General features: G+C 46.3%; 1 protein-coding gene across 1 annotated transcript; it reads right to left on the bottom strand.

The window, feature by feature from the left end:
- Positions 1–21,197: 21,197 nt before the first annotated feature.
- Positions 21,198–49,228, bottom strand: syap1 (synapse associated protein 1). Its single transcript, XM_086006310.1, has 9 exons — positions 48,996–49,228; positions 43,751–43,869; positions 42,081–42,147; positions 40,883–40,956; positions 39,281–39,420; positions 32,500–32,648; positions 29,099–29,157; positions 28,794–28,935; positions 21,198–22,335 (listed from the first exon to the last, which is right to left on the bottom strand). The coding sequence occupies exons 1-9, from the start codon at positions 49,138–49,140 to the stop codon at positions 22,211–22,213; spliced, it is 1,020 nt and encodes a 339-aa protein (XP_085862436.1). The 5' UTR covers positions 49,141–49,228; the 3' UTR covers positions 21,198–22,210.
- Positions 49,229–69,124: the final 19,896 nt, after the last annotated feature.

Here is a 69,124-nt window from a genome sequence, read left to right as displayed (position 1 = left end):
CTCCTCCCACCCTACTTTATCTAACCCTATCACCATACCCTTCTATTCCATTCTCCCTCATGTACAATGGGAGGCTTTCAGAAGGGAGATTGAGATCATACAATGGCAACATGTTCCCGTAAAGGTCAAGGGTGGTTCCAAAAACCACAGGGAACCTTGGATGTCAGGGGATATACGAGAATGGATTAGGAAAAAAAGGAGGGCTTTTGGTAGATACAAAAGGCTAAAGACGGAGGAAGCCCTAGAGGAGTACAGAAAGTGCAGGGGGATACTTAAAAAAGAAATTAGGAGATCAAGGAGGGGCCATGAAATAACACTGGCGAGCAAAATAAAGGAAAATCCGAAGATGTTTTATAAGTATATTAAGGGTAAGAGGATAACTAGGGAAAAAATAGGGCCCATTAGGGACAAAAGTGGCAATCTGTGTGTGGAGCCGGAAGATGTAGGAGGGGTTCTAAATGAATTTTTTGCATCTGTTTTCACTATGGAGAAGGACGATGTAGACATAGAAATAGGGCGGGGGGACTGTGATATGCTCGAACATATTAACATCGAGAGGGAGGAGGTATTGGCGGTTTTAGCTGGCCTAAAAATGGATAAATCCCCAGGCCCGGATGAAATGTATCCCAGGCTGCTGTGTGAGGCAAAGGAGGAGATTGCGGGGGCTCTAACGCATATATTCAGGACCTCTCTGGCCACAGGGGATGTGCCAGAGGACTGGAGAACCGCTAATGTAGTACCATTATTCAAGAAGGGTAGTAGGGAAAAACCGGGGAACTACAGGCCAGTGAGTCTAACATCAGTGGTAGGAAAATTATTGGAAAAAATCCTGAGGGACAACATTTGTCTCCACTTGGAGAGGCAAGGATTAATCAGGGATAGTCAACATGGCTTTGTCAAGGGAAGATCATGTCTGACTAATTTGATTGAATTTTTTGAGGGGGTGACTAGGTGTGTGGATGAGGGTAACGCAGTGGATGTGGTATACATGGATTTCAGTAAGGCCTTCGATAAAGTCCCGCACAGGAGACTGGTCAAGAAGGTAAGAGCCCATGGAATCCAGGGTGCCTTGGCACATTGGATACAAAACTGGCTTAGTGGCAGAAGGCAGAGGGTGATGGTCGAAGGTTGTTTTTGTGACTGGAAGCCTGTGGCCAGTGGGGTACCACAGGGATCGGTGCTGGGTCCCTTGCTGTTTGTGGTCTACATTAATGACTTGGATATGAATGTAAAGGGTATGATCAGTAAGTTCGCGGATGATACAAAAATTGGTAGGGTGGTAAATAGCGAGGAGGGTAGCCTCAGTCTGCAGGACGATATAGATGGGTTGGTCAGATGGGCGGAACAGTGGCAAATGGAATTTAACCCGGAAAAGTGCGAGGTGATGCACTTTGGGGGGACTAACAAGGCAAAGGAATACACAATGAATGGAAAGACCCTAGGCAAGACGGAGGGTCAGAGGGATCTGGGTGTGCAAGTACACAGATCCCTGAAGGCGGCGGAACAGGTGGATAAGGTGGTAAAAAAGGCATATGGGATACTTGCCTTCATTAGCCGAGGCATTGAATATAAGAGCTAGGAGGTTATGATGGAGCTGTATAAAACACTGGTTAGGCCACAGCTGGAATACTGTGTGCAGTTCTGGTCGCCACACTACAGGAAGGATGTGATCGCGTTGGAGAGGGTGCAGAGGAGGTTCACCAGGATGTTACCAGGGCTGGAGCGCTTCAGCTATGAAGAGAGACTGGGCAGATTGGGTTTGTTTTCCTTGGAGCAGAGGAGGCTGAGGGGGGACATGATTGAGGTATACAAAATTATAAGGGGCATAGATAGGATGGATGCTGAGGAGCTTTTTCCCTTAGTAGAGGGGTCAATAACTAGGGGGCATAGATTCAAGGTAAAGGGCGGGAGGTTTAGAGGGGATTTGAGAAAGAACTTTTTCACCCAGAGGGTGGTTGGAGTCTGGAACTCACTGCCTGAAAGGGTTGTGGAGGCAGAAACCCTCACAGCATTTAAGAAGCATTTGGATGTGCACTTGAAATGCCATAGCATACAAGGCTACGGACCAAATGCTGGAATATGGGATTAGATTAGACAGGGCTTGATGGCCGGCGCGGACACGATGGGCCGAAGGGCCTCTATCCGTGCTGTATTACTCTATGACTCTATGACTTATCTAGCTTCCCCTTAAATGCATCTATGCCATTCGCCTCAACGACTCCTTGTGGTAGCGAGTTCCACATTCTAACCACTCTCTAAGTAAAGAAGTTTCTCCTGAATTCCTTATTGGATTTATTAGTGACTATCTTATATTTATGTCCCCTAGTTTTGGACTCCCCCGCAAATAAAACATCTTCTCCAAGTCTACCCTATTGAACCCCTTCATCATTTTGAAGACCTCTCGCCTCAGTCTTCTGTTTTCTAGAGAAAAAAGCCCCAGCCCGTTCAGTCTTTCAGTTCTTTAAAGAAGTTGCCAAAACAAAGATTGACTACTTCACATCGCTGGTTTGGTTAGTAAGTAATACTTATCCATAAAATGTTTTATGCCCCAGCCTGCGGCATCAGGCATACTTATATTTTTAATATTACCTTAATTTGCTTAACTGTGTTTGCTTTTTGCAGTAGGAGCCAAAGGAAATGAGTATATTGATTTCCTCCCTCTCCTGAAGCTGAGAAGGTGGTCCTCCTTGCTGGGGTATGGGTTTCATAAACACCCTGCAGTATCTCTCCCCAAGTGACTATTATCCATATGTGAGCTTTGCCAGTGAATCTCAGCAGCCAATTTGATCCAAAGAGCATCATATCTGAGCCCAATCCTGTGCTCACTTGGTGCCCACTTTCAGCAGGGGTTGCTGGATGTTAATCAGGAACAGGAACGCTGACTGATTTTCCCCATCGTAGCCCAGGGGCACTGGAGCCAATTACAGCATACATCCTGTTGTCCTAACTGAGATGAGCGAACTCAGCACAGACTGGGGACTCGACCTGGGACCATCTGCTCACTGAATAAACCTACTGAACCATTGGGGGACATTGGTATCTTAAAATCTTGTGTATCCGACTTTGTGCAGCTCATGCTGAATGCTTAGATATTGGAGACATCCTTCTCCAGCCTGCCAAAGTCTTTTTTCCTACAAGAACACAGTTTCACACAATTTATTTAGCGACAAAGCACTTTTACTTCAATGGTTTTTAACCCAATATTATTGAAGGTCTCTGTACCTTATTTTAGCAGATTGCTTTCCAGTTGCAAATTTCAGCTTCTGTCAGTTAATAGCAGTTGTGGGGACAAAAGGCCAATCTTTCTGTAGGAATCCTTAATGCAACGACGGCTGCCTTGTTTAGTCACAGTACCTCTGCAATTGAGGTGTGACCTGTCAGTAGATTTCAAAACTAAGCAATTTGATCAGTGTGGAGAATGCACTGACCCTCTCTGTCTGTATGGCTGTCACACAGTTTTCTCACTGTGGGGTCTGTTACACCCTGCCTGATAATTTGACTTACTGTTTCTGTGGTAAAATCCTGCATTCAAACTCGAGTGAAGCAGAGCCATAGGCAGGTTCTTAACAAGCTGCATTATGCCCATTGTCATAGGTCTGGAAACAGTCATAGAAACATAGAAGATAGGAGCAGGAGTAGGCCATTCGACCCCTCGAGCCTGCTCCGCCATTCAATGCGATCATGGCTGATCATCCAAATTCAGTACCCTGTCCCTGCCTTCTCCTCATATCCCTTGATCCCTTTAGCCTTAAGAAATATATCCAACTCCTTCTTGAATATATTTAATGAATTGGCCTCTACTGCCTTCTGTGGTAGAGAATTCCACAGGTTCACCACTCTCTGGGTGAAGAAATTCCTCCTCATTTCTGTCCTAAATGGCTTACCCCTTATCCTTAGACTGTGACCCCTGGTTCTGGACTCCCCGGCCATCGGGAACATCCTTCCTGCATCTAGTCTGTTTAGTCCTGTTAGAATTTTATAAGTTTCAATGAGATCCCCTCTCATTCTTCTAAACTCCAGTGAGTATAAGCCCAATCGACCCAATCTCTCCTCATACGTCATTCCTGCCATCCCAGGTATCAGTCTGGTGAATCTTCGCTGCACTCCCTCCATGGCAAGGACATCCTTCCTCAGATAAGGCAACCAAAACTGCACACAATACTCAAGATGTGGTCTCACCAAGGCCCTGTACAACTGCAGCAAGACATCCTTGTTCCTGTACTCGAACCCTCTCGCTACGAAGGCCAACATACCATTTGCCTTCTGAGCCGCCTGCTGCACCTGCATGCTTACCTTCAGCGACAGTCCTTTTTGGAACCAACTATTTTTACTTATTTTCTCCGTTTTCACTGAAATTTCTCCATGCCGCACACCCTCTTGGTCGAGAAGGTAGGCCGGAGTCCCGCTCTCAGGCCTCCATCAATGCTGCTCTATAACTGACCTACTTTCCTTCCCTCCCTGCAGGAGAATGCTTGGCCTCTCTCTGGCAGCAGTGACTCAGATCAGGAAGCCATTCTGTGCACCATTCTGACATAGCACATTGGAGCTCCAATGCAGTGCGCCACTAGTAGTTATTAATAGTTAGAGTGGTTTTAATCTGCTCTGTACTATCTGCTTTCCCATGACACTACTCATGGCGAGTTAGGGGTTACACTATTATATGGTGGCAGCAGTGTGATATCATGTACCACACAATGTATTATAAAACATTTCATCTCCCACCATATTGCTCACAAACAAAAAAAATGTATCTCCCTTCCCGCAACTATGTTTCTTTTCCACTTTAATTCCTTTTTTAACACTCTCTCTTTCTTCCACTTCTCTACGGCCGGAGTTTTCCGGGATGGTAGCGGGTGCGATCGGTGGTGGGTCAGGTGGGAAAGTTGTTATTTTTGACAACGGGTCTGGAACCCGCTGTCATTCTGCCCCCACGCACCTTTCCCCCAGGCGCGTCTGTCATTGCGGAGCCGACCCGACCGGCAGCAGGGCGACTTGATTGAAATCATCATCATCAGGTAGTTTACAGGCACTTGAGAGTCTTCTTCCCCCTACATTTTAAATTTCCACGGGATTCACGCAGCTCAGGAACTACATCTGTCAACCTGAGGCGGGAGTTCCATCGCCATTGCTCCAGCTGATACTTGACGGCATCAAATGTACAGTAAAAGCTCCCAACTGACAGATGATCACTTTCCCCAGGCAGAAGCTGTTGCTCAGTCCATTTCCAGCACAGATTCTGCAGGCTGCAAGTCTTTCCAGCAAAGTCTCCATCCAGTCTCACCTCATTGGAAAAACTCTCTCACCACTGACAGAATGCTCATGTCACCTGCCATCTATTCCATCAACATGGGTGCCGTTTATACTGTCTCGCCTTGATCCTCAGAATCGGACCACGATGAGCCCCAACACCAGCAGCACCAGGCACACCACCAACCATCTCCGCAATCACCTGATGCTGCACAGGACACAGGGCATCAGCACCCGGCCACATTGCTGCCTGGGAGGCTGGGGTGGCCTAATCATGGACAGATTTAGTTAATATGGCTGCCACATGATGCGCCAGGTTGGCACCACCCCACACCAACACCATAAAGCATCCCTACAATGCCCAAGCCATTTCTTTCACACTCATCACCATTGCGGGGGTACCATTATGTCTCATCATTCACTGCAACTCACTAAGCCACTTCCAAAGGTGCACACAGATCTGCCCAAAGTGTTGAAAATAAAGACACCACATTAACAGAAACTTTACATAAACATTGGATAAAACACCCAAGTGCCTACCCTTGTGTGTTGTTAGCTGGTATGATTGCACTAGGATGAGGGTGAGTGTGAGGGGTGGCTAGTGAGATGGGGAAGTGATAATGTAGATAGGTAGAGAGGGATGGGTGGAGGTGCAAGGTAAGTTGGTGTGAGTAAGGATGTGCAGGAGCAGGGTTGGGAAGGCAGAGTGATGGGGATGTGATAAGAGGCACAGCAGGATGAGGTTGAGTGTGGCTTTGTACTAACGTTTTGTGATCTAATGAGATCATTGAAACATTTGTGCCACTGCACCCAGGTCCTCCTGACCACATTCCTGTTTGTGACCTCCTCTGCAATCTGCAACCAGGCTGTTTTGGTCTCCTGGGGAGGTCTCTTCCACCCATCGGAAGGAAAGAGGACCTCCCTGCGTACTTGGACTCCCTCCATAAGCACGTGGAGTCATCGGAGAACCTGGGTGCAGCCCTCTGCTTCTGTGCAGCCATTGTCAGTGTTTGCAGCACTCCAATGCTGTAGAACACTGACAGCACTATGTTAGATTAAACATCAAATGTAATGTGGCCATGGTCCCTTTAAATATCCCGGCTGAAAGCGTGTCATGAATGTTGTCACCAGACCCGCTCCATTTAATTGGGTCGGGTAACACGCAGGGCCGGCTTAATAGGCCCTATTGAGGGAAAGTTTTTTCAGCAGCGAGATAGAGCCAGCAGCGGGGTCGCGACCCGCCACGCCGCCCGCCCGCCCGCACCGGACCCACCGAGGTTGGCAAAATCCCGGCGTATCTCTCTGTATGGCTGTCACACACATTTCTCACTGTAGGGTCTGTATCACGCTGCCTGTGATGAAATATTCCATTCATCACTCATCAGTATTTCTCTGCCTGTGACTGTGGTTGGGTTCAGTTTCATTTCCATTGTATTGTACTGTGTGTAGGGCTCCGCCCATACCTGGCTCCTATGTAAGCTGGCCCAGCCTGCAGCACATCCAGTACGGCAGACCTCTGGATGGAAGATACATTCTCCTCTGTGTGTTACCTTCTAAGTCAATAAAAGCCTTGTTTTGTTTCGCTAACATCGAGTCTCGGATTTATTGAGGCACATCACTGCCTGATAGTTTTTCTTACGGTTTCTGTCTACTCTTTGTGCAAGTTATTTCTGCTCCCTGTCTCCTTTCTCTGTTGTGTGTCTTCACTACTAGTATGTGGCACTCACACGTGTTCTTTCACTGATGCCAAGGGCAGGCCTGACGGGCCAGAAGCAGATTGGAGTTGGGCGCGATGCGGTGAAAATAGATCACCCGAATGTTGCCAGACTCAAGAACCCCTCCCTTCTGTCATGTTGTCACATCCCAGGGCCCCTCACAGTGCTGTCACACCCCAGGGCCCCTCACAGTGCTCACATCCCAGGGCCCCTCACAGTGCTGTCACCCCAGGGCCCCTCGCAGTGCTGTCACACCCCAGGGCCCCTCACAGTGCTGTCACACCCCAGGGCCCCTCACAGTGCTCACATCCCAGGGCCCCTCACAGTGCTGTCACACCCCAGGGCCCCTCACAGTGCTGTCACCCCAGGGCCCCTCACAGTGCTGTCACCCCAGGGCCCCTCACAGTGCTGTCACACCCCAGGGCCCCTCACAGTGCTGTCACCCCAGGGCCCCTCACAGTGCTGTCACACCCCAGGGCCCCTCGCAGTGCTGTCACACCCCAGGGTCCCTCACAGTGCTGTCACCCCCCAGGGCCCCTCACAGTGCTCACACCCCAGGGCCCCTCACAGTGCTCACACCCCAGGGCCCCTCACAGTGCTCACACCCCAGGGCCCCTCACAGTGCTGTCACCCCAGGGCCCCTCACAGTGCTGTCACCCCAGGGCCCCTCACAGTGTTGTCACACCCCAGGGCCCCTCACAGTGCTGTCACACCCCAGGGCCCCTCACAGTGCTGTCACCCCAGGGCCCCTCACAGTGCTGTCACACCCCAGGGCCCCTCGCAGTGCTGTCACACCCCAGGGTCCCTCACAGTGCTGTCACACCCCAGGGCCCCTCACAGTGCTGTCACCCCCCAGGGCCCCTCACAGTGCTCACACCCCAGGGCCCCTCACAGTGCTCACACCCCAGGGCCCCTCACAGTGCTGTCACCCCAGGGCCCCTCACAGTGCTGTCACCCCAGGGCCCCTCACAGTGTTGTCACACCCCAGGGCCCCTCACAGTGCTGTCACACCCCAGGGCCCCTCACAGTGCTGTCACACCCCAGGGCCCCTCACAGTGCTGTCACACCCCAGGGCCCCTCGCAGTGCTGTCACACCCCAGGGCCCCTCGCAGTGCTGTCACACCCCAGGGCCCCTCGCAGTGCTGTCACACCCCAGGGTCCCTCACAGTGCTGTCACACCCCAGGGCCCCTCACAGTGCTGTCACACCCCAGGGCCCCTCACAGTGCTGTCACCCCAGGGCCCCTCACAGTGCTGTCACACCCCAGGGCCCCTTGCAGTACTGTCACACCCCAGGGCCCCTCGCAGTGCTGTCACACCCCAGGGCCCCTCGCAGTGCTGTCACACCCCAGGGTCCCTCACAGTGCTGTCACACCCCAGGGTCCCTCACAGTGCTGTCACCCCAGGGCCCCTCGCAGTGCTGTCACCCCAGGGCCCCTCACAGTGCTGTCACACCCCAGGGCCCCTCACAGTGCTGTCACACCCCAGGGCCCCTCGCAGTACTGTCACACCCCAGGGCCCCTTGCAGTACTGTCACACCCCAGGGCCCCTCGCAGTGCTGTCACACCCCAGGGCCCCTCGCAGTGCTGTCACACCCCAGGGTCCCTCACAGTGCTGTCACACCCCAGGGCCCCTCGCAGTGCTCACACCCCAGGGCCCCTCACAGTGCTGCAAGCTTCAGGATCCCCCTAATTTATACCAAACTCCAGGGCCCCCTGCTGCAGAATTTTGCAGGACCTTAACCACAGTACTGCAAACCCCAGAACACCCACGAGTATTGGCAGATCCCCTGAATTCTACAGTGATCCAAGCCCCACATTCCACCTCTGGTTCTCCCAAATCCCATGTACCCACTCCAGGAATAACCCTGGGGCATTTCCCTCAGCCTGTAAAACATCAGGACCCCTTCCCCAAACTTGTCAAACTCCAGAACACCCCCAGTGCCTCCAGATACTGTACTAGGAACATGCTCACATTGTTCCCAAACCCCAGGACCGCCCTCCCCCCCCCCCCCCCCCACCTGCCGCTAAACCCCAGGACCATTCATTGTGTCTCCCTCATTGTTTGCCTCAATTAGTGTCAGCAGCTGAGTGCTTAGTGACCATGAACCCGAGCATAGCTGCACCGTAAGTAGAACTTCAAGCATTCGTCTTACTTTGCAACAGTTGTATCATCTCCTCTCCCCTGCAGCCTACCCCATTTTATTTACGCTTATTATAGCCTCATAAGAAATAACTTGAAACAAATTAAAAACCACACTGTAGCCCCATCCCAAACTGGCACAACAGCTGCTGAAAGCAATCAACAGCATGCCAGACGGTCCCAGTTTATCGCAGTGGCTGCAATCTCAGCCCGAATAACAAGCGGGAGATCGTTGGAAACATTTATTGTTACAAAAAGATTTGATTACCTACGTACATTTCAGGAGTTGAGTCAAGGCGTGGGAAACCGGTTCACTTCTTTCCCCATGTGCTATTTTTTTTTACCCCCCCAGCTATGTGCAACCCCATTTGTAGGGGGGTGGCGCATCGTGTGCGCCCAGTCAGTTATGCCCCTGACTGTTGGTGAGCGGTTCGAATCACTCCCACGCCCCTGGATTCTAGACACCGGACTTGGTGCAGGCGGCGATACAGAAGAAAATCGAGTAGACAAGTGGTTTGGATGTAAGAAAACCAAGATTTTATTAAAACAGAAAATGAAACACAATCTTATGAGAAATTCACTGATCAACAATTACAGGCGTAAACAAAATAACTATACTTATACAGGGAATGGGGAACACACGGCACATCGAGGGAAAAACCACTACTTTAACAATCCCCTTATCCTTATCCCACCCCTATACCTAACTAGATTAAGCTATGAGGGGCCAGGAATTCATGCTCACCAATCCAAAGCAAAGCCTGTTGTTTTAGCAATCGCGAGTTTTGAGGTCTGGTCTCCTGTCCTTTGGGGTGCTCCGTTGCCACATGGTCTCAGGGCGCGGTGCTGGAGCTGTTGCTGCGGCACACCTTTCTTCTCCTCAGCTACCGTCGTCGTCTCATCGCGATGGGTTCTCTTCTTCTTCTCCCTCGGGCGGTCGTCGGCGGTAGCGTCGCGTTGGCAGTTTTTACTGCTTAGATTTTTCTACCCATTCTCAGAACGCCATCATATTTATGATATGAATTTCTTCCCCAAGCACCAGCTTATAACTAGGCGCTCGGTCTTTATCAATGCGTCTTTGCTGCCCTTCTCTGCTCTTTGTCGGGTCTACCTTATTCTTCGTCTCGGTTCGTTTCGTCTCGTTTCGTTTCCTCTGCCCTCTTTCGTGGCCCGGGTGTCCTGGGTGACTTTGGACTCGGGTCTCGTTCCCCTTCCCCTGCGATTGGTATGGATGTCCTTGACTGCTGAAAACCCAATGCGGGGAGCGAGAAGAGAACCTGCCACGAGGCCAGGGCACAAGTATGAGCGGCGGCAGCCCAAGACCAGACAAGAGGTCAGAGTCGAGAGAGAGCGATTGGTACTGATGGGCCTACAATTATACTCCTTTGGCAGGCGCTAATCTGCGCGCCAAATCAGGTCAGTCCATTGTTTCACTTTTGGCGGGCTGTTTTAAATGATTACACCAATCTAAACTAATTAGTTTTAGATGGCCGTTTATCGCACCTGATGTCCGAGTTGTATTGTCATTAATGCACTTTAATTGGCCTGTGCAGCCTTGGTCGCTTCCCTAAGCTGTTTCCGATTATTTATGCGGACAAACTAATGGCCTTGCGCTTAGGCCTAACTGGGGTGATCTGTTCCAATCTGACAAAATGCATATTCAGTGTTTGCTTAACTGTCTAGGTTTTCAAAGACAAAAGTCCTTTTTCACAGAAATGCATTTTAAGTTTCGATTTCCCAAAGCAGCTTGTTCTGTGCTGCAGAGTCCAAGCTTTTAAAATCCTACAGGCTTCTGGTCACGAGGTGCGGACACTATCTTTTGGGTACCCTTTTTAAATTGCCCATAGGGTCCCCTTTATTAATAACCTTGGGGAAATGTGGGAATTTTGCAAATCCTACACATTTGAGAATGAAAACAAGTAGCAAGCAAGAAACAAAAACACTAACCACGAAGTTCATAAAAATCTATGAATCAAAAATAGACAGAAACAGCTACCAATAATTTAATTTTAATTCTTTCAGCCACCATCTTGGGTTCTTTACTAAGCTGGGCACTTAGAAACATAGAAGATAGGAGCAGGAGTAGGCCATTCGGCCCCTTGAGCCTGCTCTGCCATTCAATGCGATCATGGCTGATCATCCAAACTCAGTACCCTGTCCCTGCTTTCTCCCCATATCCCTTGATCCCCTTAGCCGTAAGAAATATATCTAACTCCTTCTTGAATATATTTAATGAATTGGCCTCAACTGTCTTCTGTGGTAGAGAATTCCACAGGTTCACCACTCTCTGGGTGAAGAAATTCCTCCTCATCTCAGTCCTAAATGGCTTACCCCTTATCTTTAGACTGTGACCCCTGGTTCTGGACTCCCCCACCATCAGGAACAGCCTTCCTGCATCTAGTCTTTTTTTTAATTCATTGATGGGATGTGGGCGTCGCTGGCTGGCTAGGCCTGCATTTAGTGCCCATCCCTAATTGCCCTTGAGAAGATGGTGGTGAGCCACCTTCTTGAACCGCTGCAGTCCATATGGTGAAGGTACACCCACAATGCTGTTAGGAAGGGAGTTCCAGGATTTTGGCCCAGCGACACTGAAGGAACGGCGATACAGGTCCAAGTCAGGATGGTGTGTGGCTTGGAGGGGAACTTGTAGGTGGTGATGTTCCCATGCATCTGCTGCCCTTGTCCTTCTAAGTGGTAGAGGTCACGGATTTGGAAGGTGCTGTTGAAGGAGCTTTGGCGAGTTGCTGCAGTGCATCTTGTAGATGGTACACACTGCAGCCACAGTGCGCCGGTGGTGGAGGGAGTGAATGTTGAAGGTGGATGGAGTGCCAATCAAGCGGGCTGCTTTATCCTGAATGGTGTCGAGCTTCTTGAGTGTTGTTGGAGCTGCACTCATCGAGGCAAGTGCAGAGTATTCCATCACACTCCTGACTTGTGCCTTGTAGATGGTGGAAAGGCTTTGGGGAGTCAGGAGGTGAGACACTCGCTGCAGAATTCCCAGCCTCTGGCCTGCTCTTGTAGCCACAGTATTTATATGGCTGGTCCAGTTCAGTTTCTGATCAATGGTAACCCCCAGGATGTTGATACAGGTAGACTATCCTTTATCTGCACTTCCAAAAACCAAAAACCTCTAAAAACCGAAAGTTTTTTCGTGGAGCGTAAGTCGTGCGCACGACATGACCCGACTGGCGCCAAACATGACAGGAGTGGTCCGGGAGCTCTGCCTTTCCCTGGTGAGCAGGGCAGAAGGTCACAGAGTTCCCTCCTGGGTAGGAGATTGCAGGCCAAGCCGGGCAGTGTGAAGGAGGTACCGGGAGAGTGAACCCAACAATACAGCGGCCCGTCCGATAGTCTTTTCTTCCCCCCCCCCCCGACCTGATTTGCGGGCCAGCTTAGTGTAGGAGTCAGCCGATATCCGGCTTTCCCACAACTGGCGGCGGCAGTCGAGCCCCAGACCCCCGCTAAGTCAAGGAATTCAGATACGGAGCAGGGGGAGCCGGAAACCTCGAGCTAACGGCAGAAATCAGCAGCCGTTTTGTTAGGTTTTTTTTCTTCCCCTAGGTTTTTTTTCTTCCCCTAGCATTTTTTTAAACAGTCAGGCTGTGGAAAGAGTCTCTGTAACTTAGCAACAGCTTCAGAGAGGCTTCCAAGGCAGGGCCCGAGTGTTTACAAGCTGTTGCTAAGCAACAGTGTTTGTTGTCAGATACGGAGATGAAAACCTTCTGAAATCCAAAAAATTCCGAAAACCGAAACACAGCTGGTCCCAAGGTTTTCGGATAAAGGATAGTCTACCTGTAGTGGGGGATTCAGCGATGGTAATGCCATTGAATGTCAAGGGGAGATGGTTAGAGTCTCGCTTGTTGGAGATGGTCATTGCCTGGCACTTGTGCGGTGCGAATGTTACTTGCCACTTGTCAGCCCAAGTCTGAATGTTGTCCAGGTCTTGCTGCATATGGACACGGACTGCGTCAGTATCTGACGAGTCTCGAATGGTGCTGAACAGTGTGCAATCATCAGCGAACATCCCCACTTCTGACCTTATGATGGAGGGAAGGTCATTGATGAAACAGCTGAAGATGGTTGGGCCTAGGACACTGCCCTGAGGAACTCCTGCAGTGATGTCATGTGATTGGGATGAATGACCTCCAACAACCAGAGCCAACTTCCTTTGTGCTAGGTATGATTCCAACCAATGGAGAGTTTTCCCCTTGATTCCCATTGACTTCAGTTTTGCTAGGGCTCCTTGATGCCACACTTGATCAAATGCTGCCTTGATGTCAAGGGCAGTCACTCTCACCTCACGAGTTCAGCTCTTTTGTCCATGTTTGGACCAAGGCTGTAATGAGGTCAGGAGCCGAGTGGCCCTGGCGGAACCCAAACTGGGCATCAATTAGCAGGTTATTGCTGAGTAAGTGCCGCTTGATAGCACTGTCGACGACACCTTCCATCACTTTGCTGATGATTGAGAGTAGACTGATGGGACGGTAATTGGCCGGGTCGGATTTGTCCTGCTTTTTATAGAGACACACTTGGGCAATTTTCCACATTGCCGGGTAGATGCCAGTGTTGTAGTTGTACTGGAACAGCTTGGCTAGGGGCGCAGCTAGTTCTGGAACACAAGTCTGTCTAGTCCTGTTAGAATTTTATAAGTTTCAATGAGATCCCCTCTTATTCTTCTAAACTCTAGCGAATATAAGCCTAATCGACCCAATCTCTCTATATACGTCATTCCTGCCATCCCAGGTATCAGTCTGGTGAATCTTCGCTGCACTCCCTCCATGACAAGAACATCCTTCCTCAGATAAGGTGACCAAAACTGCACACAATACTCAAGGTGTGGTCTCACCAAGGCCCTGTACAACTGCAGCAAGACATCCTTGCTCCTGTGCTCGAATCCTCTCGCTATGAAGGCCAGCATACCATTTGCCTTCTTAACCACCTGCTGCACCTGCATGCTTACCTTCAATGACTGGTGCACAAGAACACCCAGGTCTCGTTGCACTTCCCCTTTTCCCCAATCTATTGCTGTTCAGATAATAATCTGCCTTCCTGTTTTTGCCACCAAAGTGGATAACCTCGCATTTATCCACATTATACTGCATCTGCCCAATCGCCTAACCTGTCCAAATCGTACTGGAGTTTCTCTGCATCCTCCTCTGCACACACGCCCACCCAGCTTTGTGTCGTCTGCAAACTTGGAGATATTACATCTAGTTCCCTCGTCTAGATCATTAATATATAATGGCCCAGAAATTCGGGTCGGGGGCTTCCCGCGGGTGTAAGCCCCAGACCTGCACTTACCTTGCGCGCCGGCAGTTGAGCTGTAGGGCCCCGTGGAATTCCGATCCGGGGCCTGACCCAGCCCCAGCTGCCGGCGCGCAGTGCTTGCGTGTCCTAGGGGCGCAGTTAGTTCGATGCATCCCCTGGGATCACGTGGGCCATGGGCAGCCAATCGGAGGAGGGAAAAGCCCATTCATAAGTCTTGACAGGAAGACCTGTCAAGACTTATAAATATTGCGGCCCCAAAATAGCAGTAAACCTTCAAATAAATTTTTTTAAAAATCACACTTTTTAAATAAAGTATAAATTACATTAAATAACTATTTTAAACAATTTAAATTTTTGAAAGAAGTAATCTTATATTCTAACGGGGCTAAAAATAAACTTACCTTGCTTTAAAGTATTTAAAAATAATAAACCTGTGGAAAAAATGTTTTAATTTTAATTAATTGACCACTTAACTTGTAAAAAGCAGGCCTTACGCCTGCTTTTTACATATCTAAATTCTAAAGACTTACCCTCCCGGAGAAACCTGTAAAAAAAACGTAAGTTCAAAGCGCACGCGCAGATTCCCCCGCGCACGACCCCTGAACCCCTTCGTTCAGAGGAACGGAAGTGCCGGTTTCCCGCGCATGCGCAGTGCATGCAGGAAACTGGCACTTCCAGCGGGCCCACGCGCGAGTACCCCGTGCGTACTCACCCGTGGAGACCCGAATTTCTGGGCCATTGTGAAATTAAGATGGAAATAAGGTTTGTAGCATAATAAAGTGAAAGAATTGCAAAACTTACAATAAAATGATGGATCTCATCCATATATTGGTGTTTTGTACTTTCTGAGTTAGTCATACCTCAATGATGTTTCCCCGACTGCAATAGGACATAGAAAGGCTAGCAGAATGGGTAGACAAGTGGCAGATGGAATTTAATACGGAGAAGTGTGAGGTGATGCATTTTGGCAGAAGGAACAGGGAGAGGCAATATACACTTAATGGCACAGTTTTAAAGAATGTGCAGGGACAGAGTGACCTGGGAGTTAATGTGCATAGGTCCCTGAAGGTGGCAGGACATATTGAGAGAGTGGTTAGCAAAGCATATGGGATCTTGGGCTTCATAAATAGAGGTATTGAGTACAAAAGTAGAGAAGTTATGCTGAACCTTTATAAAGTGCTGGTTAGGCCACAACTGGAGTATTGCATCCAGTTCTGGTCACCACACTATAGGAAGGATATGAAGGCCCTCGAGAGGGTGCAAAGGAGATTTACCAGAATGGTTCCGGGGATGGGGGAATCTTAGCTACAAGGACAGGTTGGAGAAGCTGGATTTGTTTTCATTAGAGCAAAGGAGGTTGAGGGGTGATTTGATAGAGGTGTACAAGATTATGATGTGTTTGGATAGGCTAAACGGGAAAAGGCTGTTCCCACTAGTTGATGGTACAGGACAAGGGGACACAGATTTAAGGTTTTGGGCAAGAGATACAGGGGAGATGTGAGGAAAAACTTTTTTTACGCAGCGAGTGGTGATGACCTGGAATTCGCTGCTGGTGGAAGTGGTGGAAGCGGAGACACTCAATGTTTTCAAGGGGAGACTGGATAGGCACTTGAGGGAAATAAACATGCAGGGCTACGGGGATAGAGCAGGGGAATGGGACTGACTGGATTGCTCTACAGAGAGCCGGTACAGACTCGATGGGCCGAATGGCCTCCTTCTGTGCCATTATGACTCTATTAGAGGCCTCTGCCTATGTGAGAAGCCTGAACCTCGAGTTTCCAAATATCACTGTTAACTGAAAGATTCAAACTAGTGGGCTACTGCTCACAGCATACTCCTCTCCACCCAATTTCTAGAAATTGTGATCTTCTGCAAGTACTGGTCATTCCTAAAATGTGCTAAGACTCACTGTTTGTAAGCTCCTCCCATGAAAAATTACTGAGGAGACAATGGGTAGGACAGTGGGTTAAATACTTTCCTTTCACCTCTGGGACCCGAATTGAAATCCAGCCCAGACTGATGGGCTCGAAGTCCCTTCTGTTCCTATGTATAAGGTTCCTATGTGCAAGGAGTTTGGACAGTCTCAATTCAGTTCCTAGTTGGCATGGCCTACAGCACAAAACTTGCCCCTAATTGGCAGTGTCGCTTGAACAGACGTTATGTTGGCGGCTGAAAGTGGAAGAATACCTCATTGATGCAGTATGGAGAGTCCATCTGTGCTTGGGGCCTGAGGCACATTGTTAGAGCAAAGTGGTTTTCTCTGTGTTTGGATGTTCGAAACCTGATCTGGGAGTGTTTGGTGTGGACGCTGTTTACCTGAAAGGAGAAATGTTCCATTCCCCAGCACTGACATCCTTGAGCAGAAAAACAAATCGAGTACAAAATCCCGTGGAGAAACCATTTTTAGGAATAACGAGTTTAGTTTTTTCTGTATAAAACAGTAAAATAATGTAAAACATGAACTTCAACTTTTTCTGAAGTGACTTTTAAAGCAAAAGTGTGCATACTGGCTGATGGCCATCAACTGGATAACAAACATGGTAGGAATGAAACACAGATTGGTTTCCACCCCTTCCACAGCACTCAAAGTCATGAACAACATGCACTGTGATTGCAAATGTGGTACATTGCTCCTCATCCTCTCTGCAGCCTTTGAAACAGTTGATCACACCATGGATTCAACACCTCCTCTGTTGTCCAGCTCCTTGGGGCTGCTCTTACCATTGTTGTCAGAGCATCTCCCACAATAGCTTTTCTTACCACCACTGCACCGTCACATCCAGGGTCCTCCAACGATCCATCTTTGGCCTCCTTTACTTCAGGCTACTCCTTGGCGACATCATCCACATACATGGGGTCAGCTTCCACATTTTCACCGATGAAACCCAGCTCTATTTCTCCACCAGCTCTCTCAACCACTCCACTGTTTCTGTGCGGTCAGATTGCTCATTTGACATCCAGTCTTGGATGAGCTGCAAATTCCACTAGCTAAACGTTAAAGACCAGAGTTACTGTACTCAACCCCTGCCACAAATTCTGCACTCTTGCCACTAACTACATCTTCTTTCCCAGTCATTGGCTCAGGATGAATGAGACAGTTTTGCAACCTGTTCAACCCGAGCTGAAGTTCCAACCCCAAAACCTCTCCATCACAAAGACTGCCTCGCGCCTACACCACTGAAATCCTCCTCTACACCTTGGCCAACTCAAAACTCAGCTATTCCAGCATCCCGTTCAACCACCTCTGTAAACATCAGATCAGCCAACACTCTCGTGCCTGTATCCTATCTCGCACCAAGTCCTGCCGGCCCATCCCTTCTGTCCTCGTTGACCTACATTAGCACCCAGTCCCTCAATGCTTCAAAGTTAACATTCTCAGACTTGTATTTATAGACCCATGGTTTGGCCCCTCCCCATCTCTGTAAGCTGCAGCCCAACACTCATCTCCCCCCAGCACACTCCGCTCTTCTGACTCTTGTGCATTTCTCCTGGTCTTTGCTGGAATCTGCAGCCATCAGCACTTCTGACTCGGAAAGCGTTTACTTAACCATGTCTGTTGCCAGTGATTGTGCCACAACATTAATGTTTTTCTTCAGAAGTTACTCAGTTTAAGGAAGTCCACCTCATCCACTCAATGCAGTTTTACTATTGGCTTTTGAGAAACTTATATCTTTTCTGGCTTATGTCCTTTACAGCAGTTCATCCCAAAGAAATAAGACACTTATTTCACTCCTTTACTGTTAACTATTTGAAAATATTCCTCCAGTGGGGATAATTGATTCTCCACACCTGGAGTACTGTGTACAGTTTTGGTTTCCTTATCGGAGAAAAGACACATATGCCTTGGAGGGAGTGCAACGAAGGTTCACGAGACTGATTCCTGGGATGAGAGGGTTGTCCTAGGAGGAGAGATTGAGTAGACTAGGCCTATATTCTCAGGAGTTTAGAAGAATGAGAGGTGATCTCATTGAAACATACAAGATTCTGAGGGGGATTGACAGGGTACGAGGTTGTTTCCCTTGGCTGGAGAGTCTAGAACTAGGGAGCATAGTCTCAGGATAAGGGGTTGGCCATTTAAGACTGAGATGAGGAGGAATTTCTTCACTGAGGGTTGTGAATCTTTGGAATCCTCTACCCCAAAGGGCTGTGGATGCTGAGCCGTTGTGTATAGTCAAGGCGGAGATTGATAGATTTTTTAGACTCGAGGGGAATCAAGGGATATGGAGATCGGGCAGGAAAGTGGAGTTGAGGTCAAAGATCAGCCATGATCTTATTGAATGGCAAAGCAGGCTTGAAGGGCCTTACGGGCCTATAGCCTGCTCCTAATTCTTAGGTTGTTATGTTTGCAAGTCATAGTTTCTTTTTAAACCCTGTGGAATTTCAGCTTTGCCTTGTGGAGACTAAGTGAACTTGCCTTTACTTTTATCAACACCAATATGACTGTGGCTTTCCAAAAGTAACATTGGTGACAGCACCATCCAGTGGACATAGTTAGGAATTGCACTGACATTTCCGAGAAGAGGTTTAAGATCACTGGAGCTTGACATCTGTTCTGGCAGAGTCCACACCTGAATCATTAACTCATATGTTCTTTCCACATATGCTGACTGACCTGGTGAGTGTTTCCAGTATTTTCGGTTTTTGTTTCAGATTTCTGATATCTGCAATTATTTTGCTCATTAGGCTTCAGATCAATTGACATAACTTTAGATGGCGTGCCACCTAATCCAATTAGTCACATATTACTGACATAAGTATCTGCAGCAAAACCATTAACATCCAATTGACCTCAAAATACTCCCAAGAATTAGCCTTTAATTAGCTTCAGGATATGCCTATTTACAACATTAGCCTCATTAGGACAGACCTCGTTACATACAGCTCCATTTTAACAATAATTGTGCGTCGCACAGATATAGCTCCTGTGTTTAATGTATCCTCCATATTACCATGATTAATGCCAAGGGAGATCAGCTCGTAACTTATAATAATTGCAAAAAAAATCTCAAATTAAATCCTTTTGGAGTGGCGTAACTGCTGTTATGTATACAAACATGGCAGCCATTTTCTCCAAAGCAATTTTCCCTAAGTCAGTAAATGAATGAGCAGTTAATCCGGTCTTTGGTGGCATTTGTTGAGGGAGATTGTTTGCTGGGCCATTGGGACAACTCCCTGCTCTCTTCAAATAGAGCTATTGGATCTTAAACATACACCTGAACTTCTTAATGGACCTGAAACTGCGGTCGGAGGCTTCCCGCAGGCGAATGCCTCCCATCCACAAGAAAAGTACGCATCTACCTGGTGCCTCCGTACCTTCGGACTCTTGCAGTCCTGGGCCTGCAGGCATACGCCTGCTTAAAGGCCCATGTATCCCAGGGGCGGACGCGGTTCGCAATCGTCCCTGGGATCACGTGGGCCAGCCCAACCAATCAGAAAGGGGGATTTCCATTATGCTTATGGGGATTCCATTTACGTCCGGAATCCCCATAAACATAATAGGAATGACATTAGAAACACACTTTCACACAACCTAAATAAAAATAAATTACATGTTTAAAATTAATTAAAATACAATTTAATTAAACATTTAAAACAAACTTTTTTTTGGAAAATAAATTTAAACATTTTTTAAAGGGGCCAAAAATAACCTAAACCAATTTTAAAGGTTTTGAATGTTTAAACAAGTTAATTTATTTTATTTTAATATTTATTTAAACCCTTACGCTGGTAATAGGCCCTATATGCCTGCTTTTACCAGGCGTAAGAGTTTTGTGGGCATTCGCTGGGCAGTAGTTGGGCAAATAGCCCAACTCTCCGCCAGCGAATGTCCATTTCCTGCGCATGTGGATGATCTGTCGAGCTGAAACTTGACAGATCGCAAGTTCCGGGTTTTCGCGCACGCAATTATGGCCCCGTAACATCCGGGACAATATTTTTGTCCAAGTTGTGTCTTCATAATTACTTTTCTTTAGAAAAAATGAATACGCTATTTCCACCAAAATAACCCACAAGAAAAATTATGTAATGAAAAAACATTAAAAAAAACCTATTAGTCAGGTCACTTCTCCGTCTTCCTCACTTTGTAACAATATATCAAAAGATGACATTTAATGCAATGTTTACATTCATCTTGGAAAAACTGGCAAATTTAAAACGTTAGTATCAACTTACATATTGATAGACATTTGAAATAAATTCATTTTATCTGTTCAAAAGAACCTGCAACCAAATGTACGAAATAAAATTAATCTAAAGAAAATCTAATTTACTAAGCAATTAAATGATTCATGTGAAATTCTTAAGTTACATTTAGCCTGGAAGAATAACTTTGTACAACTTAAAAACAAACCAAGTACTTAAGCATTTACCAAACCCCGAACCGGTGTGATTAAACTAAAATTGTATTTTACTGAAACACCAACAGTCCTAATTGTTATAAAAAGAAAGCCCAAGCCTGAAGGCAGTGCAAATACCGATCTTGGAGTGTTAACAAATCACTTGCCCTACTTTTTAAGCAGCTTCTAGCCACCTGCATCCTGTAATACTTTCCAACTACTGGCTAGAGGAAGCCTGGGAGCAGACATTTTGTCAGACTTCCCCTCCTGTGACATTACAAATGTGAGGCTGCTGTTCCCAGTCATGACATCACAGGGCATAAACTTGATGATGTCACAAGGCGTTGGTACAAAAGGTGTCTAAAACAGGGCAACAGTTGAACGAGTTATGTGTAAATGAGCAAATATCTTGCATGAAATTTAGGTTTGGGTGGGAATTCAGAGAATATATTGGTCTTTGAAGTCATAAATGTTACAGCGAAGAGTTGTTGTGAAAAAGCAGATTTTTTTAATCATTTAAACAGCCTTCAGAATCAATATTGATACAGAAATTTTGGACTTGTTTCACAAAAATATAAATAGCCAAGCAAAATTATAAATACATCTAGATTTCCAGTCTTGCAAGTATGGTTAGTGTTTCTTGGCAAATATGAAATGGTACACATTTATACAATTTTCTACTATGCTTTTTCAATAAAAGAGCCATTTTCCATCCAAACCCAATTCTTGCAATACCCCATAAAATTAGGTGACTATTACTAATAGTATTTACTAGATAAACATAAGGAATATGGAAAGATTGCTTTTTATCAACATATGGTCCATAAAGACAGTTTAAAAAAAAGCCCTTGGTTTCTCGTGTTAATAACTAACGGGAAGGACAACATGAATTAGTGTCTGTTCCAAATTATTAATCCATCAGCAAAGACAGTCAATTTAGATTATTTTTAAACTGGTCTGAATATTTATGGTTTTCAGAAAAGTAAAATTTTAACAAAACTTTATGTCACCTCTCCCGTGTAATGATGCTGTACTAATTTAGTACAGTTGAATTCTGAAATCCATAACTAGCTTGCGAAGTTATGCTTCTCTCAGTCCTTATTACATGATGGAAGTTAAAGAGAAGGCAGTGAAATCCTATGCCTGCATCAGAAGTTTACTTGCACCAGACAGATTTTTTTCCATATTTAGTTATAAATCACTGGTACACCTGCATGGAGTGCATCAAGAAGTACTGATGTGTAGGTATAAACACAGAATGCATAAATCCTTGGAACTGGAAATTTAACCTTGCTAGATTGCCTGCTTTGACCAAAAAAAGTAAATTACTCCGGATTACAGGGGAGTCATACAGCAAGGCCCATTTTATTCAGAATTATTCCTACAGATGACAGTACAACTTATCTTCTCGGATGACTTTTATCGTGCGAAGAGGATTCGAGGTTCAAGTCAGTCAGGCCGGTTTTGTGCCGGGGTAAGTAAAGGAGTGCAACACATTGTTCAATTCAACTATCTGCTTGTAACAGCTCTTCAATTTCCTTATCCCAATTTTCATCTGTTTTTTCTGCCTCAACCACCACCTCATAATCCTGAAGTTCTTGCTGCAGTTCCTCTTCCCAGTCAGCAGATGCTGTTGGTGAAAGTTTAAGCAGGTTTATTATCACTTTCCTTCACTTCACACGATCAAAGGATGCATTTACATTGCTATACACAATTTATACTTAATACACACTCAGTGCACCTTTATTTTTTAGTAGGAGCCATCCACAGAGACACATTTTTTCTGAGAAAGAACAATGCTGCAATATTGCAAACATCAGTCACTGCTTGCAAATAAAAATGACATCATGTCCATTATACTGGGCAGGTGCAGCATCTAGTGTTTCACTACACTGGTTCCACTGTGAAATCGACCCCAAAGTTGGGTTTGCTTTATGTTGGGAGAAATTTAGAATATAGATTTAGAGTTTACACTGATTATGAGAGGCTGGATTTAAGTAGGTTTGAGTGTTCTAAGCCAAAGTCACAAATGACATCCTTTGTGACTAAGGTTCCTCCTCATCCTTCTCGACTTGACTGCATGCAGCCTTTGACACGGTTGACCACTCCATCCTCCTCTCCACTGTCGTCCAGCTGGGTGGGACTGCACTCGCCTGGTTCCATTCTTATCTATCGAATGTTAGCCAGAGAATCACCTACAATGGCTTCTCTTCCCGCTCCCGCATCGTTACCTCTGGTGTCCCCCAAGGATCTATCCTTGGCCCCCTCCTATTTCTCATCTACATGTTGCCCCTTGGCGACATCATCCGAAAACACAGCATCAGTTTCCACTTGTACGCTGACGACACCCAGCTCTACCTCACCACTACTTCTCTCGACCCCTCCACGGTATCTAAATTGTTAGACTACTTGTCAGACATCCAGTTCTGGATGAGCAGAAATTTTCTCCAATTAAATATTGGGAAGACCGAAGCCATTGTTTTCGGTCCTCACCACAAACTCCGTTTTCTACCCACTGACTCCATCCCTCTCTCTATCATCTGTCTGAACCACACTGTTTGCGACCTTGGTGTCGTATTTGACCCTGAACTGAGCTTCCAACCACATATCTGCAAAGTAATTAAGACTGCCTCTTTCCACCTCCATAACATCGCCCATCTCCGCCCTTGCCTCAGCTCATACTGAAACCCTCATCCATGCCTGTGTTACCTCTAGACGTGGTAACAGGGCACTTAGAAAATAGTAATAGGATTGGCAGAGTCAACACGGATTTATGAAAGGGAAATCGTGTTTGACAAATCTGTTAAGAGTTTTTTGAGGTTGTAACTAGCAGAATAGATAAAGGGTAACCAGTGGATGTGGTATATTTGGACTTTCAGAAGGCATTTGATAAGGTGCCACACAACAGGTTATTAAACAAAATTAGGGCTCATGGGATTGGGGGCAATATACTAGCATGGATTGAGGATTGGTTAACAGGCAGAAAACAGAGTAGGAATAAACGGGTCATTTTCAGGTTGACAGGCTGTAACTAGCGGGGTACCTCAAGGATCAGTGCTTGGGCCCCAGCTATTCACAATCTATATCAATGATTTGGATGAGGGGACCAAATGTAATATATCCAAGTTTGCTGATGATACAAAGCTAGATGGGAATGTAAATTGTGAGGAGGATGCAAGGAGGCTTCAAGGGGATATAGACAGGCTAAGGCGAGTGGGCAAGAACATGGCAAATGGAATATAATGTGGAGAAATGTGAAGTTATCCACTTTGGTAGGAAAAATAGAAAAGCAGAGTATTTTTAAATGGAGAGAGATTGGGAAATGTTGGTGTTCAGAGGGACCTGGGTGTCCTTGTACACGAATCACTGAAAGTTAACATGCAGGTACAGCAAGCAATTAGGAAAGCAAATGGTATGTTGGCCTTTATTACAAGAGGATTTGAGTACAAGAGTAAAGACGTCTTACTGCAATTATATAGGGCCCTGGTGAGACCACACCTGGAGTACTGTGTACAGTTTTGGTCTCCTTACCTAAGGAAGGATATACTTGCCATAGAGGGAGAGCAACGAAGGTTCACCAGACCGATTCCTGGGATGGGGGGATTGTCCTATGAGGAGAGATTGAGTAGACTAGGCCTATATTCTCTAGAGTTTAGAAGAATGAGAGCTGATCTCATTGAAACGTACAAAATTCTTACAGGGCTTGACAGGGTAGATGCAGGGAGGATGTTTCCCCTGGCTGGGGAGTCTAGAACCAGGGGTCACAGTCTCAGAATAAGGGGTCGGCCATTTAGGACTGATGATGAGAAATGTCTTCACTCAGAGGGTGGTGAATCTTTGGAATTCTCTACCCCAGAGGGCTGTGGAGGCTCAGTTGTTCAGTATTTTCAAGACAGATCGATAGATTTTTGAATATTAAGGGAATCAAGGGATATGGGGATAGTTCAGGAAAGTGGAGATGAGGTAGAAGATCAGCCATGATCTTATTGAATGGTGGAGCAGGCTCGAAGTGCCAAATGGCCTACTCCTGCCCCGATTTCTTATGTAGACTTGCCTCTGTAGACGTACGTAGGCTAGTCTCCCACGTTCTACCCTATGTAAACTTGAGGTCATCCAAAACTTGGCTGCCCGTGTCCTAAGTCCCATTCACCCGTGCTTACTGACCTACATTGGATTGCGGTTAAGCAACGCCTCGATTTCAAAATTTTCATTCTTGTTTTCAAATCCCTCCATGGCCTCACCCCTCCCTATAATCTCCTCCAGCCCCACAACCCCTCCCAGCCCTCTAATTCTGCCCTCTTGAGCATCCATGATTATAATCGTTCAACCACTGGTGGCCGTGCCTTCTGTTGCCTCGGCCCCAAGCTCTGGAATTCCCTGCCTAAACCTCTCCGCCTCGCTACCTCTCTTTCTTCCTTTAAGATGCTCCTTAAAACCTACCTCTTTGACCAAGCTTTTGGTCATCTGCCCTAATTTCTTCTCAGGTGGCTCGGTGTCAATTTTTTTGGTCTTATAATACTCCTGTGAAGCGCCTGGGACGTTTTACTATGTTAAAGGCGCTATATAAATACAAGTTGTTGTTCTAACCTTTGACTATCAGTGAAATTGCCAAGTAGACGACAGGCGGGTTAAAACTTTTTTTTGGAATCTCATACTAACATTCAGCTATCCTGGTTTAGTATTGGTCAAAAGATATGACTTCTACACACCTAGAGTTGTACTTTATCTATAATTTACTCTTCCCCTCTGTTACTGCACTAGAAACATTTGGAAACCATGCAATTATTTCTTTTAAAAAATACAGGGCACTGCGCGAAGGTGAATTAGAAAATTGGCCAGGTTTTTCTATCAAGTGATCCCTGTGAGGACAGGGTCAATGTCCCCTCTAATACTTTTTTTTTTTTTTTTTGTGTGGTCCTTTTAAATTTACTGTGCAGCCGCGCATGCACGGTATCTCTTCCAGCTTGAGCAGCCTCCGCGGGACCTCCCAATTGTTACATGTCTGCCCGGCTTAGGGGGAACGTTGGACAGGATAGGGCTCAGCTGTGGCAACCGTACTAAATTATTATAGTCTGGTGAGTTTCCCCAACAAGCAGGCAATACTTCAGAAGCTGGTGGTAGTGTTGGCAGGGAGGTGGAGGGGGGAGAATACTGGCAAAGAAAGGAGGAAAAAAGAAACATAGCTCAGTTAAGTTTTGAGGGTGCAAGATCCCTTCGTTCAGGACTCGCTGGGCCCACACATCCTGCAGTTGGGGACATGGTTGGGTGACGCGCTCACTCAGTGCTACTCTTCTGCTGGCTACTGGGAGCTACACATGACAATGATCTGGTAGTGAGAGATACTAGGCAGAGGCCAGATACAACCCATAGCAACATCACTGATATCAGGAACTCATCTCTTCCCTCTGACATGCCACATTGGTGCTCCAATTAGCTTTGCCACTGAGGGATGATTTTGAACCACATGCTTATCAAAAGAAAGGAGGACTTGCATTGACACAGCACATTTCACAACCTCAGGATGTCCCAAAGCGCTTTACAGCCAATAAAATACTTTGTGAAGTGTAGTCACTGTTGCAGTGTAGGAAACGCGGCAGCTAATTTGCACATCATGAAAATTTTTATGTATTATTAGGAAATGTGATCCAGGGAGCGCCAATCAGTAGGACTCAAATTCAAGATCGTAAATAGAAAAAATGCTTGGTTGAGAAAGAGTTAGCTCAAGCACAGTAAAATTATTATAGTCTGGCGAGTTAGCTCGTCAAGGTGCTAGAGTTTTATTTCCATTTGCTGGGTGCATTCGAATTGAACTGCCAAGCCAAGTTAACTTGGTTAGTAGTGAAAATGCACTCAGCTCTCTGTTTAGTTGTGACCTTGAACAGCTGTGGGCCCACACATGCCATGCATTCTATAATCAGCAGTGGGTTAATCGGAGAGCGAGCCTTGTATAGCGATTCAGAAGCGGAACGCTGGCTGATTGTCTCCTCCATAGCCAAAGGGCATGGAGGCCAATCTCAGTGCCACCCCAGCTGAAACGAGCTAACTCAGCACAGATCAGGAATCAAACGTTCTGGTCTACATAGCTCAGTTAGATTATTGCCTTTATGAGATCACTGTCCTTTTTTAATCCAATAAACAGCATTGTGTGCTATGTTGATCAAAAATCTACTTAATATTTTCCTACAGGTCAGTCAGTTTAACCTCTGTAGTGGGGAAGCTTTTGGAAATGATAACCAGGGACAAAATTATCACTTGAGCAAGTGTGGATTAATTCAGGAAAGCCAGCACGGACTTGTTAAAGGCAAATCGAGTTTAACTAACTTGATTGAGTTTTTTGATGAGGTAACAGAAGGGTTGATGAGGGCAATGTGGCTGATGTGGCGTACATGGACTTCCAAAAGGAGCTTGATAAAGTGCCACATAATAGGCTTGCCAGCAAAATTGAAGCCCATGGAATAAAAGGGACAGTGGCAGCATGGATACAAAATTGGCTAAGTGACAGGAAACAGAGTAGAGGTGAACAGTTGTTTTTCAGACTGGAGGAAGGTATACAGTGGTGTTCCCCAGGGGTCGGTACTAGGACCACTGTTTTTCTTGATATATATTAATGACTTGGATGTGGGTGCACAGGGCATAATTTCAAAATTTGCAGATGACACAAAGCTTGGAAGTATTGTGAACAGTGAGAAGGATAGTGATAGACTTCAAGACAGATAGACAGGCTGGTGGAATGGACGAACATGTGGCGGATGAAATTTAACGCAGAAAAGTGCAAAGTGATACATTTTGGTAGGAAGAATGAGGAGAGGCAATATAAACTGAAGGGTACAATCCTAAAGGGGGTGCATGAACAGAGAGACCTGGGGGTATATGTGCACAAATCGTTGAAGGTGGCAGGGCAGGTTGAGAAACCAGTTAAAAAAGCATACGGGATCCTGGGCTTCATAAATAGAGGCATAGAGTACAAAAGCAAGGAAGTTAAGATGAACCTTTATAAAACACTGGTTCGGCCTCAACTGAAATAGTGTGTCCAATTCTGAGCACCGCACTTTAGGAAGGATGTGAAGGCCTTGAGAGGGTGCAGAAAAGATTTACGCGATTAGATCCAGGGATGAGGAACTTCAGTTACGCGGATAAACTAGAGAAGCTGGGGGTTGTTCTCCTTGGAGCAGAGAAGGTAGAGAGGAGATTTGATGGAGGTGTTCAAAATCATGAGGGCTCTGGACAGAGTAGATGGAGAGAAACTGTTCCCATTGGTGGAAAAGTCAGAAACCAGAGGACACAGATTTAAGGTGATTGGCAAAAGGACCAAAGGTGACACGAGGAAAACTTTTTAAAAATTTTTAAATTTATAATAAACACAGCGAGTGGTTAGGATCTGGAATGCACTGCCCGAAAGGGTGGGGGAGGCAGACTCAATTGTGGCTTTCAAAATGGAATTGGAGAAGTACCTGAAGGAAAACAATTTGCAGGGCTACGGGGAAAGGGCGGGGGAGTGGGACTAGCTGAAGTGCTCTTGCAGGGAGCTGGCATGGGCTCAATGGGCCAAATGGCCTCCTTCTGTGCTGTAACCATTCTATGATTCTACACACAGCCACAAATATTGGTTAAAATTAAATATTAAATCAGTATCAATATACAGTAGCTACAACACCAGTACATACCACTGAAATGGAATTAAACTGGAGTAACACATGCACAGTGAAGTGGCTTAAGAAGCAAGATCACTGGATACTATATGCTTGAAAATATCAAATCAAAACCTTTTTATTAAAATATAATTAATGGTTTAAGCTCAAAGGAACTAGCAGTGCAACTAAAAACAAGGGAGAGGCTGAAGTAAATAATGAGTTATAAGAGCCACAAAATCTAGAAAGACAAGTTTGGGAACTGTTTTCAGAATGACATGCTTTATATATACTGGCTTCATCTGGCAATAAAACACTGAATTTGTTGAGCTAGAAAACAACATGTACACTTCAGATAAAACCATATTTAAAGTCTTCACTTTTAGAAAGGGGGTTAAAGAAATAGGATGTTTAAACATAAATCTCAGGGAGCATTTGGTAAGGAGATTGTTGTCCCCACCTTCTTTTGCAACATCCTCTTTCTTATCCAACACCAACTGCTCAATTTCTTTCCGTAGATCCTCTTGGTTCAGATTGGATGCATCGTATGTATCGCTAATAAATTCTGTAGCACCTGGACTCGTGGAAATTTCCTCTTCCTCCTGAAAAGGAGCACCACGGCAGCAAATGATTGATGTGGAGTTACATTTCTATATAGGAGGCGGTAAAAACCAAAACCCCGCCAGAAACTGTCCAGTTACATCCTACATTATCTGAAAAACTTTTAGTGTAGTAATAAATTATGCTAGTCAAAACAAAAATTACCTCACGTGATTTTTCCTGGGTTTTGATAGCAAAAGGTGGTGTTTTTGACCGCATTGTTTCTGAAAGGAAGAAAATTACAAAATTCTGGTCATAAACAATTCACTCATCCTCAACAACCATAAATCTAAAGGATACAATTATCGACCCAGATTCTTACAGTGCAATATAAAGGAATATGTATGCATCTCTGTTGGCTTTGGATCAGAATGTGCATGGGGTTTAAGCCAAAAATTAATGAGCGATACCAGTGGAGGGTACTGCAGAATGGCCATGTTTTGAAGAGTTTGCAAACCATGGCCAGAACAGTTTTACATAGTCAAATACAACTACAAAACTGCAGTTGTGGTTTATATCATTTGAGCTCCCTGACTGGATTCCAGTATGTTTTACAGATCCTGAAATAGGGCCATCTGAAGTATATCAATTGAACCCCACAAGCAGTGAAATCCAGAGAAAATTTGCTTAGCTCCAAGTGACAGTAAAATCTTATTCATCACCATTGTCACACCAGTGTCTTTCTTCACATTGACATTGTTAAATAATTCAACTTAGTGCTCAGAGCATCTTCATATTTCTCCTTCCCAGCAGGTAAGCAGAGCAAAGGTACCAGGGTGAGGCACGTCAAAGGGAATTCCCTTTGAAGGATGTCTGCTGTCCACACAATTAGCATGCTTAGCAGCCAGTTGCAGACTATTCATTTTTCAGTTTAAGACACAATCAACCAGAAACTGAAAGGAAAAAAAAGCCACCATTCTTCTCTAAATAGATCAAGTACATAGCCAAAGATGAGAAATTGATGAACTCCAAGGAGAAATCCCTTTACATTACATAATCTTCTGCAAGTCTGACTGGGTGTGTGGATTAGACAACCTCAATTATGGAATAAGGATTGCATGAAAATAGGGACTTAACTCGGTGTGTGGAAGAAAAGGCAGAAACAGTTACAGAAAGTATATTTACTAAATCATATCCTTTCAGCTAGCAGAATGTTAAAGCTTAAAAAAAAAATCATTGATCAAATGTAGCCCGTGGAAATTACCACTTGTAGGTCTCATTACAACAAGACAATCTGGCAGCCTAATTTGAATGGGAACTAAATTTAGTTCTTTGGAGTAGAGAACAATTAGACCTCAGGCTCATGGTAACTGTGTGCCGGAGGTGTTGAAGTTATGAAAACTCTTTTGAAGACCTAAATCAAAGTGAAATTAAGTAAATGTAGCTGGAAAATATAAAGGCGTGCACAAATTACAATAGTTTACAAATAAAGTGGCTTATTACATAAAGAATTTAATCCACCCTCACTTCCGACAAGTGTGAGGAGCTCATGGACTTGTCTCTAAGATTGAGACCATCCGTTCAGCTGCCTCTGCCACTTCCCTTCCTTCCTCTAACCCACCAGGCCAAACCTCCTCTAAAGGTCCCCCCTGCCCTAGCCCTGAACTTGCATCTTTCACCAGTTTCTCTCCGATCTCCTCTCATGACCTCTCTGCGCTCATCTTGTCCATGAGATCCACTTCCTGCTCCCTCGACCCTATTCCCACCAAACTGCTGACCACCCAGTTTCCTTTTCTGGCTCCCATGTTAGCGGACATTGTTAACGGTTCTCTCTCCTCAGGTACTGTCCCCCTCTCCCTCAAATCTGCTGTCATCACTCCTCTCAAAAAAACCAACCCTTGACCCCTCTGTCCTTGCAAACTATCACCCCATCTCCAACCTCCCTTTCTCTCATGTCCTTGAACGTGTTGTCGCCTCCCAAATTCGTGCCTATCTTCCTCGCAACTCCATGTTTGAATCCCTCCAATCAGGATTCCGCCCGTCACAGTACCGAAATGGCTCTTATCAAAAAGTCACAAATTAAATCCTGTGTGACTGTGGCAAAGGTAAACTATCCCTTATAGTCCTTCTCGAATTGGCTGCAGCCTTTGATACAGTTGACCACTCCATTCTCCTCTCCACCGTCGTCCAGCTGGGTGGGACTACATGCGCCTGGTTCCATTCTTATCTATCCAATCGTAGCCAGAGAATCACCTGCAATGGCTTCTCTTCCTGCTCCCGCATCGTTACCTCTGGTGTCCCCCAAGGATCTATCCTTGGCCCCCTCCTATTTCTCATCTACATGTTACCCCTTGGCGACATCATCCGAAAACACAGCGTCAGTTTCCACATGTACGCTAACGACACCCAGCTCTACCTCACTACCTCTTCTCTTGACCCCTCCACGGTCTCTAAATTGTCAGACTGCTTGCCCGACATCCAGTTCTGGATGAGCAGAAATTTTCTCCAATTAAATATTGGGAAGACTGAAGCCATTGTTTTCGGTCCCCGCCACAAACTCCGTCCCTCTCCCTAACATCGGTCTCAAGCTGACCCACAGTTTGCAATCTTGGTGTCATATCTGACCCGGAAATGAGCTTCCGACCACATATCCGTGGCATAACTAAGACCGCCTATTTCCATCTCCGTAACATCGCCCATCTCCGCCCCTGCCTCAGCTCATCCGCTGCTGAAGCCCTCATCCATGCCTGTTACCTCTAGACTTGACATTTTACCCTACGAAAACTTGAGGCCATCCAAAACTCGGCTGCCAGTGTCCTAACTTGCACCAAGTCCCGTTCACCCATCTGCTCGCTGACCTACATTGGCTCCCAGTTAAGCAATACCTCGATTATAAAATTATTATCCTTGTTTTCAAATCCCTCCATGGCCTCGCTCCTCCCTATCTCTAATCTCCTCCAGCCCCACAACCGCCCGAGATATCTGTGCTCCTCTAGTTCTGCCCTCGAGCATCCCAGCATGGTGGCACAGTGGTTAGTACTGTTGCCTCACAGCGCCAGAGACCCGGGTTCGAATCCGGCCTCGGGCAACTGTCTGTGTGGAGTTTGCACATTCTCCCCGTGTTTGCGTGGGTTTTCTCCGGGTGCTCCGGTTTCCTCCCACAGTCCAAAGATGTGCAGGGTAGGTTGTTTGGCTATGATAAATTGACCCTTAGTGTTAGGGGGATTAAATACGTGCGGTTACAGGGATAGGGTGGGAAATGTGATAGTGTAGGGGTTACGGGGATCGGGTGGGATATGTGTCGGTGCAGGCTCGATGGGCCGAAGTGGCCTCTATCTGCATTGTGGGGTTTCTGTGATTTCTGTGATTATAAATCACTTGACCATTGGTGGCCGTGCCTTCCGTTGCCGAGGCCCTAAGTGCCTCTACCTCCCTTTCCTCCTTTAAGATACTCCTTAAAACGTACCTCTTTGACCAAGTCATCTGCCTAATTTCTCCTTATTTGGCTCGGTGTCAAATTTTGTCTAACACTCCTGTGAAGCGCCTTGGGATGTTTTACTATGTTAAAGGCACTATATAAATACAAGTTGTTGTTGGCTGGGCTGCCTACAGAGATGCTCATTTACCTGTCAAATGGGCATCATCTTGACCGCTATCTTCTCTGACCTCCTGGTCAACTGCCTGCTGTTGAGCAGCCAGAGCAGTCAGCTGTGCCGACTGTTTGATAAGTGACACTCTGTAGAAATAGTTCCTCCAGAATACTTCTTCCTTCACACTGGAGAGGGAACAGGAGACCATAACTCAAAGTGCTGAAGTAATTTTATACAGATTTAGTATACAGTATATTGCATTCCATTGGTTAAGGAGAATATTACAGTGCTGGAGAGAGGATGTCCTGGAGGGGTCAAGGGCAGAATCTATAAGGCTAGAGTTAAGAAATAATAGGTGTATTCTATAGGCCGCCAACTAGGGGGCAAAATACGGAGGAGCAAATTTGCCGAGAAATTACAGAGAGATGCAAGAACTATAGAGTAGTGATAATGGGGGACTTCAGCTATCCTAATATAGGCTGGGATAGTAATAGTGTTAAGGACAGAGAGAGAGAAGAATTTCTGAAGTGTGTTCAGGAGAACTTTCTTGATCAGTATGCTTCCGGCCCAACGAGGAAGGAGGCATTGCTGGATCTGATTCTAGGGATTGAGGTGGGTCAAGTGGAGCAAGTGTCAGTAGGGGAACATTTAGGGAACAGTGATCATAGTATCATAAGGTTTAGATTAGCTATGGAAAAGGACAGGGAGCAATCTAGAGTAAAAATACTAAGGCCTGTATTTTCCAATTGGAGGCTTCTTGCGTGCAGATGCCTCCGATCTGGAAAAAATCTACGCCCTTACCCGAGGGCTTCGGAGGTCCGGACATTTCCGCTCCTGGGCCTCTCCTGGTGCTCGCGCGCAAAGGCCCAGGTATCCCAGGGGCGCAGGCGGTTCGCAACCGACCCTGGGATCATGTGTGCCTTGGGGAACTAATGGAAGAAGGGAATCCCCATTCATACTTTTGACAGGTCGCTCAGCTTAGACCTGTCAAATGAATGAATGGGGATCACTCAAAAAACATCAATATTAAATACATTTTTTTTAAATTAATTTTTAAAATTAGTTAAAATTACATTACATTAAATATTTTAAACAAATTTTTTTTGAAAAAAATAATAAAAGTTTATGGGACTAAAAATAAACTTACCTTTTTTTTAAAAAGTATTTTTAAATTATAAATGAGTGAGTTTTAAATTAAAAAAAAACTCTTGCTGGTAAAAGCAGGCCTTACGACTGCTTTTAGCAGGTGTAAGATTTTTAAAGGTTTTCAGTGGGTGGAGGTTCTGCAGAAAGCGGAACTCTCCACCCGCAGAGGCCCTTCTCCAGGGCAGTCAAGAATCCACTTGACAGATCGGCAATGCCGGTTTTCAGCGCATGCGCTTTGCATGCCTGAAACTGGCACTTGCGAGGCCCCTACAGGTGTGTACACAGCTCGTGCACACCCGTAGGGATCAGAAAATACAGGCCTTAATTGGAGGAAGGCCAATTTCAGAGGGATGAGATGGCCCGGGTAAACTGGAATCGAAGATTGGCAGGCAAAACTTTAATGGAACAATGGACTGCCTTTAAAGAGGAAATAGTTCGGGTACAGTCGAGGTACATTCCCACTAGGGGGAAAGGCAGGGCAACTAAAGTCAGAGCTCCCTGGATGACGAAAGAGATAGAGAGTAAGATGAAGCAGAAAAAGAGCGCGTATGACAGATGTCAGGTCAAGAATAGATCCGAGAATCAGGCTAAACATAGAAAGTTCAGAGGAGAAGTGAAAAAGAAAATAAGAGGGGCAAAGAGAGGGTAGGAGAATAGAATGGCAGCTAACATAAAAGGTAATCCAAGTCATCTAAAAGGCATATTAAAATAGTAAATGGGTAGCAAGAGGGGTGGGGCCGATTAGGAACCAAAAAGGAGGCCTACGCATGAAGGCAGAGGGCATGGCTGAAGTGCCAAATGAGTACTTTGCATCTCTCTTCACCAAGGAAGAAGATGCTGCCACAGACATAGTGAAGGAGAAGGTAGAAGAGATACTGGATGGGATAAAAATCGATAAAGGAGGTACTAGAAAGGCTGGCTGTACTTAAAGTAGATAAGTCACCAGGACTGGATGGGATGCATCTTAGGACACAGAAGTGAAGGAAGAAATCGTGGAGGTACTGGCCATAATCTTCCAATCCTCCTTAGAAACGGGGGTAGTGCAAGAGGACTGGAGAATTGCAAATGTTACACCCATGTTCAAAAAAGGGTGTAAAGATAAACCTAGCAACTATAGTCCAGTCAGTTTAACCTCAGTAGTGGGGGAGCTTTTAGAAACAATAATCAGGGACAAAATTAACAGTCACTTGGACAAGTGTGCAATAATTAAGGAAAGCCAGCACGATTTGTTAAAGGCAAATTGTGTTTAACCAACTTGATCGAGTTTTTTGAGGAGGTAACAGAGGGTTGATGAGGGTAATGCGGTTGACGTGGTGTACATGGATTTCCAAAAGGCGTTCGACAAAGTGCCACATAATAGGCTTGGCAGCAAAATTGAAGCCCTTGAATAAAAGGGACAGTGGCAGCATGGATATGAAATTGGCTAAGTGACAGGAAACGGAGAGTAGAGGTGAACGGTTGTTTTTCGGACTGGAGAAAGGTATACAGTGGTGTTCCCCAGGGGTCGGTAATAGGACCACTGCTTTTCTTGAGAAATATTAATGATGACTTGGAGTTTGGTGTACAGGGCACAATTGCGGGGAGCGGGCAGGGAAGTGGACGTGAGTCTAGGTTCGGATCAGCCATGATCCTAGTGAATGGTGGAGCAGGCCTGAGGGGCCGTATGGCCTACTCCTGCTCCTACTTCTTATGTTCTTACGTGGGTGCACAAGGCATAATTTCAAAATTTGCAGATGACACAAAACTTGGAAGTATAGTGAACAGTGAGGAGGATAGTGATAGACTTCAAGAGGACAGACAGGCTGGTGGAATGGGTGGACACGTGGCAGATGAAATTTAATGCAGAAAAGTATGAAGTGATACATTTAGGTAGAAAGAATGAAGAGAGGAAAAATAAACTAAAAGGTACAATCCTAAAGGGGTTGCATGAACAGAGAGACCTGGGGGTATATGTGTACAAATCGTTGAAGGTGGCAGGGCAAGTCGAGAAAGCGGTTAAAAAAGCATACGGGATACTGGGCTTCATAAATAGAGGCATAGAGTACAAAAGCGTGGAAAGTATGACCACCTGTTCGGCTTCAACTGAGTAGTGTCCAATTCTGGGCACCGCACTTTAAGGAGGATGTGAAGGCCTTAGAGAGGGTGCAGAAAGGGTTTACGAGAATGATTCCAGATTCCAGGGATGAGGGACTTCAGTTGCGTTGATAGACTGGAGTTGTTCTCCTTGGAGCAGAGAAGATTTCATAGAGGTGTTCAAAATCATCAGGGCTCTGGACAGAGTAGAGAAAGAAACTGTTCCCATTGGCGGATGTGTCGAGAACCAGAGGACACAGATTCAGGGCGATTGGCAAAAGAACCAAAGGCGACATGAGGAAAAACTTCTTTACGCAGCGAGTGGTTAGGATCTGGAATGCACTGCCTGAAAGGGTGGAGGAGGCAGATTCAATTGTGGCTTTCAAAAGGGAGTTGGATAAGTAGCTGAAGGAAAAAAATTTGCAGGGCTATGGGGAAAGGGTGGGGGAGTGAGACGAGCTGAAGTGCTCTTGCAGAGAGCCAGCACTGGCTCAATGGGTCGAATGGGCTTTTCCCGTGCTGTAACCATTTTACGAGGACCGGGGCCGGCGGTGTGTGAACGAGGGCAGGGGCCGGCGGTGTGTGAACGAGGACAGGGGCCGGCGGTGTGTGAACGAGGACAGGGGCCGGCGGTGTGTGAACGAGGACAGGGGCCGGCGGTGTGTGAACGAGGACAGGGGCCGGCGGTGTGTGAACGAGGACAGGGGCCGGCGGTGTGTGAACGAGGACAGGGGCCGGCGGTGTGTGAACGAGGACAGGGGCCGGCGGTGTGTGAACGAGGACAGGGGCCGGCGGTGTGTGAACGAGGACAGGGGCCGGCGGTGTGTGAACGAGGACAGGGGCCGGCGGTGTGTGAACGAGGACAGGGGCCGGCGGTGTGTGAACGAGGACAGGGGCCGGCGGTGTGTGAACGAGGACAGGGGCCGGCGGTGTGTGAACGAGGACAGGGGCCGGCGGTGTGTGAACGAGGACAGGGGCCGGCGGTGTGTGAACGAGGACAGGGGGCGGCGGTGTGTGAACGAGGACAGGGGGCGGCGGTGTGTGAACGAGGACAGGGGGCGGCGGTGTGTGAACGAGGACAGGGGGCGGCGGTGTGTGAACGAGGACAGGGGGCGGCGGTGTGTGAACGAGGACAGGGGGCGGCGGTGTGTGAACGAGGACAGGGGGCGGCGGTGTGTGAACGAGGACAGGGGGCGCCGGTGTGTGAACGAGGACAGGGGGCGCCGGTGTGTGAACGAGGACAGGGGCCGGCAGGGGGCGCCGGTGTGTGAACGAGGACAGGGGCCGGCAGGGGGCGCCGGTGTGTGAACGAGGACAGGGGCCGGCAGGGGGCGCCGGTGTGTGAACGAGGACAGGGGCCGGCAGGGGGCGCCGGTGTGTGAACGAGGACAGGGGCCGGCAGGGGGCGCCGGTGTGTGAACGAGGACAGGGGCCGGCAGGGGGCGCCGGTGTGTGAACGAGGACAGGGGCCGGCAGGGGGCGCCGGTGTGTGAACGAGGACAGGGGCCGGCAGGGGGCGCCGGTGTGTGAACGAGGACAGGAGCCAGCAGGGGGCGCTGGTGTGCGAATGTATCCAGGACTGTTTCTTGCTTCTGGTGTTGATCAATTGTGCCCAATATGTCTTGAACTGAGCATCAGAAGCCAAATCTGTCACAGGAATGGAACAATGTGAGGAGACAGTGACACCAGCGGTCTTATATTTATCTCCTGTGTCATAAATGTAAGTGATTACATTCGTCCACTCATCTGCACCAGTCCTGGAATCCTGTCCTCGCTATAAGATCGATTCCCGAATCACCAAACAGCAGTAAAAAAAAAAGGCGACGGTATCTATTTTCTACTAAGAGCCCCTTTGAGTTGAGAGAACTGTGAGGAACGGCGACTGAGTCATTTGCTACGCCTCTCAGCAGGAGAAACTTGGAACGTTTAGAGCAGAAACTGAGGCGGGGAGGAAATGTGCTGACAATTAAAAGAACAGCACTGAGCTTCGTACAACCCGGAACACTATCGATTGGAAAGTTGCAAGGATCCAACATGACGACCTTTGGGTATTGTACAGGTGATCACAGGATGAAGGGGCCAGAATAGACTATGGACCCAGAACACCTTAAATCATTAGTGTTTGGTTATAATATTTGCTCTCACCATGTTCAGAAACTCCAGTGCTGGGAAAGGACCTATTCCCAATTCAGACTCTCGGTGTCAGTGTCAATTCCCTCCCTATACCACATGCCAACTGCTGGTTGGGAAGGAGTGGCCTGCTCCTGTTTTGAAATGACTGGGGAAACTCCATAGAGCAGTGAGATCAAGGAATCTTAACCCTAGTGCTTTCTCAGAATTACCTACAGATGGGGGTGAAGGAGAGGGAGAGAAGAGAAAAAGAGAGAACTTGCATTTATATAGCACCTTTCATGTCCTCAGAGTGCTTCTGAGCTAATGAAGCACTGTGGAGGTGCAGTCACTGTAATAACATAGGGAAATATGGCAGCCAATGTGTGTACAGAACTGTCTCAAACAGCAAATGAGATAAATGAGCAGATCATTTCTTTGTGATGTTGGTCAAGGACTAAATGTAGCCTTCATTTCAGGGGAGGAGGGAGGCAGAACTTTGGTTTAACACATCATCTGGAAATTGGCACTTCTAACAGAGCAGCACTCTTTCAATATTGTACTGAAGAGTCAGCTTAGATTGAGTGCTCAAGTCTCTGGGGTGGGGTTTGAATCCACTGACGGTAAGATTCTGTGTGTTGCTCTCATCATACTGAAAAGGTAGTCAACCTCGGCTCAATGGTACCCCTCTCGCCCCTGAATCAACAGGTTATGGGTTTAAGCCCCACTGGAGAGACTTGAGCACTTAATCCAGGCTGACACTTCAGTATAGTACCGTGGGAGTGCTGCACTGTCGGAGGTGCCATCTCTTGGGTGACATTGAACTGTTTCAGCAGAATCTGATTAGTGAACCAGAACGTTCAGAAAGACACTGCTTTGTGGAATTATTAAGCAGAATAACAGATACTTAATCAAAGAGAGTAAGTTTAGACACTAGACAATTTAAAAAAAAGAGCTGTTATATGTTCAGATATAGTACAACCTAGCTTCTTATACACTGCTTGCTAACACCAATAAATGGGGCATGGTCCCAGTCTATAATAACTATTGAATTTTACTTCAACCTATCAGTGATACTTGCCTGCTGCATTGAGCTTGTTCTGCTCTCCACTCTCACCCACTCACCCTGACTGAACCACATGCCCAACTTTCCAGGCTGCTCCACATACCTGCACGGTGTTTAAAACTGGCCTAACGTGTTCACTATTCTAGTGCCAATAACCAACTCTCTTCTCCGACTTCCAGACAGCAGCATAGGAAATGTCCGCTCACTTCTATGCAACTGTAGCCTCCAATTCGAACAGGCAAACCGAGCAGCATAGATGGGAATAGTGCCGAGTGTTCCAGTACACTTTACATTCAGAGGAACATTCTCTTGTAGTGCAGTTAACATATATATTAACTGAGGAATACAGCAGATTTTGTGTTAGCCGTTGTGCTGTTCCAGTAATTTTGTTTAACATGCAATACAATTAAATGCAGGACTTACAGCTTTGGAACAAGATCAAATCGCATTCTGTTAAGAAGTTCATCTTCCTGAAGCATTACAACAGCAACAGGATACATCTGATCAAAGTCAAAATTAAACTGAACTCCTGCTGGTGGGTCTCGCAGAAAATTCCTCCTCTCCTGAGAACACAAGAATCTCAGTTTACCTTTAGACAGATTAAAAAAGAGACTTCTGCAGAATATACATGGAGTATTATTCACTGACGTGTGACTACTGTAAAGGAAACTTTCGATTTACCAGCACCTATATAACCAGAAATCTCGGTTAACCGGCAAAATTCAGGAGTAGGTTCAGGTAAGTTTTACTTCATATTAGTGGCCGTTCCTGGATCTGTGGCCATGTAGCCGGGGTTCCTGCACCTGTTGCATAGCAACAGGGACGCCTGGATCTGTGGCCGTGTACGGGGCTCTCGTACCTTTTACAATACCTCTCTGTAATCCGGACTTTGATAAACCGGCACCACGCCGGTCCAGTCGGTGCTGGATAAAAAAAAAAGTTTCCTGTACTTTGAAACACATTGAATAAAATCTGACTGGCTACGACAAAATCCCCATGTCTGGTTTCAGAATAGACAGAACCAAGGGAGGCCGAGACAGCCTCACCTCCCCGTGGCCTTTCCAAGTTTGATCTTGCATTGCAAAAATGAAAGCACAAGGAATTTGTTTTACATTTTGGATGCACGTCAGGTCCCTTTGCAGGGAGGACCTGGAAGGACAAAGAAGCATCAGGCATCAAAGGAGTGGCAGGAAGGGAGAACGGATTGATACTGATCATTTTAGGTAAGGACCTAAACTGCAGGGTTGAAAAGTACTGGTGGCATAGTGGTTAGCACTGTTGCCTCACAGCGCCAGAGACCCGGGTTCGAATCCGACCTCGGGTGACTGTCTGTGTGGAGTTTGCACATTCTCCCTGTTTGCACGTGGGTTTTCTCCGGGTGCTCCGGTTTCCTCCCACAGTCCAAAGATGTGCGGGTTAGGTTGATTGGCTATGATAAATTGACCCTTAGTGTTAGGGGGATTAAATACGTGGGGTTACAGGGATAGGGTGGGATATGTGTTGGTGTAGGGGTTACGGGGATCGGGTGGGATATGTGTCGGTGCAGGCTCGATGGGCCGAAATGGCCTCTATCTGCACGGTGGGGTTTCTGTGGTACTGCCCGTTAGTGCCACATTGCAACCCCTAGATGACTGCAATGCCCAGGTGGCACTAGAGCACAAGGTTACAACCGCAGCCTGGAATTTAATGGGAAAACAAAATGCAGGCAAGTGTCTATTCATGATTAATTCAGACACTAAGCACATAATACTTTAGAGCACTTACATGATCTTGTGGATAGTGTGCAAAATTGGTGGGTAATTAATGTCACTATAGAATATCATAGTAATTCAAAGTATACAAATACCTAGTAACCAGCTCACCAGTTTTTAATGCGTGGTTTTTTGAATGGACCACGCAGCCCCTTAAAGGGGCTGCTTACCCCCCAAAAAATGAAAGGGAACATTGATTGTGACATTGTCCAACTTTTACCCAATTCCCACCAAATTAAAATTGTGTTGAAATATTGAAGAAAAGCAGACATACTGCTGATAAGGCTAAGATTTGCTGTTGAATAGCTTCTTCTTCACTGTATCCAACCCAAGGAGGTACTGCAGCATCTGGGGAAAAAATACTATGGTTTATAAAGGCAACTTTTTAATCCTTTAATAAAAAGCATACTATTCCAGCCTACTGATGTGAAGTTTCTGCAGTATGTTCTACTCTCAATAGAAACCTCATTTTGCAAAGTGTAAGCATTTTAGACTGCATTTACACGACAACTTCAGCACTGCGCAAACCCAAGAAATCCAGAGCAGTGCTGCCAAACTGCAGGACCAACCCGCCCTCGTGTTACGAAAGCCTAGGAATATTTCTCCTCTTTCTCCCCCCCCCCCAACCATCACTCAGAGTGCAGCTAAATGCCGGATACTTATCTCCAACTGCTACACCTGGCATAAAACATTGCTGTGTGTCCTCAAAATGGTAAGGGATAAAAATTAAATACATAATAGGTAAAGAAATATATAAAAAGCAAACATCACTGATTTACACTTTTCACAGAATAATGGACAGATTTGTGGAATTTGGTCCCCAAAACATTGCGAAAAATATCAGAATACTATGTAGTAAAAACAAGTTTGATTTATTCAATCATAAATCAGTGGCTCTGATATACATTGCGTTAAATAGCAAACTCCCCTATTGTTATAAAACAATATATTCTCCAACTTACTGTAAGCAAGACCATAGCTGATCAGCTAGTATAGACTAAAATTCTTGTTTCTCGTTTCACAATTCAATTTTATTTTCAATGCCAAAATGTTACATAGATTTTTTAACCTGGTAGGAATTTATTTTTGTATTGCTCAAGTACTATTGGAATCCCTGTCCATACGGCCAATAGTAAATCCAATTCAGCAGTAAATATCATAGTGAATTAGTATAACTACGTAAAGAACACAGCCCATGAAAATATCGCCTGGCTGAAGAAAAGGAGTGGCCAATGGAAAATAAATGTTATTTTAGTGAATGCTGCTGATTTTTCACTATCTATGCAAGACCTAGATGTTATGATTTTGGTCAAATGTAATCAAATAAGGAGAAATTCCTTACATCTTGGAGGCATGTAGAATTTAGAGAGAGACCATTGAGAAGAAATTAAATATTAGTTAATGCTTAGCTATTCGAAAGCATACACTCGTACACATACAAAATTCCATAGTATGAGAAACGTAGGCAGTACCTGTTTTCTTTATCAGCTTTTCTTGTACAAACTTGTCTTGCTCCTTATTGAAATCTCCAATGATGGTCTAAAATGTGGAAAAAGAATTTTCTTACACCCACACTTAAATGGCAAACTTTTTGAATTGAGCATAATTAACATACTTAACATTAACCAACTCAAATTCACTCTGGCATGTAAGGAAATTCACCTTCATGTACAGATACAACAGTTGATGTGCTGCTTAACCGATTGCCAGCAAACTAAAGAAATAATTATTTGTTAAAAAATGCATAAAATGGTTTTATTTTATTGTTGTAATTTTTTATCTTGAGAAAATAATTTTTGATCAATATAGGATACCAGCCACCGATTGCAAAGCTACAATTGAGATTTCCTTTATCATAAACTCAGAGTGAAGTTTGAGCCACATATTTGAATATACAGGTACAGCAGCAGCCATGAAGCCACTCTCCGACAGAAATTATTGTTCTTTTAAATAGAGTTTTAGGTTTATTTGAAAATATACTCTAGTTTTAGACCAGCAGGTGTGTAGGTTTGTTGAAAAGTATCTGGGTGTTCAAGAGGAAAGTAGATCTAGTGCAGTTATTATGCAGAAAATATTACAGGGTAGAGTTTCTGCTAGTTTGATCAGCATAATCCGGGTGAAATCGGCCAAACCAGTGCAAAAGATCACGGCAACACAATCTTTAACACTGGTTTAAAAATTATTCTGCCCAAAGCTTGCCCCCGTCCACAGAACTGGCCAACCCCCAGATCGAAATAACAAGGATGGCAAGTTTCCATTGATGAAACTAGTAAATGGTTCAGCAGTTTTTTTTTTTTTAAAAGTCCTTTTTCAGTGATTTAAAATCAGGTTACTCACAGGTGGAGGACTAGAAACTCTTATGAAAAATGCTTATTTTTTTGCGACAAACCCATTTTCAGCTGTATTAATAAAACTGGTTACCACTCTTAAATACAATGAATATTTTTTAATGCAAAAGGAAAAAAATGTTTATTACGCTGACCGATTGCGCTGGTTCATGGAAGATTTTGTGCGCGATTATGCAAATTAATTTTAGCGGAAACTTTTAATTGTAACCTAACCAGCGCAATCTGCGCCCAATTTCCTGACTGCGTCCAAAGTGGAAACTCTACCCCTACATCTTTATGAATTACTGGACTTCTTGGGCCTAAGAGCTCCGTAACGGATATACAGGAAACTCTCGATTTACCGGCACCTAAATAACCGGAAATCTCTGTTAACCGGCAAAATTCAGGAGTAGGTTCAGGTCAGTTTTACTTCATATTAGTGGCCGTTCCTGGATCTGTGGCTGTGTAACCGGGGTTCCTGTATTTGTTGCTAAGCAACAGGGACGCTTGGTCTGTGACCGGGGTTCCTGCACATGTTGCTAAGCAACAGGGAAGCCTGGATTTGTTGCTGTGTACGGAGCTCTCGTACCTTTTAACTATACCTCTCTGTAATCCGGACTTTTTGATAAACCGGCACCACGCCGGTCCTGTTGGTGCCGGATAAAAAAAAGAGTTTCCTGTACTTCATCTTTCATTCCCTCAACAACCTCCCCATGGCAGTAATGCATCAACATCGTTTTGGTACATAACATTTATTGCGTCATTTGTGCATTTAGGAAATGTAATCCAATGTCCTTCTGTGGAAAGATACAAACCTTGTCAATCACACCATCAATATTTCCTTCTTCTACAGATTTCTTAATAGTCTGTGCAGTCTCGACCACTGACTCAGATATCTTTTTGGTAGCAGCAGTGGCAAAACTGAACAGATAATCTGTGCAAGAAAAGAAAAGAAAAGGTCAGGTGTATAACCAGTAACTAGACAACTGCCACAGTTAACTTAACCTCTTCTAATTAAAGGGGTGTGTAGCAGTGTCTGCTTATTTTCTGTTTTTGGTTTGAGACCTTCAATGAAACATTCCACACACCTTAGTCCCTGAAGTCAGGTTTTATTATATTACTTTAAAAGTAGATTCTACAGGAATACAACTCATACCAAATGAGTACAAAATATCTACCATGCAAGAGATTCTACAAAGCAACACACGGTGTAATAGTCATGCAACATTACAGTTGTACAGTAAAGTTTTTCATCTAACAAGCTTTATCCGTAAACTAAACAGATAATGACCAAATCCGGGAGACACCAGAAGATGTTCCACCTTAACTGTAGCTGTCTGCGCTCTTATTCCCTGGGTGAAAACTCAAACTAATCTGCATCTCTCCAAGTCCTGAAGCTGCTGCCTCTCAGCACATCTGCCAATTAACCCATTGCACTGATGGAAAGTTACAAAAGAAACCTCAAATGGTCCAATAAACATTTGTGGACCAATAAAGCCCAGCAATCTAAATGAAGGAATGTTACCTACTTACCACCTGACTTCATTCCTCCTGTAGGATGGTTTTTGTGAATAGATTGCTGGTGTTACCGGTCAGCTACAAGTCACGAGTTTCGATGGTCTGTATCATATTGTATTTTAATTCAAAATCTAATAGCCTCTATCTTAAACATGCATGTTTATAAAATAAAAATCAGAGCCAGCTGGTAATTGCATTTTCATTCGAAAGCTGATTTACTTACAGGGCAGTCTTTGACAAAAAAAATTGACAAACCCATGATTTGCACCAAAATGTACTCGTCATTTATTCCATTCCTCTCTCTGGCTATTGCCTCAGGCTGAAACAGACTGTTTGTAACCCTGGTATCCAGAGCACATATCCTTTCCATCACAAAGATTGCCAACTTCCACTTTTGTAACACTGCCCATCCCTGCACCACATCAGCCTATCTGCTGCTGAAACCGTCGTCCTTGCCTTTGTCATCTCCAGACTCAACTACAGGAAACTTTCGATTAACCAGCCCCATAATAACCGAACGCTCTATCCACCGGCAAAATTCAGGAGTCGGTTCAGGTAACTTTTTTTTACTTTGTTACTTTAAAAAAAAAATTGATTTGTTGCCGTGCAAGGGTGTAGCTGAAGCTGTTGCTAAGCTACAGAGATGCTTGCAACTTGTGCCGATTGTTTTGAAGCTGGGTTTGTTGCTTTATACGGAGCTCTGAGCTCCGTATCTTTTACTATAGCGTTCGGTTATCCAGAATTGATGATGAACCGGCACCACGTCGGTCCCGTCCGTGCCGGATACCAGAAAGTTTCCTGTATTCCAATGCTTGCCTGGTCAGCCTCCTGTTCGCCAGTCTCCTTCCTCTGTAAACCAACTCATCCAGAACTCTGCTGCCCATGTCCTATCCTATTGACTCCCAGCCCCCAATGCTTCAAGTCTGGTTTTATTTACAAACATCATACAAGCGATATTAGAGTGGAATACATAATAAATAACGACTTGCATTTACATAGTGCCATTAACCCAGTTAAACGTCCCAAAGCGCTTCAAAAGAGCTGAATTCCAGGGGTGAGGCGAGAGTGACTGCCCTTGATTCAGGCAGCATTTGACCAAGTGTGGCATCAAGGAGCCCTAGTAAAATTGAAGTCAATGGGAATCAGGGGGAAAACACTCCACTGGCTGGAGTCATACCTAGCACAAAGGAAGATGGTTGTGGTTGTTGGAGGCCAATCATCTCTGCCCCGGGATATCGCTGCAGGAGTTCCTCAGGTCAGTTCCTAGGCCCACCCATCTTCAGCTGCTTCAGCAATGACCTTCCCTCCATCATAAGGTCAGAAGTGGGGTTGTTCGTTGATGATTGCACAGTGTTCAGTTCCATTCGCAACGCCTCAGATAATGAAGCAGTCCGTGCCTACATGCAGTAAGAACTGGACAACATTCAGACTTGGGCTGATAAGTGGAGAGTATTCCATCACACTCCTGACTTGTGCCTTGTAGATGGTGGAAAGGCTTTGGGGAGTCAGGAGAAATGCTCCCTTTAAAGTAACATTCACACCACACAAGTGCCAGGCAATTAGCATCTCCAACAAGAGAGTCTAACCACTGCCCCATGACATTCAACGGCATTACCATTGTCAAATCCCCCATCAACATCCGGGGGTGGTCACCATTGACCAGAAGCTTAATTGGACCAACCATATAAATACTGTGGCTACTGTTGTTTCATTCAAAGAAAGTCTAAATGCACAAACCACACCAACCTTTAATATTGAATATATGCTTTCAATTTTGGTGGCAAGTAGCTGGTCCTCAACATTAGCAGCTACTCATATACTTGGGGGAACAGAACATTTTATATCCACTGACTCCATGGGATAGTTAACTGCACTAGTCCTCTAATCTTGTGGCATGTATTTGCAAACTTTAATGCATGGACACATACACGGTTAGGCTTTCAAGCCTAGTGGACTTTCTCCAGCTGCAGCCTGGGCCAGCTGGCATATATCCTGGGAAGTAGATTAGCGAAGAAATCCGAGAGACACTGGCTAAGAAATAGAAGATGATTCATTGTTTACCGGAAAGGGTCTGAACGATTGCAAGCGAGCAAGCAAATGTTGCACCCATTTTTTTTTTTTTTTTAAAAAGGGAAAAAATCAGAGGCAGATACCAGAGGTCCGTTAGCCTTGCATCAATACTGGGTAAAATAATGGAAATTATACTGAGTAGGCTGGAGGAGCACCTGTATAGTAAAAGTTTTTAAGTAACCGTCATCATGGAATGAGGAGGAAGTGGTCCTATTTGACAAACCCCCCTTTTGGGAAATTCCAAATACAAAAAAGGAGAAATCCTTATGATTTAGTTTATTTGGACTTCCAGAATGCCTTTGACAAAGTCTCACATGAAAGACCAAAAGCAATAGAATCCAAGGTGCAATGTGGGCCTGGAGAAAACTTCGGATTAAAAAAAAGAATGTCAGGCTGCATGGAGACCCTGAGTGGAGTACTGCAGAGGTCAGTGATTGGATCTTTTTTCCATCTACATAAATTACCTGGATGCAGAAACCAATTGGAAGCTTGTTGTAATTATAGATCACACAAATAAATAGAGTGCGCAGCGGGGTTTGGAGGATAGTTAACACTTTACAGAAGGATTTAGATGTGTTAAATCATTGGGCAAATAAGTTCAACTTGATAGTGAAAAATGCAAAATATTGCATATTGGATGAAGGAATGGGAAACACAAGTATACAATAAAAAAAACAGACCTATCACAGGTAGGCTTTGACAGGGACCTGGGGTGGATACACTTAGAATGTTGCGATTTGGCCAGAACACACTACTTCAAAAGACATTGGAAAAGGTGCAGAGAATAACATCAATTATCTTGTTTAGGAGGGAAGACTAGAGGAACTTTAAGCTCTATAAACTAGAGAGAAGGTTAAGGGAGGTATTTGAAGTATTAAATCACACAGATTAGGTGAATCCATAATTACAAGTTAGGCCAGTAGAACAAAAAAAAATTCTTAATTCAATAGGTGATACGTATTTGAAAGTGTATCAAGTAAGGTAGTGCTCAGAAACATTAACAGAATCAAAATGTAGTTGGGTTCTAAGCTGGAGGAGTTGAAATCCAAGAGGGCAAGCTCAATAAGTGGGCTGATGTCAGCACTGTGCTAGAGATTAATCTTCAATTCCTGGTTGGCATATGCATCATCTACTTGTCAAGATAGCCTTAAAAAAAACCGTTGAGCAATAATGCAATATTTGCAAACTGCAGGTAGATGTCATGTGACAGTCTGATCATGTGACATTCAATCAAAAATATGTCAAACCAGAGTTGGTAACCCTAAGGAGCAGTTGGCACCTCAGTTTAACGCCTCATCTGAAAGAGGGCTCCTGGATTGCGCTCAAGTATCTGGAGTGGGACTTGAACCCGCGACCTTCTGACTCAGAGGCGAGAGTGCTTCCCACTGAGCCCAGGCTGGCATCATCCTGACTATCACTGGGTGCTGTAGGGCGAGTCGTTTGCTTTGAGTTACACCGGTTTTTCTTTAAATATCCAGAGATTAGAGAGCCACACCCAGGCCTCCGCCAAAGTTGACTCAGAGGCGAGAGTGCTTCCCTTCTTCTTCTTAGGCAGTGCCTCGGTACCGAGGATGACTTGCTTCCACATTAAAAATGAGTTCGCAGGTGACTGATGAATCCAATGCGGGACCAACAGTCTCTGTCACAGGTGAGGCAGACGGTGGTTGAAGGGGGCGGGTGGGGTGCTTGGGTTGACGTGCACTCCTTGCGCTTGGCTTCCGCTTGCTCCCGGCAAAGAGACTCGAGGTGTTTGGCGCCTTCCCGGATATCCAGAGATTAGATATCTACACCCAGGCCTCCGCCAAAGTTGACTCAAGAGGCGAGAGTGCTGCCCACTGAGCCCAGGCTAGCATCATCCTGGCTATCCAAAATAACAGAAAATGCTGGAAAAACTCAGCAGGCCAGGCAACATCCGTAGAGAGAAAATAGTCAACGTTTCGAGTCAAACTTTGTCAAGACTGGAAAGGCACAGGAAATGAGATAGATTAAAAGGCCAGGCTGGGAGAGATGAACAAGGTTGAAGAGCCAAACGGAGATCCCAAAGAGCAAAACTTAAAGGTTCACTGCCACACCTCTTCTAGGAATGCCTACCTTGAAGAAGTTTTGCTCTTCTCTTCGACGGGATCTCCGTTTGGCTCTTCAACCTTGTTCACCTCTCCCAGCCTGGTCTTTCAATCTATCTCATTTCCTGTGCCTTTTCTGTTGTTATCATCCTGACTGTCACTGGGTGCTGTAGGGAGAGTTATTTGCTTTGAGGTTACACCTGTTTATCTTTAAATATCCACCTGTTTATCTTTAAATATCCAGAGATTAGAGATCCACACCCAGGCCTCCGCCAAAGTTGCGCTGAAGGGGAATGGGTGCAGGTGACCAGGATCTGCACCTGCCCGGCCCGGAGCAGTGTGTGTGCCAGAGGCCGCAGCCTCGGTGTGCGATTGTCCCCCCACCAAGTGAAGAGAGGCTCAGACTCACCGCCCAGCCCCTTGGCCTGGCTCATCATCTCCGGAGCATCTGGGCCCACCGCTTGGTCGTTGCTGCTGCCATCGCCCTCCGGCCTGTGCCGGGCCGGCTCGGCCTCCGCCTCCAGGCCCAACCAACTGCCGACCGCTCGAAACATGCCCCCGGCTCCCGGTGACGCAGCGCGGCTCGGCTCGGCTCGGCAAGCGCCTGCAATCTGCGCATGCGCCACGCGCCCTTCCCAGTGTGGCCACAGGCGGCGCTGCGGAGACTCAGCAAGGACAGGCGGTCCTCCCACAGCCCAGACAGCAGGGGAAAAGAAGGGAAGGAAAGACTTGCATTTATATAGTGCCTTTCACCACCACCGGACGTCTCAAAGCGCTTTACAGCCAATGAAGAACTTGTGAGGTGGAGTCACTGTTGTAATGTGGGAAATGCGTCAGCCAATTTGCGCACAGCAAGGTCCCACAAACAGCAATGTTATAACGACCAGATAATCTGTTTTTGTTATGTTGGGTGAGGGATAAATTTTGGCCAGGACACTGGGGAGATCTCTCGTACTCTTAATGTCTCTTTTGTTCTCTCCCAGCCTGGCCTTTTAATCTATTTCATTTCCTGTGCTTTTCCAGACTTGACAAAGGGTTTGCCCCGAAACGTTGACTCTATTTTCTCTCCACGGATGTTGCCTGGCCTGCTGAGTTTTTCCAGCATTTTCTATTGTTATACTGGGGAGAACTCCCCTGCTCTTCTTCAAAATAGTGACCTGGGATCTTTTATGTCCACCTGAGAGAGCAGATGGGGCCTCGGTTTAACGTCTCATCCAAAAGACGGCATTGCAGCACTCCCTCAGCCTAGCTTTAGTCGCAGGAGTGAGACTTGAACCCACAACCTTTTGACTCAGGTGAGTGTGCTCCCAACTGAGCCACAGCTGACACAGAAGGGTTAATGTTTCGGTCGCTGAACTTCCAGCCAAACTAACGACTATTTTTGGACTGACCTTCAGAGTGGCTGACCCAATGCCACCACAACAAAAATAAATCACTAATATAAAAAATCAGACAAAGCTGGAAATACTCAGCAGGTCAGGGCAGCATCTGTGGAGAGAGAAAAGGTCGATGACCTTTGGTCAGAACTGGAAAATGTTAAGAGATGCAACCGGTTTTAAGCAGGGGCAGGGAAAGGGGGGAGGGGAGGAAAGAACTAAAGGGAAGGTCTGCGGCAGGGTGGAAGGCAGGAGAGATTGAATGACAAAAAGATGGTGCTGTGGTGTATGTACCTTTAAGAGAGAACTACTTTTACAGCTCCTGTATACTGTAGTACCGGCAGTGACCACCCTTGTATATAAGCCTTGAGCATGCCTCTGTACTGCCAGTCTTGAGACTACCCTACTCCAGTAAACACCTGTTGATTGTTAAGTTACAGCCTCCGTGTAGTTATTGGGAAACATCATACTCTAAGAATCACGGATCTAACAGGTGCAAGGCAAAAGGAGATGGTAATGGGACAAGTAAAGAAACAAAAGATGGGTCTAGAGGAGGTGTAAATGGGAATAGCAGAATCATCAGCAACAGCTGCCATCGAAAAAATGGGAGCAGAGGTTACAATCTGAAATAGTTGAACTCACTGTTAAGTCTGGAAGGTTGTAAACCGCCTAATAGAAAGATGAGGTGCTATTCCTCAAGCTTCTGTTGAGCTTCACTGGAACAGTGTAGGAGGCTGAGGTGAGAGTGGGAGTGAGGCGGAGAATTAAAATGACAGGTGACCGGAAAGTCGGGGTCATGCTTGCAGACTGAACTAAATCACTCTAAGTACCCCCTCTCCCCTGCATATAGTGACAGCACAACTCCCAACCAGGATGATGATTGGGTTATTCCCCCGTCAATCATGCCTGGAGACTGCACTGCTGTAACGGACTGGGATTTATTTTATGCACATAATTTGTATTATGTAACTATCCTCTACTCAATGCATTTTGCTGGAGAAATAATCCTTTTACCAGGAAATAGACTCTGCTGTAGTCCCACCCTGCCTCCAACTCATTGGCTGACACAGTGGTGTCAATACACACTCTGTAAATAAATTAAAACTAAATTTGGTTGTTTCATCAACGATACATTTAACGTCCTGCGGTGCCTGCCGGTCACGGAAGGCCGCAGGTGTATTGGCGGACACCGTGTGACTCCTCTCCAGGGTCACTCAGGCATGCACAAGGTAAGCAGTTGGAGTGACCCTCCCTGTGGATGCTACGCCGCATCCCGGACCCATGAATGGCGGTGTTGGCCGGGCCCATGAGGAGATCCTCCAATCTACCCGCCCTTCTGCCTACCAGGTGACTGACTAAACTTTAGCCAAATGTTGAGGAGCAGCCCCTTTAAATAGTAAAAGAGGGGTTGCAATCTCTAGCAATGCCAATAAACATTTTTCTGCCGGACAGAGAATGGACGTGCGGCCCGGTATCCATGAAGTGGTTTAGAAGGACATTGTTAGCCACTGCTTCATGCAGCATTCCCCACCCTAGGTTCCAACTGGTACAAAGGCTTCCACTGGGGATGCTTGCCTCCACCAGCCAGAAACTGTCAAATTTGGTGGGCTCAATGTAAGCTTGAGGAACAGCACCTCATCTTTCGATTAGGTACTTTACAGCCCCCTGGACTCAACATCGAGTTCAACAATTTCAGACTATAACCTCGGCCCCTATGTTTTCTTTTCTCTCTCACATGGCAGCTGTTGATGATTCTGCCATTGCCATTTACACCTCATCTAGAGTCATCTTTTGTTTCTTAACTTGTCCCATTACCATCTCCTTTTGCCTTGCACCATCATCCCTTTTGTCTTTTAATCTCTCCCGCCTCCCACCCTCTCACAGACCTTCCCTTTTGTTCTTTCCTCCCCTCCCCCCTTTCCCTGCCCCTACACTTGCTTAAATATCTGTTACTTCTCCAACTTTTTCCAGTTCTGACAACGGGTCATTGACCTGAAACGTTAACTCTGTTTATCTCTCCTCGTTCCTGCCTGACCTGCTGAGTATTTCCAGCATTTTCTGTTGTTTCAAATTTGGTGGGGTTTGCTCAACTGGATGCAGTGCTGTATGCTTAACGGCATCACGACCCCAGTGGGAGGGCCAGGACTGCAGCCTGTGCCTGCACTGCCCAATGGATGAAGAGGCCAACTTGCCAGTGAACAGCTCAAGTAATGCCACTGGAACTAGATCTAAAGAAAAGAGTGATGCTAACAAAAGGGACTCAGAGCTGTCAAGTACTGAGGAAGAACACGATCACAGGCACAGGGGATATCATTGGTGACTTGATGTGTGGGAGGAGAATTGGTTTGGAATGATTCAGATAGGGTGGAGAGGTGAACATGTAGATTGGTGTGTGTTTAGGACATTTGGTGAGAGGGGGTTGGTTGAAACACTGTTGCTGGGGTATTTTAATGAGGGAGGTAATATTGATGGTTTTGAGGGGATGTGGCAAAAATACTATAGGCTAGGGAGGTGTTGAAGATATTGGGGCAGTAATTCCTCCCCAAACGTGTGAGTACGGAAGGGGTACTCACGCGTCTGGCCGGAGGAAATGCCGGTTTTCAGCATGCACAGCGCATGCGCTGAAAACCGGCATTTCCTCTCCTCTAACCCAAGAGGTGAAGAGGCTAGCGCGTGCGCTGTAGGGGGCAGCGCGTGCGTCTTGGATTTCCTGTTTTGGGGGATTTGCGCATGTGTAAAGGCCTCCGGTCTTTACGCTTGTAAAAAGCACACGTAAGTATTTATTTTTACAGGTAAGTGGTGTTTTAGTGCAATTTAGAATTTTTTTCCCCACAGGTTTATTATTTTAAAGAATCTACAATAAGGTAAGTTTAGTTTTAGACCCTTTTTATTAAAAATTTATTTTTTTCAAAAAAAAAATTATTGTTTAAATTATTTTTTTAAACTTATTTATACTTAATTTAATGATTGGGATGTTTTTTTAAATTTTATTTAAAGTTTAAGTAATGTTTTGGGGTGCAGTACTTCTCATGAGTTTGACAGTTCTTACTCTCAAACTTATGAATGAACCTTCCCCTCCCCTGATTGGCTGAACAGTGCTCACCTGATCCCAGCCGGCACATTGCACTAACTACGCCGCTGGATCAGGTTAGCACAGCGCGCCGACATCAGAACCGGGCCAATGACAGGAAATCCACTGCGGGCCAGGTTTCAGATGTCGGCGCGCCGGGTAAGTGCGCATCGGGGGCTTGCACGCGCATGAGATGATTGAGTCAGACCTGTGGTGGTACAGTCAGGGTAATGGACAGCACATGTTCTTGAGTCTGTTCATTTTGGATACTTATTTGACCATGCCAGGTCATGCAAATTAGTCAAGTATGTACATAATAAAGAGAAAATTAGTTAAGGACATAAGGTTAGTTAAACTTTACAAAGTGCTGCCTGACTTATCTTTAGGATGCAACAAATAACTTTGCAGTAGTTCTTCTCAGGAGATTAAATACTTTAAACAGAGTTAATGATAGAATGGATTGTCCATGGACCATGGAAGGGAGGGGTTTGATGGGTTGAATGGAATTTTCACACTCTGTGCTTTCTTATGTTTCTGTTCTTATCATTGTGAATAATACACTTTAAAAGTAAAATCAATCAAGGCGTGGGCAGTGATTCTAAGGCATTGACACATCATGGAGATAGCATTTTAAGCATAATAGTTGAGAGAGAGGAAATGCCTACTAATGTCGTTTAGTATTGTAGACATAAAGGACTCGATTTTCATCGGGCCGTTGAGGCGGGATTGGAGGCGTGTGGGGGGTTAAAATTGCAAAAACTGGCGGGCGGGCCCAACCCCACCTCCATCCCGCCTCCAAGCAATTTTCATTAAATCGTGTCTACTAGTCCTGTCTCCGTCCCACCTCCAAGAGGCGGGATAGACCGTTAAGGCCCTTAACAAACACTAAATTGCCTCTATAATGCCATTTTGATAGGCCTTTGTGATTTTAACCCTTTTCTGACGTGAAGCACGCCTGTTCTGAAACACGATGGTGAAACCTGGCGGGAGCACAATTGGATTGCTGACTATTAGCTGCAGCTCCACCATTAAATAGGATATTTGACCAGCCATCATTTGCAGGTGGCAGGACTTTGTCTCAGGTCTGGGGGAGCTTTTAGAAGGCATAACCACAGCTGTGGAAGTTTGGAGCATGACACCCATCTCCAGTGTGACCTCCTGGGAAACCCCTCTCGTCACCTTCACTGAGCGCTTCCTCAACTGAGGCATATACCAAGTAATCCTAAGCCCTCAATGTGGAAGTCCCATTCGCAAAATGACACATGCCACAACTACTGCAGTAGCCATCAGATTTTTTATTTACAGTAATCATCTGATGGCTTTTTAACATAAAACATCAAATTTCACCCAAGTGACTACTCTTGTGACTGTGCAGTATCTTTCTCTTACGCATGCTCCTACGTGGTGCTTTCCCTGTGGCTTCAGCAGATGTGGAGGCCCCTTGCTCACTTTCTTGCTGCTCCTGTCTCGACACCTTTGGCGGGCGTCCTCTGGGGTTACGAACCTGTGAGGGCTCGTCAACAGTCTGCTGCTCCTGCGGCTGTGTAGGGGTTGCGATGCCAACCTCAGATGGGTGTGGACTCTGGTGGGGCTCTGACCGAGGGCTCTGCAGTGGCATGGAAGTGTGAGCGCTTGGAGAGGAGCCCCCACTTCCTTGATGTCTGCCACCAACTTCCCTCTCATGGGTCAGGTCCCCCTCAGCACTTACAAGTGGCTTGAGAGCACCTTGCTGCACATCAGGGGGGCCATGGGGACCCGTATCTGCACTGGCAGTCCTACTCAGAGGGACTGCCATGAAGGTCTGGTTTCTCTGTTCAATAGATGACCATCGCTCCTCTAGAGATGTCATTCTATTCAGAACACTCACCATGTTTTCTGCACTCTGGCAACTTATCACCTCCATGGAGGTTGCCATCCTTTCCATGGTGATGCGTTCATGCGCCAATGACTCCACATAGGCTCTGCTCATGTTCGCAATAGACTCCTCCATTCGCTCCACACTCGCAGCGACCCTGGAGACAAAACCTGCCAGAGACTCCTGCATCTGTTCCTGGAGTTCCAGCACCGCTGATCTTGTGGATGGACCCAGAGGCAGAGGGTCGACATGCAGCTGAGCCGAGCTGGTAGAGTCCTGCGCCCTCCGACTAGGACTCTCCACTGCTGTCCCTGTCTCCACAATCTACTGATGCTCACTTGTGAGCTATGATACACCAGGTGACAACACTACGCTATCTCGCGATGGTCCCACCGAGGTGTGAGTGTCTGCGCTGGTGCTGAGTGCGCTGAATTCTGCTGACACTGCGCCCTCAGAGGTTGCAGCTTCCTCTGAGGAGTCTGGATGCTCAGGCTCTTCCTCCTGGCTAGTGGGGACGGGTGCTTGCGATGGTCCTGTGGGGGAGTAAAGGAAAGAGTCAGAGATGTGATGCCAAGGTTACATGCACATTGCATATTGCAGCTAATCATAAGTCCATCTGTTAGAGCTTCAGAATCATTATCAGCGACTCATGCAATGTCATTGAGAGAGATGGAAAACTATTCTGTCACCAGCTTGCTGTGATGCACCCATCTGTCCGTCCCCCACTTGCGCATCGTCCTCCACTCCCACGATCTCCAGGACTGCATCCTCCCAGGGGGTGAGGTGGGCTACTGAGGGTGGCCCTCCTCCTGTCCTCGCTCTTTCTCTCTTATTGTGAGCTCTCTTTTCCTGCAATGAGGGAGACAAGTGGAGGTTGAGTGAGAATGAAGGAGTGAATGTAGAGAATCCATAGCATAGATGCTTAGGAGACAAAGATGGAGTGAGGTGGCAAGACCAAGGGCCCTCCCTGTGTGTTGTCAGATGTTTTCATAGCATCACAGTGATAGGGAGTGTGAGGGCTGCATAGTCGAATAGTTAGGTGAATGTGACCATAGAGAGAGAGGGAATGGGTAAGGGTGCATGGATGTCAGTGTCAAGTGGGATGTGGAGGAAGAGATTGCTAAAGCTGAGTGCTGGTGAGGAGAGGCAATAGGGATCAGATTGAGGGTGATGGTGAAACCGTTGGTCAGGGTCACGGCTTGCATGGCGTCGTAAAGCAGGCGGAGGATGGTGACAAACTTTTGAGGGCAGCCGAATTTGAGGAGGACACTCCATAATCCCTCACGGTTGACAGTGTTGAAGGCCTTTGTGAGATCAAAGAAGGCCATGTACAGTGGTTGGTGCTGTTCCCTGCATTTCTCTTGTAATTGACGTGCAGTGAAGATCATGTCCACAGACCCAATTCACATACGGACCGGGGTCAAGCAAGGCTGTGTCATCGCACCAACGCTCTTCTCGATCTTCCTTGCTGCAATGCTCCATCTCACCCTCAGTAAGCTCCCCACTGGAGTTGAGCTAATTTACATAACAAATGGGAAACTGTTCAACCTCCGTCGCCTCCAGTCCAGATCCAAGGTCGTCCCATCCTCTGTCGTCGAATTACAGTATGCAGACGATGCTTGCGTCTGAGCTCACTCGGAGGTCGAACTCCAAACCATCGTAAACACCTTCACCGAAGCATACAAGAGCATGGGCCTTACACTAAACATCCATAAGACAAAGGTCCTCTACCAACCTGCCCCCGCCACACAGTGCTACCCCCCGATTATCAAAATCCACGACAAGACCTTGGACAACGTGGACCACTTTCCATACCTCGGGAGCCTACTGTCAACAAGGGCAGATGTCGACGACGATGTCCAACACCGCCTTCAGTGTGCCAGTGCAGCCTTCGGTCGCCTGAGGAAGAGAGTGTTTGAAGACCAGGACCTCAAACCCGGCACTAAGCTCATGGTCTACAGAGCAGTAGTGATACCTGCCCTGCTGTATGCCTCAGAGACATGGACCATATACAGCAGGCACCTCAAAGCACTGGAGAGGTACCACCAACGCTGCCTCCGCAAGATCCTGCAAATCCATTGGCAGGATAGGCGCACCAACGTCAGTGTTCTTGCTCAGGCCAGCATCCCCAGCATCGAAGCTCTGACCACGCTCAATCAGCTCCGATGGACGGGTCACATTGTCCACATGCCCGATACGAGACTCCCAAAACAAGCGCTCTACTCGGAGCTCCGGCACGGCAAGAGAGCCCCAGGTGGGCAGAGGAAATGCTTCAAGGACACCCTCAAAGCCTCCTTGAAAAAGTGTAACATCCCCACCGACACCTGGGAATCCCTGGCCCAAGACCGCACAAAGTGGAGGAGAAGCATCCGGGAAGGCGCCGAACACCTCGAGTCTCTTCGCCGGGAGCAAGCGGAAGCCAAGCGCAGGCAGCGCAAGGAGCGCACGTCAACCCAAGCACCCCACCCACCCACCCCTTCGACCACCGTCTGCCCCACCTGTGACAGAGACTGTAGGTCCCGCATTGGACTCATCAGTCACCTGCGAACTCATTTTTAACGTGGAAGCAAGTCATCCTCGGTTCCGAGGGACTGCCTAAGAAGATGAAGGAGGGTGATGGGACATTCATACTCACTTTTCCAGTGCGCAGAAGGTCATGAAATCTCTTCCTGCACTGAAGCCAGGTTCTGCGTGTTACTGACAAAGAGTTGACCTCCTCCGCCACCTGGATCCACACAGCCTTGGTTTGCTGGGGAGGCTTCTTCCTCCCTGAAGAAGGGAAGAGCACCTCTTTGTGTGCTCTTGCTCCCTCCACTAAAGCCTGCAGGGCAACGTCATCGAAGTGGGGTGCAGACCTAGGTCTCTGGCTGGCCATTCTTCCTGCAGGTGCCTCTCACTGCAAAGGCCAAAAGGTTGGCAGTCTGCAGAAGAAGCAAGGCTTGTTGCAGACCTTAAATGCAGCAGCAATGATTACGTCATCGGAGGCAACTTTCAGACTGGAAAAACTCATTTGCCATGGGTTCCCACACGTTGGAACTCAATTGGCCAATTAAGTTAAAATCGCTTCATTCTCCCACATCGATTTAGAATCGGGTGTCTAACACGAAATGCAGATTACACGACCCCAGCCCGCCCCAGTATCAAAATCCAGCCCAAAATATTTCTGGTGCACTTCACAAGTATTTCTGCTAAAATAAGTTAATTTTATGGGCAATTTTCCGACTATTTAACACAAAGTCTGGCTTTGTTTATCTAGCATGAAGTGGCCCATGAATGAAAATGGAGCGTATAAAAAAGAGTTTTTCAGAAGGTGAGTTCATAGAAATTTACAGCACGGAAGGAGGCCATTTCAGCCCATCGTGTCCGCGCTGGCCGACAAAGAGCTATCCTGCCGAATCCCACTTTCCAGCTCTTGGTCCGTAGTCCTGTAGGTTACGGCACTTCAAGTGTACATCCAAGCACTTTTTAAGTAGGGTGAGGGTTTCTGCCTCTACCACCCTTTCAGGCAGTGAGTTCCAGACCCCCCCAACACCCTCTGGTGAAGAAATTTCCCCTCAAATTTCCTCTAAATCTCCTACCAATTACTTTAAATCTATGCCCCCTGGTTGTTGACCCCTCTGCTAAGGGAAATAGGTCCTTCCTATCCACTCTATCTAGGCCCCTCATAATTTTATACACCTCAATAAGGTCTCCCCTCAGTCTCCTCTGTTCCAAAGAAAACAACCCCAGCCTATCCAATACAATAGCAAAATACTGCGGATGCTGGAAATCTGAAATAACAACAGAAAATGCTGGAAACACACAGCAGGCCAGGCAGCATCCATGGAGAGAGAAACAGAGTTAACGTTTCAGGTCTGTGACCCTTCGTCAGAACTGGTAAAAGTTGGAGATGTACAGGAAACTCTTTTTTATCTGGCACCGACGGGACCGGCGCGGTGCCGGTTTATCAAAAAGTCCGGATTACAGAGAGGTATAGTAAAAGGTACGAGAGCGCCGTACACAGCAACAAATCCAGGCTTCCCTGTTGCTTAGCAACATGTGCAGGAACCCCGGCCACAGACCAAGCATCCCTGTTGCTTAGCAACAAGTGCAGGAACCCCGGTTACACAGCCACAGATCGAGGAACGGCCACTAATATGAAGTAAAACTTACCTGAACCTACTCCTGAATTTTGCCGGTTAACCGAGATTTCCGGTTATTTAGGTGCCGGTAAATTGAGAGTTTCCTGTAACAAGTTTTAAGCAGGTGCAGAGGCAGGGAAAGCAGGGGGTGGTGAGGGGAGGAAGGAACTAAAGGCACAGTCTGTGCTCAGATTGAACTCGAGAGATAAAACGTTGCAAATGGGGATGGAAGAATCATCGACAGCTGTCGCCTGAAAAAATGGCGGGGGGGGGGGCGCGTGGGTTATAGTCTGAAATTGTTGAACTCAATGTTGAGTCCAAACAGCTGTAAAGTGCCTAATCGAAAGATGAGGTGCTGTTCCTTGAGTTTACGTTGAGCTTCATTGGAACAGTGTAAGAGGCCGAGGACAGAGAGGTCAGAGTGGGAGTGGAGCGGAGAATTAAAGTGACAGGCGACCGGAAGCTCGGGGTCACCCATACGGACTGAACGGAGGTGTTCTGCAAAGCGGTCACCCAATCTGCATTTGGTCTCTCCAATGTAGAGGAGACCGCATCGTGAGCAGCGAATACAGTATACTAAATTGCAAGAAGTAGAAGTAAATTGCTGTTTCACCTGGAAGGGGTGTTTGGGGCCCTGGACATTGGGGAGGGAGGAGGTAAAAGGGCAGGTCTTGCATCTCCTGCGCTTGCACAGGAAGGTGCCGTGGGGAGGGGAGTGGCTGTTGGGGGTGATTGAGGAATGGACCAGGGTGTTGCAGAGGGAGCGTTCCCTTCGGAATGCTGAAAGGGGAGGTGAGGGGAAGATGCGTTTGGTGGTGGGATCACGTTGGAGGTGGCGGAAATGGCGGAGGATGATCCGTTGAATGTGGAGGCTAGTGGGGTGAAAGGTGAGGACAAGGGGAACCCTATCGTGGTTCTGGGAGGGAGAAGGGGTGGGAGCAGAAGTGCGGGAAATGGATCGGACACAGTCGAGGGCCGTGTCAACCACAGTAGAGGGGAATCCTCGGTTGAGGAAAAGGGAAGACATATCGGAAGCACTGGTATGGAAGGTGGCATCGTCAGAACAGATGTGGCGGAGACAGAGAAACTGGGAGAATGGAATAGAGTTCTTATTGGAAGAGGGGTGGGAGGAAGTGTAGTCCAGCTAGCTGTGGGAGTCAGTGGGCTTGTAGTTGATGTTTGTCGATAGCCTATCGCCAGAAATGGAGACAGAGAATTCAAGGAAGGGAAGAAAAGAGTCGGAGATGGACCATGTGAAAGTGAGGAAAGGGTGGAAATTAGAAGCAAAGTGAATGAAATTTTCCAGTTCAGGGCGAGAGCAGGAAATGTCACCAATACAGTCATCAATGTACCGGAAAAAGAGGTGAGGGAGGGGACCTGAGTAGGACTGGAACAAAGAATGTTCCACATAGCCCACGAAAAGGCAGGCATAGCTAGGGCCCATGCGGGTTCCCATAGCAACACCTTAACAAAAAGACTGTGGGCTCGATTTTCCAAGCCCTGAGGAGGCGGGTTTGGAGGCGGGAGTGGTGGGAAAATTGCAGAATCGGGGGGCAGGAACCCATCCCGCCCCCAACCCGCCTCCATGCCAATGTCCCAGGAGGCGGGTACCCGACCTGTGCTGGGAGCCGCCTCCCCGAGGCGGGAAGGGGATTAGTGTCAATTAACTGCCTGTTAACAGGTAGTTAACAGGCAGTTTTTTGCCTAATCCCTATTTTTAGCCCTGAAGTGTGGGCTGTCCGACGGCTCCGAACCACGCCAAGTTAGCGAGGCGGACCGTCGGTTTGCAGGGGTTGGAGGGGTCGAGATGTCCGTTGTGTAGGTGAGTGATGGGTGCATGTGTGCAGAGGTAAGTGTGTGAGGTAAGTGTAAAGTGTTTTAATAAGTTTTACTTACCTTTACTTTCTCCTGCAGGCTTCCTTCCTTCAGGTCTCGGGAGTCCCTCAGCTCACCGGCACAGAAAGCAGAATGGCCGCTGAACTGTCAAAAGCTGCAGCCTCTGCTTTCTGGTCTGGAGAGCTCTCTAACTGAGTCTGAGTAGAAGGACTCAAGTTAGAAGACAGATTGTCAGTGTTTGACAGCTTCACAGAGCTGTCAAACGCTGATTTTTCATCTGTCAAAAGCTCTTGACAGATGAAATGTCAATCGCTGACGTCACCAGTAACCAGGTGACCCTTAATTGGCCTGCTGAGCCCGCTGGGCGGGCTTAACAAGGTCAATCAAGGGAAAATAGCGTGGGTTGGCCACAAGTTGATGGAGGCGGGACTACAACCCAAAAAGTGGGAGTCCCGCCTCCAAAAGCTCCCCATTGACAAAATCGAGCCCTATGTCTTTGGTTCCTTTCTCCCCTCCCCCACTTTCCCTGCCTCTGTACCTGCTTAAAACCTGTTACTTCTCCAACTTTTACCAGTTCTGACGAAGGGTCACAGACCTGAAACATTAACTGTTTCTCTCTCCACAGATGCTGCCTGGCCTGCTGAGTGTTTCCAGCATTTTCTGTTGTATCCCAGCCTATCCAATCTTTCCTCATAGCTAAAATTCCCCAGTCCAGGCAACATCCTTGTAAATCTCCTCTGTACCCTCTCCAGTGCAATCACATCTTTCCTGTAATGTGGTGACCAGAACTGCACACAGTACTCTAGCTGTGGCCTTACTAGTAGTTGATACAGTTTAAGCATAACCTCCCTGCTCTAGTATTCTATGCCTCGGTTAATAAAGGCAAGTATTCCGTATGCCTTCTTAACCACCTTATCTACTGGGCCTGCTACCTTCAGGGATCTGTGGACCTACACTCCAAGGTCCCTTTGTTCCTCTACACTTCTCAGTGTCCTACCATTTAATGTGTATTCCCTTGTCTTGTTAGCCCTCCCCAAATGCATTATCTCACACTTCTCCGGATTGAATTCCATTTGCCACTGTTCTGCCCAGCTAACCAGTTCATTGATATCTTCATGTCTGCAGCTTTCTTCTTCATTATTAACCACACAGACGATTTAAGTATCATCTGCAAACTTTTTAATCATGCCCCCTTCATTCAAGTCTAAATCATTGATGTATACCACAAAAAGCAAGGGACCCAGTACTGAGCCCTGCGGAACCCCACTGGAAACAGCCTTCCAGTCACAAAAACACCCATCGACCATTACCTTTTGTTTCCTGCCTCTGAGCCAGTTTTGGATCCAACTTGTCACTTTGCCCTGGGTCCCATGGGCTTTTACTTTCGTGACTAGTCTGCCATGTGGGACCTTATCAAAAGCCTTGCTTAAATCGATATAAACTACATCAAATGCACAACCCTCATCGACCCTGTTATAAATCTCATCATTATAAAGAAACTACTCATGAAATAACACTGGACGGCCAGCTGGTGGCGCCGTCCAAGGAGTATAAATACTCGGGCGTCGGCCCCAGCTTTCCAGGGACATTTTGTAAAGATAAGGGAGCTAGTGGATACAACTAGACTTCCATGTTCTGAAATAAGTTGATTAAAGCCTTGCTTTATACTCAAACCAAGTGCGTAGTGAGTTTTATTACGTCAGACCCTCCTTGTTACCTCCTCAAAAAATTCAGTTAAATTAGTCAGACACGACCTTCCCTTAACAAATCTTTGCTGACTGTCCTTGATTAATCCGTGTCTTTCTAAATGAAGATTTATCCTGTCCCTCAGAATTTTTTCCAATAATTTTCCCACCACTGAGGTTAGGCTGACTGGCCTGTAATTACTCGGTCTATCCTTTTCTCCCTTTTTAAACAAAGGTACCACGTTAGCAGTCCTCCAGCCCTCCGGCACAACACCTGTAGCGAGAGAGGATTTGAAAATGATGGTCAGAGCCTCTGCTATTTCCTCTCTTGCTTCTCTTAACAGTCTGGGATACATTTCATCCAGGCCTGGGGATTTATCCATTTTCAAAGCTGCTAAGCCTCTTAATACTTCCTCTCTCATTATGTTTATTTCATCTAACATTTCACACTCCTCCTCCCTGACTGCAATATCTGCATCGCCCCTCTCTTTTGTGAAAACAGACGCAAAGTATTCATTAAGAACTATACCCACCACAGATTGCCTTTATGGTCTCTAATAGGCCCTACTCTTTCTTTAGTTATCCTCTTGCTCTTAATGCATTTATAAAACATCTTTGGGTTTTCCTTGATTTTACTTGCCAAAAAATTTTCATGCTCTTTCTTTGCCTTCCTAATTTCCTTTTTAATTGCACCCCTGCACTTTCTATACTCCTCGAGAGTTTCTGCAGTATTGAGCCCTCGGTATCTGTCATAAGCCTCCCTTTTTTTCTGAGGCTTTATTATTGATCAGATCCAGGATGGGGTCATACAAGGCAGCAAACATTAAGGAAGCCTTTGGCCTCCCTCCTGCCGATTGTAGCTTCTCTTTGGCCACTGCCACAATCGGCGACTGCCCCCCAACACCCGATCTGTAGCCTGCCCCACGATCGTGGTCGAATCCCCCCACCCCCCGATCTGTAGCCTGCCCCACGATCGTGGTCAAACCTCCCCCCACCCCCCGATCTGTAGCCTGCCCCACGATTGTGGTCAAATCCCCCCACCCCCCGATCTGTAGCCTGCCCCGTGATTGCCACTCAGCTGGATCAAACCACTACAAAGAATAAGAATAATGAAACTGGATGGGCCATTTGGCTGTGAACTATCCATCGAATTGGGGCAAGACAAAGGCACCTCCAGCCCAGTCAACCCTGCCAAGTCTTCAACTGTTGGATCAGATTACGATGGTAGGCAATTCCAGGATTGTCTCCCAGCGATGATAAAAGAATGGCGATATGGTGATCTAAGTCAGAATGGTGTGTAACTTGGAGGGGAAACTTAGATATGATGGTGTTCTCATGATATTGCTGCACTTGTTTGTCTCAGTAATAGAGGTTTCAGGGCTCGGAGGTGTCTGCATTACAGGGCCATGTCTCAATATTTGGTTCAATTGTCTAAAAAAATCATATCGCTCCTGGGTAGGGTGAACACAATGAAGATGAATATTATTCCATGCCTTCTCTACCTATTCAGTTGCTGCCTGTCAAGATACTGGCCCAGTACTTCTATTACCTAGATAATTGCATCTCCAAATTCCTCTGGGTGGATAAGAGGTTGTAAATATGGTCAAGTGCCCAAAACAAGAAGGGAACGTTGGCATCGCAAACATCAGACCCTACTATTGAACAGCCCAAATCCAGGTAATTGTGGGAATGACCTCCATTCCAGCTCCACCCCCACCCCCCAACATAGAGTTTGCCATTCACGGTCCCGCAGAAGAGACCAACAGAGAGCCAAAACATGTTGGTGCAACTCTGAGTCTAGAGGGAAGTTTGTGATCATCTGAAGATCCTATTGAGTGCATTAGTACTCAAACCAATCTGGCAAAATGGGGATCTTCCAGAGGGTCTCATCTCCAGGTGGATTCAGCATCTGGCATGAGAAACAGGTCAGCAGATTAGGTCACCTCCTTCATGAAGGCCACATTCCACCATTCCACCAGTTAGCTGACCAATTGCACCTCAATATCGCTATCTCAAGGTGCAGCACTACTTTACGAACTCTACAATACTTTGCAGACTTCAGTATGAGCTGACCTCCTTATAATGCTTCCTCCACTCCGAACAATCTCCTGTGGAAACATCTCTGCCCTGTATACCGTGGCCATCTCCAAGGCCAAAGACAGGTCAGAACACCTGAGAGAAGCTTGGGAAGGAGACTTGGGCCTCCTTTAAGGGGGAGGAGCGGTGAGAGGTATGGAAACAGATCCTCAACACTACTAGCTGCAGTAGAATGCAAGAAAGGCATGCAACAAAATCATGATGTAAGAAGACTACCGAGTGCTTGGTTTGAGTATAAAAAGGCTTTAATCAACTGTTTCAAAACCATGAGATTTCTAGTTACAGGAAACTTTGGTTTATCTGGAGGTTGTATGTCTGGAAACCTCGATCTAACGGCAGAAATCAGCAGCCGTTTTGGTTAGGTTTTTCTTCTTCTCCTAGCATTTTTTTAACAGTCAGGCTCTGGAAGGCGTCTCTGTAGCTTAGCAACAGCTTCAGAGATGCTTCCAAGGTACGGGCCGAGTGTTTACAAGCTGTTGCTAAGCAACAGTGTTTGTTGTCAGATACGGAGATGAAAACCTCCGTATCCTTCAACATTAGCGCTGGTCTATCCGGAAGTTTTGATAGATCGGCAGCAGCTCGGTCCCGTCGGTGCCGGATATCGCGAAGTTTCCTGTACATCACTAGTTCCTGGTTACAGAAACATCCTGAGCAAGCTGGGCCCACGCCCGAGTATTTATACTCCTTAGATGGCGCCACCAGCTGGCCGCCCAGTGTTACTTCATGAGTCATGATAAGATTCATGACACTGCACATATCACACTCCACACAAGCTCCACAAATGTCATCCCTCTATATCGGATGACTGCTGAAGGGGCTGTGGTCAGAAAAAAAAGCTTGCATTTATATAGCGCCTTTCACGACCTCAGGACATCCCAAAGCACTTTACAGGCAATGAAGTACTTTTTGAAGTGTAGTCACTGTTGTAATGTAGGAAATGCGGCAGCCAATTTGCGCACAGCAAGCTCCCACAAACAGCAATGTGATAATGACGAGATAGTCTGTTTTAGTGATGTTGATTGAGGAATAAATATTGGCCAGGAGACTGGGGATAACTCTCCTGCTCTTCTTCGAAATAGTGCCATGGGATCCTTTACATCCATCTGAGAGAGCAGGCGGGGCCACGGTTTAACGTCTCATCTGAAAGAAGGGCTCCCTTCTACGCATATGTCGGCCATGCTCCATTATCCAGCCATTCTGGACAGCAGCCCAAGAGCCCATGAGCAGCTTTGCAATCCCAGAGGACCCAGCTCGGTGCTTACCCATTATAGTGCGAGAACCCTGCAATAAGTAGGCTAGCACAAATTTTGCTACTAGCTGCTAGGAGTTGAATCCATTGTCTACCCGCCCGTTACTTCCTACTCATGCCCCCAGTAAATGTGTAGCTGAAGTACACGTGGGACATATGTCAATCAGAATGAGCAATGTTTGGCCTCTGCCTGGAGCTGGAGAAATACCTCGCAGTCTGGGATCGGTTCTTGGAGGCTCACTCAGCACAAATTCTTGTGCCACAAGATGGTGCTGTTGGCTGCCTTTTCCACTACTGATGCAAGAGAACCTTTAGAATGTATAGTGCATTTTTCATTTTGCTTCTGTAAGCCTGCTAAGTTATTAAATGATTTTGAATCAACATACCGTATATGCATGTAGCAAAGGGATAAAAATAAATTCAAAGTATATGAGTAATAATGAACACATTCCATTCCATTTCATCCCATCCTTATTGTCGTATGGAATGGATTCACAAAAGAGTAAGTGTTGTGTTATAGGGACATTGGGTCAGATGGACTTGAGTTTTTATAACAATGAATATAAAGCATTGGGAGTAGCTTTGTTGCTTTGGAATTAATTTCAATTCATTTTAAATGTGCTGTTTTATCATCAGTGTGTAGATACCACAGCGATGGTTTCAGCAATGTGCCTGATTCATTTTTTGTTTCCATGCAAAAAACTGTTACTGTGTTTATAATTACATAATTTGTGCTGCTGAATGGTCCGTGGGTGGGGGAGATGAAAGTGAATAAATCTCTGTATTTTTCAGTTCTGACATTGCAGTTCATGTTTTTACTGCATTGGGATTTATAAAGGTTTCTAGCAGAGTCCAACTTTATTTCTACAAATAAAATTGAAGATTTTTTTTTAGCATTTAATAAAATACAAAGTGTAGTAAAAACAAATGAGCATTGCGTATACTGAACATAGAGTATTTGCTGTTTTTTGTCTTTTAAGACTTTTCTTTCAAGACGCCTATCATCCAGTTTACAAATGCAGTAAATCCTAATAACCGGCAGTGTAATTTCCAGCATTGGCACCATACTGAAGCCTGTGGGTGATTGATTTAAAAATTCATCCCTATGTTATCATTGACGCTGGAACCTTTTCAACTTATGAACATGGTAACTAAATGAGATTGTGCACTTGTGTCAGAATCCACTTGTACGCTGACGACACCCAGCTCTACCTCACCACCACCTCTCTTGACCCCTCCACTTCCGATTTATCTCGCTGCTTGTCCGACATCCAGTATTGGATGAGCAGAAATGTCCTCTAACTAAATAATGGGAAGACCGAAGCAATTGTCTTCAGCCCCCGCCACTAACTCCGTTCCCTAGCCACCAATTCCATCCCCCTCCCAGGCAACTGTGAGGCTGAACCAAGCTGTTCGCGACATCAGCATCCTATTTGACCCAGAGGTGTGTTTCCAACCCCACATCCTCTCCATCACCAAAATCACCAAGATCACCTCCGTGATATCACCCGTCTCCGGGCCTGCCTCAGCTCATCTGCTGCTGAAACTCTCATCCATACTTTTGTTATCTCCAGACTCGACTATCCCAGTGCTCTCCCGGCTGCCCTCCCATCTCCCATCCTCTATAAACTTCAGCTTACTTTCCCCCCTTTTTCCTCCATTTCCTGAAAACACACTGATTTGTGTTAGGATAGGGATACATGGGGCCGGGCAGCTCTTCAGCACATTGCCCAAGTATTACATAGGATTACATAAGAATTACAGCACAGAAACAGGCCATTCGGACCAACAGGCCATTCGGACCTCCTCTTCCCTTCTTCATCTCACCCTACCAACACATCCTTCTATTCCTTTCTCCCTCATGCATTTATCTAACTTCCCCTTAAATGCATCTCTGCTATTCACCTCAACTACTCCCTGCGGTAGCGAGTTCCACATTCTAACCACTCTCTGGGTAAAGAAGTTTCTCCTGAATTCCCTGTTGGATTTATTAGTGACTATCTTATATTAAGACCCCTAGTTCAGGTTTCTCGTGCAAGTGGAAACATCTCTACATTTACCCTATCAAACCCTTTCATATTCTTAAAGACCTCTATCAGGTCACCCCTCAGTCTTTTCTAGATAGAAGAGCCCCAGCATGCCCAATCTTTCCTGATAAGTATAATCTCTCAGTTCTGGTATCATCGTAGTAAATCCTTTTTTGCACTGTCTCCAGTGCCTCTATATCCTTTTTATAATATGGAGACCAGAACTGTTCACAGTACTCCAAGTGTGGTCTAACCAAGGTTCTATATAAAATAACAACAGAAAATGCTGGAAAAACTCAGCAGGCCAGGCAACATCCGTGGAGAGAGAAACAGAGTCAATGTTTCGGGTCGAAACCCTTCGTCGACCTGAAACGTTGACTTTATTTCTCTCTCCACGGATGTTGCCTGGCCTGCTGAGTTTTTCCAGCATTTTCTGTTGTTATTTCGGATTTCCAGCATCTGCAGTATTTTGCTAAGGTTCTATATAAGTTTAACATAACTTCTCTGCTTTTCAATTCTATCCCTATAGAAATGATCCCCAGTTTGCTTTTTTTAATGGCCTCATTAACCTGCATCGCTACTTTTAATGATTTGTGTATCTGTACCCCAGATCCCTCTGTTCCATTACCCCATTTAGACTCTTATTTTCGAAGGAGTATGTGGTCTCCCTATTCTTCCTCCCAAAATGTACCACCTCACACTTATCTATATTGAAGTACCAGTGGCTCAGTTTGCCTCTGACGTCAGAAGGTTGTGGGTTCTAAGTCCCGCTCCAGGGACTTGAGCGCATAAATCTAGGCTGACCCTCCAGTGCAGTGCTGAGGGAGTGCTGCACTGTTGGAGGTGCTGTCTTTTGGATGAGATGTTAAACCGATGTAAAAGATCCCATGGCACTATTTTGAAGAAGAGCAGGGGAGTTAGCCCCGGTGTCCTGGCCAATATTTATCCCTCAATCAACATAACAAAACAGATTATCTGGTCATTATCACATTGCTGTTTGTGGGACTTTGCTGTGGGCAAATTGGCTGCCATGTTTCCTACATTACAACAAGTGACTCCACTTCAAAAGTACTTCACATTGGCTGTAAAGCGTTTTGAGACGTCCGGTGGTCGTGAAAGGCGCGATATAAATGCAAGTTTTTCTTTCTTTTTACCCTTGCCTGATGTGTGAGCCCAGATCGTGAGAGGTAGCAGGCGATTATACTATGGCAAACCTCACAGC

This window comes from Somniosus microcephalus, chromosome 14, assembly GCF_052327205.1.
Source record: "Somniosus microcephalus isolate GS21.2 chromosome 14, FLI_Smic_1.0, whole genome shotgun sequence".
Lineage (NCBI taxonomy): Eukaryota > Metazoa > Chordata > Chondrichthyes > Squaliformes > Somniosidae > Somniosus > Somniosus microcephalus.
The sequence above is the reverse complement of the archived record's forward strand: the minus strand, read 5'-3'. Positions and strand labels throughout refer to the sequence as shown.

Excerpts from the sequence above, each read along its gene's own strand:
- syap1 (XM_086006310.1), bottom strand. The coding sequence starts at position 49,140 with ATGTTTCGAGCGGTCGGCAGTTGGTTGGGCCTGGAGGCGGAGGCCGAG. Across the intron at positions 39,421-40,882 it reads AAATCTTAGCCTTATCAGCA|GAGAGGAGGAATTTTCTGCG; the intron begins GTATGTCTGCTT and ends TTGTGTTCTCAG. Across the intron at positions 32,649-39,280 it reads TTTGATCTTGTTCCAAAGCT|TGTGAAGGAAGAAGTATTCT; the intron begins GTAAGTCCTGCA and ends TTCCCTCTCCAG.